At 38.7% G+C, this 72089-nt stretch overlaps 1 protein-coding gene across 1 annotated transcript; it reads right to left on the bottom strand.

The window, feature by feature from the left end:
- Positions 1 to 25168: 25168 nt before the first annotated feature.
- Positions 25169 to 52064, bottom strand: HIVEP2 (HIVEP zinc finger 2). Its single transcript, XM_059941083.1, has 6 exons — positions 46629 to 52064; positions 45438 to 45592; positions 37943 to 38118; positions 34474 to 34575; positions 32802 to 33697; positions 25169 to 27014 (listed from the first exon to the last, which is right to left on the bottom strand). The coding sequence occupies exons 1-6, from the start codon at positions 51792 to 51794 to the stop codon at positions 26190 to 26192; spliced, it is 7320 nt and encodes a 2439-aa protein (XP_059797066.1). The 5' UTR covers positions 51795 to 52064; the 3' UTR covers positions 25169 to 26189.
- Between the last annotated feature and the right edge of the window lie 20025 nt (positions 52065 to 72089).

Raw genomic sequence — 72089 nt, 5'->3', positions numbered from 1 at the left:
AAAAGGACCTACAAAAACAAACCCAAAACAGTTAAGAAAATGGTAATAGAAACATACATATTGATAATTACCTTAAATGTGAATGGATTAAAGACTCCAACCAAAAGACATAGGTTCACTGAATGGATACAAAAACAAGACCTGTATATATGCTGTCTACAAGAGACTCACTTCAGACTTAGGGACACATATAGACTGAAAGTGAGGGGATGGAAAAAGATATCCCATGCAAATGGATATCCAAAGAAAGCTGGAGTAGCAATACTCATATCAGATAAAATAGACTTTAAAATAAAGAATGTTACAGGAGACAAGGAAAGACACTATATAATGATCAAAGGCTCAATCCAAGAAGATATAACAATTATAAATATTTACGCACCCAACATAGGAGCACCCCAATAAATAAGGCAAATGTTAACAGCTATAAAAGAGGAAATCGACAGTAACACAAAAATAGTGGAGGACTTCAACACCTCATTTACACCAATGGACAGATCATCCAGACAGAAAATTAATATGGAAACACAAGCTTTAAATGACACAATAGACCAGGTAGATTTAATCGATATTTACAGTTCATTCTATCCGAAAACAGCAGATTACACTTTCTTCTCAAGTTCACATGGAAAATTCTCCAGGATAGATCACATCTTGGGTCACAAATCAAGCCTCAGTAAATTTAAGAAAATTGAAATCTTATCAAGCATCTTTTCTGACCACAACGCTATGAGATTAGAAATGAATTACAGGGAAAAAAACGTAAAAAACACAAGCACATGGAGGCCAAACAATACATTACTAAATAACCAAGAGATCACTGAAGAAATCAAAGAGGAAATCAAAACATTCCTAGAGACATATGACAATGAAAACACGACGATCCAAAATCTGTGGGATGCAACAAAAACAGTTCTAAGACGGAAGTTTATAGCAATACAATCTTACCTCAAGAAACAAGAAACATCTCAAATAAACAACCTAATCTTACACCTAAAGGAACTAGAGAAAGAAGAACAAACAAAACCCAAAGTTAGTAGAGGAAAGAAATCATAAAGATCAGAGCAGAAATAAATGAAATAGAAACAAAGAAAACAATAGCAGAGATCAATAAAACTAAAAGCTGGTTCTTTGAGAAGATAAACAAAATTGATAAACATTTAGCCAGACTCATCAAGAAAAAGAGGGAGAGGACTCAAATCAATAAAATTAGAAATGAAAAAGAAGTTACAACAGACACCACAGAAATACAAGCATCATAAGAGACTACTACAAGCAACCCTATGCCAATAAAATGGACAACCTGGAAGAAATGGACAAATTCTTAGAAAGGTATAAACTTCCAAGACTGAACCAGGAAAAAATAGAAAATGTGAACAGACCAATTACAAGTAATGAAATTGAAACTGTGATCAAAAATCTTCCAACAAACAAAAGTCCAGGACCAGATGGCTTCACAGGTGAATTCAATCAAACATTTAGAGAACAGCTAACACCCATCCTTCTCAAACTCTCCCGAAAAATTGCAGAGGAAGGAACACTCCCAAACTCATTCTACGAGGTCACCCTCACCCTGATACCAAAACCAGACAAAGATACTACAAAAAAAAGTAAATTACAGACCAATATCACTGATGAATATAGATGCAAATATCCTCAACAAAATACTAGCAAACAGAATCCAACAATACATTAAAAGGATCATACACCATGATCAAGTGGGATTTATACCAGGCATGCAAGGATTCTTCAATATACACAAATCAATCAATGTGATACACCATATTAATAAATTGAAGAATAAAAACCATATGATCATCTCAGTAGATGCAGAAAAAGCTTTTGACAAAATTCAACACCCATTTATGATAAAAACTCTCCAGAAAGTGGGCATAAAAGGAACCTACCTCAACATAATAAAGGCCGTATATGACAAACCCACAGCCAGCATCATTCTCAATGGTGAGAAACTGAAAGCATTTCCTCTAAGATCAGGAACAAGACAAGGATGTTCACTCTCCCCACTGTTATTCAACATAGTTTTGGAAGTACTAGCCATGGCAATCAGAGAAGAAAAAGAAATAAAAGGAATACAAATTGGAAAAGAAGAAGTAAAACTGCCACTGTTTGCAGATGACTGGATACTCTACATAGAGAATCCTAAAGATGCCACCAGAAAACTACTAGAGCTAATCAATGAATTTGGTAAAGTTGCAGGATACAAAATTAATGCACAGAAATCTCTTGCATTCCTATACACTAACAATGAAAGATCAGAAAGAGAAATTAAGGAAACAATCTCATTCACCATTGCAACAAAAAGAATAAAATACCTAGGAATAAACCTAAGGAGGTAAAAGACCTGTACTCAGAAAACTATAAGACACTGATGAAAGAAATCAAAGATGATACAAATAGATGGAGAGATATACCATGTTCTTGGATTGGAGGAATCAATATTGTGAAAATGGCTATACTACCCAAAGCAATCTACAGATTCAGTGCAATCCCTATCAAATTACCAATGGCATTTTTTAAAGAACTAGAACAAAAAAAATCTTAAAATTTGTATGGAGACACAAAAGACCCCGAATAGCCAAATCCATCTTGAGGGAAAAAAACGGAGCTGGAGGAATCAGACTCCCTGACTTCAGACTATACTACAAAGCTACAGTAATCAAGGCAGTATGGTACTGGCACTAAAACAGAAATATGGATCAATGGACCAGGATAGAAAGCCCAGAGATAAACCCTTGCACCTATGGTCAATTAATCTATGACAAAGGAGGCAAGGATATACAATGGAGAAAAGACAGTCTCTTCATTAAGTGGTGCTGGGAAAACTGGAAAGCTACATATAAAAGAATGAAATTAGAACACTCCCTAACACCACACACAAAATGGATTAGAGACATAAATGTAAGACTGGACACTATAAAACTCTTAGAGGAAAACATAGGAAGAACACCCTTTGACATAATTCACAACAAGATCTTTTTTGACCCACTTCCTAGAGTAATGGAAATAAAAACAAAAATAAACAAATGGGACGTAATGAAACTTAAAAGCTTTTGCACAGCAAAGGAAACTATAAACAAGACGAAAACACAACTCTCAGAATGGGAGAAAATATTTGCAAATGAATAAATGGACAAAGGATTACTCTCCAACATATATAAACAGCTCATGCAGCTCAATATTAAAAAAACCAACAACCCAATCCAAAAATGAGCAGAAGACCTAAATAGACATTTCTCCAAAGAAGACATACAGATGGCCAAGAAGCACTTGAAAAGCTGCTCAACATCACTAATTATTAGAGAAATGCAAATCAAAACTACAATGAGGTATCACCTCACATCAGTTAGAATGGGCATCATCAGAAAATCTACAAACAACTAATGCTGGAGAGGGTGTGAAGAAAAGGGAAGCCTCTTGCACTGTTGGTGGGAATGTAAATTGATACAGCCACTATGGAGAACAATATGGAGGTTCTTTAAAAAACTAAAAACAGAATTACCATATGACCCAGCAATCCCACTAGCATATACCCAGAGAAACCATAATTCAAAACGACACATGCACCCCAATATTCATTGCAGCACTATTCACAATAGCCAGGTCATGGAAGCAACCCAAATGCCCATCGACAGATGAATGGATAAAGAAGATGTGATACATATATACAATGTAATATTACTCATCCATAAAAAGGAACGAAACTGGGTCATTTGTAGAGACGTCGATGGACCTAGAGACTGTCATACAGAGTGAAGTAAGTCAGAAAGAGAAAAACAAATATCGTATATTAACGCATATATGTGGAATCTACAAAAATGGTACAGATGAACCGGTTTGCAAGGGAGAAATAGAGACTCAGATGTAGAGAACAAACGTATGGACACCAAGGGGGAAAGCGGGGTGGGGGTGGTGGTGGGATGAACTGGGAGATTGGGATTGACATATATACACTAATATGTATAAAATAGATAACTAATAGGAACCTCCTGTATAAAAACTAAATAAATAAAATTTAAAAGGATTAAAGGAATAGAATAGAAAAAAAAAAAAGAAAAGATGAACAAGCACATCAGAATAGATAACATAGTCACTTGCCATAGTTAGTATGAGCATGGGAGAGTGGTGTAGGCAGTCTGATATTATGATATGAATATGATATGTGATATCTGATAGGATGACATGAAAGTGAAGTTGCCACTCAGTGCATATTTGATAACTGAAGGAAAATCATAGCTGGACTTAGTTGTAATGAAAATCTAAAGTAACCAAGATATCACAATACCACCACCTTGGGAATATTGGGAACATTGGATGAGCAACATCTTTTCGTGGTGGTTTTGTTGTTCTTAATCTCCAGTCACAGTCTGGAGGATGACCATGAGGCTACTCAGAGCTTAAAGGGGCATCCTCTCAGGAGCAAGAAGGCAGTCCTGGAGGGAGAGGCAACATTACAGCCAGAAGACAGAGCTCATCACCAAAGTGTGAGGCAATTGAGACTACAAGAATTCAGTCATGTCAGTGGACTGGTGGGTTAAACAGGAGAGCCAGAAGTCCCCCAGATGACTAGGACGAGGATCCCTTTCTCTTGGTCCTCCACTCCTGAAACTTGGGCAGACACAACTCTAAAAGGTGCCTCATGGGCTGAGCTTCCCCGGGGGGTTGAGTCACAAGCACAGCTTCTGCAGTAAAAGCTGTATTTTGTCACTGCGCTTTGAATGAATACCCTGGATGTCAGGGAAACTCCCAACACCTTCTCACCCAAGAGCAATGAAATGTTTTACTGCTCTTGAGCTTCTTGAAACCATAAGTGCTTAGGGTGGTTACCTTCCCAGATGACAGATAGTTTTTTGTCAAGTTATTTTATCCAACACTCAACGAGGCTCCTTCCAGGATTTATATTCTCTAATCATACAGTGTTATGGACTGAATGTTTGTGTTTCCTCAAAATTCATGTGTCAAAGCACTAATCCCAATGTGATGGTATTTGCAGGTGGATCCTTTAGGAGGTAATTAGGTTTAGATGAGATCATTAGAGTAAGGCTGTCATGATGGGATTAGTGACTTTGTAAGAGGAGGAAGAGACACCAGAGCTCTTTGTCTACCATGTAAATATACAGTGAGAAGGCAGCCTTCTGCAAGCCAGGAAGAGGGCTCTCACCAGGAACAGAATTAGCCAGAACCTTGATCTTGGGCTTCCTAGCCTCCAGAAGTGAGAGAAATAAGTATCTGTTATTTGAACCACCCAGTCTATGATATTTTGTTATAGCAACCCAAGCGGACTAATGCATACAGTTACAGGAGCAGGTCAGGTAACTCTTGACAATATGTTGGTATCTATTACATTCCTTTTACTTTCACAGATCCATCGAAAATACTTTTGAGAATAGATAGAGGTATGTGAAGAGCTCTTGAAAGATTCCCACAGCTCTTGGAAATCAACGCTCTAGGCCCTGTGAGGATTTGAGTGGTGTGTGAGATCATACTAACTAATTTTTCTGGTTCAGAGAGTATATAAAAGGATCCTCGAGAACTAAGCAGACAAGAATTGTACCAGACTGAATTAACTGGGGCTCCTCAAGTGAGGGCAAGCCCAGAACACCTGCCAACAGTTAAAGATTGTGACCTACAGTCATTGTAACAAATTGTGTAAGACTGATCTGGCAGAATTCCAGGTAACACCTCACTGAGAACTGCTACCAGGAAATTACAAATGAAATGCCAAGAAAAAGTGGCTGTGAGTTGCAAGTTGCTGTCCTTTTTCTCCAGTGTAAGAATTTTATTTTTTATTCCCGTATGTGTGTGATAATTTGGATTTAGAGGTTCAAATTTTGATCTGTTTGATAGAATTCTCTTAGAATAAATGTTAAAATCCCTTGCCTCATAAAACATCATCTCCTGGGGAAGGGCAGTGAGGGGAGTATGCAGGGAAAAATGCTGTAATGGGAAAACAAGAATGAACTCACATTCCCACAGACTTTGCAGTTTGAAAACAATTGGCTTTAAGTTTTGTGTTGTTTCCTTTGCCTCAACTTCCTCCTCATATCAGTAAACCCCAATCGTGTTTCTCAAGTAATTGAAGGTCAACATGTCAGCATCTACTCCACACCCAAGGAATCTCTCTTGATGTTTTCTTGGTGAGTACATCCTAGACCTTAATGTTTCCGGAAGCAGAGGAGACCAACAGCCACACAGACCGTCGCGGGGTTTAGTGATGCACAAACTATAACATGAAACATCTTTAATAAATCATCTTCACTGTGTTTCCTATTCCTGTAGTGCAGGAAGTGCTGGTTCCACAGTCCCCTGTGCACTCAGAGATAAGGAAGATTCTGCGCTGTTCCGGGTTTTAGAAAGACCATTGGAATTTTGCACCAGACGTAGAGTAGGCAGTCCTAAACCGACCAGACAAGAAGCCATTCTTCAGGTGTCATCACCCACTGGAACTCCAGTGGATAACGTGGATAGATGGATTTCCTCCCTGGGCTTGTTGTGTGTATGTATAAACTTACATCTAAGTTCCTATCTGGCCATTGCTGTGGAATTTCTTTCATGGGAGCAATGTCCATAGTAAATGAAGCAGATCAAACTGTGTTTTGTTTCTTCCCCAGATAAGAAAGCGGGCTTAGATTTGACAGCTCAGCGTCTGGTTAGAAGATCAAATGAATCAGTAGATAAATTATTAATCATTTTTCTTTCTGTGACTTGAAATGCATTCCCACCCTGAAGTGAGGTAGGATGCGTACAAGAGTGAATATCTACATTATAAAAAGATGACATGAAAAGTCCCAAACGGGATAGTCAGAAACATTAAAATGCCTCTATAATAATTTTCAATAGATATAAAAGCAGAAAACGAGGGTTAAACACATCATAAAGCATGCAAAGATGACTTCATTGTAGAAATCGTGTGTCTATTAATGTTGCTTGAAGGAAACATAAGAAATGAAAGTAGTTATATTCTTGGAGGATAGTGGTTCTTCTTTTTCCCCCAGGACTGTCACAGTTAGGAGATACAACTCTTAGAATAGTGGACAATGCAATTTCTGCTTTCTTTGGAATCTCTTTGAAACGTACTTTGAATGTATTCTGAGGTTAGGGTATTATTTAGCGATCTGTTGTACAACATTGTTCCTAGAAGCAAGAATACTGTGTTATACACTTAAATTTGTGAAGAGGGTAGATCTCCCGTTGTGTTCTTACCACAATAAAATAAATTTTTAAAAATAAATTGAAGGAATACCTGGGAAGCAGGCTGGTTTTCTTGCTTTGCTTCCAGAACTTGTTCATATTGGGAACATCAGCATATTCCCCTCAGCCAACAGCCTCCTCTCGAGGATTTGTGTATCCCAAACACTTCCCTGAAGTGGGTAAAGGAAGTATTTAAATGTTAGTCTTTTAAAATATTTTCCCACTGATAGACTCCAAGTTTGTGGGGACTTCTTTGGTCACAGTGATCATGTTCTCACTTCCACATCCTGTAGGGATCTACTAACAAAGGCCATTTTTCTGCACTTTAAGTGTCAAATCAATGCCACTGAAAATTCTGCCTATTGAGTCATGTCCACAGCTCAGATTAAATCTCTCAGAGTAATACATGATTTCTCTCCTTTTCTCTCATAGCATAGCGTGTGCTTATAGTACAGTCTATACCTTAAGAATATAAATATGACCATTCCTCCCTCACCATCATTTCTCCCCTGAACTGCTGCAATGGCTCCTAATTGGTCTCCCTGCTTCCATGCTTGCCCACCCTTGAGGACATTGTCTATGGAGTTGCCCACAGAAAGAGCTTTTGACATCCTCTTATTACTCTGTTGAAGGCAGGAGAGACCTTGAGAGAATGGATGAGATTTGGAGGCATTGACATGGACTCATGATTTCTAAAATGTGTATGTGTTTGAATATATGTATGTATTGATACACATGTGTGGATATGGACACACACACACACACACACACTTCCTGATTCTATCTGCTGAAAGAATCCTGGAGCAATGACACTCCCAGTAAAAAAAAATGAGCACATTTAGCAACCAGAACTTGACTTCTGACACCACCTCCACTCAAAGGAATCACGGATCTCAGAGAAATGATTGTTTCCTGGGCTGAGGTAAGGGAAATACAGTAAGATACAATTTTTCCCTTTATGTGAAAAACTGAGGAAATGTTGCCTCAAATTGATAAGGACTTGTCACAAGGACAAAGTGAAAAATTTGAAGTAGCTCCCACTGGGACCATTTGAGAAATAAAACAATTCAGGGCAGTAATTAACCATAAACCATTAAAAAATAGGAATCCGCAAGTCTACACTGATGATAAATAATGAGTCAAAGAATGAAGAAGAAGGAGAGGCTCTTGCTAACAGTAGAATATTGTAAATGCGGGGTGAGTACTGGATATGGAAAATCATCATTTGCAAACATCACAGTAAAGAGAAACTCAGGCAAGAATCATCAAGAAATGCTAAGTCTAGGGAGCAAATTTTGGTAAGAATCAGTATTATCTGCGTGGTTATTTGTTAGTAGCAAGGAGAAAATAATAACTATGCAATGGACAACTGGATAACTTCTTGACTGGGTGCTTAAAATTAATATCACGAACAAGGCAGTTGGATATTGAGTGTCTCTAGATGGGATATTCTGAGAAGGGCGAACATCCGTTCTATGATATTCCTACCAAGAATGCTTAACCCAAATCTAATCATGAGGAAATGTTAGACAAATCCAAAATGGAGATTGATCTATTAAAAGGGGGGGGTGGGGCATGGTGTGGATAGGAGGTAGAAGACTGCGTGCTTCAAACCTGTCCGTAGTCATAAAAACAGAACAAAGGCTGAGGAACTATTTATTACGGATTGAAGGAACTAAGACATGAAAACTAAGCACATATGTAATCCTAGATTGGATCCTGTATTGGAAGAGAAAAAGAATGCTATTAAAGGTTATCACTGTCTCCATTGATGCAATTGGAATACAGATGGTAGTTTGGATAAAGGTACTATATTAATGCTAAATTTAAGTTGATAACTGTTCTGTGGTTACGTAAGGAAAATCAGGGTTCTTCAGAGAAACAGAACTAACAGGAAATAGATAGATGATAGATTAATAGATGATAGATAGATAGATTGATAGTTAATAGATAATAAGGAATTCGTTCACACAATTATGAGGGCTGGCGACTCCCAAGATCTGCAGAGTGAGTCAGCAAGCCTTCCAGTCCAAAGGCCAGTAGGCTCAACACCCAGGAAGAACAAACGTTTCAGTTTGAATCTGAAAGCGGAAAAATGTTCCAGTTTAAAGTCCATCAGGCAAGAAAAATTCTCTTACTCGGGGGAGAGTCAGCCATTGTTTTCTATACTGGCCTTCAACTGAGTGGATGAGGCCCACCAACACTAGGGAGGGCAATCCGCTTTATGCCATCTGCTGACTTAAATGTTAATCTCACCCAAAACACCCTCACAGACCCAGGATAAGGTTTGATCAGATATCTGGGCACCCCATGGCCCAGTCAAGTTGACAGCTAAAATTAATCCTCACATAAGGAAATAGCTTTTTACTGGGAAATACACATTGCAGTGTTTAGAGTTTAAGAGTCATGATGATGTATGCAATTTACTCTCAAATGGTTCAGATAAAAAAGTTTTTGGGAAAGAGAGAGATAGTAAATAATAAAGGAAGGAAATTGAGCAAAATGTTAGTAACAAGTGAATCTGAGTAAAGAGCATAGAGATATTCTTTGTACTCCTTAACCTAAATTTTCTGTAAATTTGAAATTATTTCCAAATAAAATTTTCTTAAAAGCCTTTCAATGTCCTGCTAAAAGTATTTTAGCTGTTTCCCATGCATTCGGGGTGAATCCAGCTTTCCCCACTTGGCCCGCAGCGGGAGAAACGGCCCAGCCTCTGCCTGCTCCTCACCTCAGCTGGTCCCGCTCACCTGCCACAGCAACCCCCAGTGGTCCAGCACCACCCAGCACTCGCTCTGCTCCTAGAAGAGTCCAAGGGCATTCTCTCCACAGAACTTCGCACTTGCACGCTCTCCACCTGAAAGCTCTTCTTCCCTCTTCACGCGGCCACTCCGTCTCATTGCTCAGGTGTTTTATCAGATGTCACGTCCTCAGAGAACCTCTTCCTGAAGGAGCCCATACTCAGTCACGCTGCTCTATTTCACTTTACTCTCTGAACTGAACCATGGTTACTCACTCCTTTACTTACTTATTACACCTCACTGGGACATACATTTCAGAAGGGCAGTTGCCTCATCCGCCATGTTTACTCCTATATCTCTGATATATAATACATGACCTGGCATATGGTAAGTCCTAAAGAAATAATTTTGAATAAATGGATACATGTTTAAGTGCCTATAGCACCCAAACCTTTTTTTAAAAATTTTTTTTCTGTTTCTTTCTTTTATTTATTTATTTGGCTGTGTTGGGTCTTCGTTGCTGCACGCGGTCTTTCTCTAGTTGCGGCGGGTGGGAGCCACTCTTCGTTGCGGTGCGCGGGCTTCTCATTGCAGTGGCTTCTCTTGTTGTGGAGCACGGGCTCTAGGAGCTCAGGCTTCAGTAGTTGCAGCATGCAGATTCAGTAGTTGTGGCTTGCGGGCTCTAGAGCGCAGGCTCAGTAGTTGTGGTGCACGGGCTTAGTTGATCTGCGGCATGTGGGATCTTCCCGGACCAGGGCCCGAACCTGTGTCCCCTGCATTGGCAGGCGGACTCAACCACTGTGGCACCAGGGAAGCCCGAGCACCCAAACCTTTGAAATTAAAATTCTTAACTTATTAATTATTTGTTTTTCATTCATATTATATAGGCTTTTCTAGTTTGTGACAAGAATTTTAATGATAAATATTATGTTACTGGTGAGTATCAAATATAGATTGTTACAATAGAGAAGTTAAGAGAAGTACTAGTGGATAAAGAGAAACATTTTTAAAGTAATTCTTTCAATCCAAAAATTAAATTAGGCTGACCTAGTTAATGTAAAATCTCCAATAGGCATAGTAGTAAGAAAATCTCTTGGTAACAGGTCCTTGAATTCCAAATATCTAGTACAATACCCAGAAACTAGTAAAGTGCTCATAAATGTTTAACAAATGCAAGAAATAACCTATCAGTTGTTCATAAGAGGATCACTCCAGGGAAAGTGAAGAGAGAGGGCTGATTTTGCACCTTGAAACATTAAAACAGATACATTTTTTTTTAACTAGAAAAAGAGCTCATGATTGTCAGAGGTAAGTTCTCCTCAATGGAGTAAGAACAACATTAGAAATAACAATGACAGCATCTGCCTCAGGATAGGAACCACCTTCTTAACATTTTTGTTTTGTTTGGTTTCAGAAGGTTTTTTTTTTCCACACCTCTGGTTCAATTGATGACTCATACTTCCCAAGAAGCTGTATGTTTCTGTAGAAGGCATTCACTCTCTGGATTCCCTAGGGATGAGAGCCAAGCAAATATAATAAAACCCCTTTTACCCATCAAAAACAAGAATGAAATTCCAATTTCGGCATGATTTAATTAGCAGGCTGTAAATCATTTTGGTATTGAAAGCATACACTCATCATTTTTACAAAAAATCTAGACTTTTCCAAGTTCCATGCATTTAGGTGAAAGTGTAGCCTCTGGGAGGTCCCCTTTGGTTGCTATGTCCTGTGTATTTGCCTCCCCTGTTTCTCACTTTGCAGCATGCCATACTCTGTCTCCATGGCAAGGACAACGTTCACTTACATATAACTGAGCTATTTTGTAATTAGTTTTAAAACTTGAAATTATCATTGGATCATGATTCTGTGAATATACAAATGTACTACTCTTGACCTCTTCAATAATGGAAGACCAATGTTGCCACGAGCATTTCCTAAGCTTAAGAAAACACCAAATTGTCAATCCAATCTTTCTTTTTTAAAAAAAATGAGATATAATTTGTATGGAGTAAAATTTACCTTTTTAATGTATAACACCATGAATTTTGACAAATGTATGTAGTTGCATAACCACTACCACAATCAAGGTACAGAACAATTCCACCACCTCCAAAAATTCCTTCCTGACCCTCTGTAGTTAAGCCTTCCCTCCACTCCCAGCCCTGGGCAACCATCGATCAAATCCAGTATATGAACACATACAGCATACCTCACTCTTTCACCCTAATGAAAGTAAGACTTTATTAGAAGGAATTCAGGGATAAAAATGAAATTTCGTCTGCAGAAAGTGAGAAAAGGCAAGTTGATAACGATACCCTTATATTTGTTTCCATCATATGTTATGTTTAATTATTTTCTCTGTATTCTCAGTATGTAGAACTCTTGGTTAATAAAAAGAATGTTGTTATATGTCATGGTAGATAAGCAAAGAAATCATTTTGGTGCCCATGGTGAGCAAATGTCATTTCCATAGCAGTATCTAAATTATTAATTAGCTTATATTAACCTTCTGAAGTGATTGATACTAATTAACAAACCATTCTCTTAATCAGGGATATGAAAATGGTCTCAATTTGAATCCTGACTAATTGCTAGTAGCTGGCAAGAATTCTAGGTTACAAAAAATTCTGAGGCTTAATAGGAAATTTTAATATGAAACATTTAAGTCTTAGAAATTATTAAACATTATATGTGTATTATCTTATTTAATCCTAACAAGAAGCCCAAGAGAATTCCTGTTGTTATCCTTATGCCATGAGAGGGGAAACTGAGTTTTAGAGTGATTAAATAACTTATTTAAGGTCAAACGGGGAGAAGTGATGAAGGTGGTATTTGAATCCATTTAGTCAGACTCCAGAGGTTAGTATTTATCAACTTTGCCACTTTGCCCCCAGGAAATTAATCACACAATGCATGTGTGTGTCAGGGGGTCATGCAAATATTTCTGAGGAAGTGAATCTGGGGTGAAATTTGAAGCATGTGTTGAACAGAGAAGGAGGCAAAAGCACAGAGCAAGGAAGAGCTTTTCGGGCAGAAAGTAGAGCAAGTACAAAGGCCCAGTAGGTGGAGGAACAAGGCACTTTGGGGGAACTGATGTGCCCCATGTGCCTGAAGCACAGAGCCCAGGGAACGAGAAGTGCGGGAAGAGACCAGAAGAGAAGCCTGCACGCTAGGGCACTATAGTGATGTGAATGACTTTGATCTTCCTCCCAAGGGCATTGGGAAACCCTGCATCATTTTAAGCTGGCCAGTAATACAATCAAATGTAGGCTTTCAAAAGGTCACTCTGCCTGCAGGGAGGGAGGCTTATTCACAAGGGTAAGAGAGATGGAAGAATATTGCAAGTCATCCAGTTGAGGATAGTGTCTGAGTCTTCTCACTTTCTATATTCTGATGCTTGGGCATCTGGGGCCTGGCTGACCCTGGAGGGACTGCCCTCCCCAGGATTAGCTAATTCCTAGAGATTGTAAACAACTGGCCATCAAGCATATCTTTATATGCAAACCAAACAATTCAGAGCCCATACCCCCAACTGTCTTTTTTTTTTTTTTTTATCAAGCTCTTACAATCTGGGCCACTATCCACCTGCCCTAATCACCCCAAGACCGGGTACCAGACAACCAGCCAGCCCTAGAGCCCACTGAAATTATTCAACCAGCTAAACCTAAACCTGTTTACCCTGCCTTGCCCATCCCTTCCATTGGAAACCACAATAAAGGCTTCTGCCATGTTACATGCTCTCTCCCTCTGCCTCCTGACAAACCCTGGTGCTTCCCTGTGTGACCCCCCATGGAGCGATATGCCCCTTCCTCTTGGGATCTGTGAGTATAACAAACTATCTTTTCAATGGCAATTGTCTCCCGAACCTTTGGCCTTGCTGTACCTCAATAACAGTAAAACCATATTTTACAATAGTGGCATAGTGGAGAAGAGAGGGGACATCTGAGAGATATTAGAAATCAGTAGGACATGGTGATTGATTGCATACGGGGTAAAGTAGATGTCAAGAAGGAAATCGAGATTTCTAACCTGTAGGCCGAGAGAAATAACAGTAAACACTTACACAGCATTTGTGTTGTTCCAGGCCCTGTTCATTCAATTCTCTTTAAAATTTTAATCCCATTTCACACAAGTTGAAACAGAGACACAGAGAAGTTAAGTAGTCTGCAGTGGCCGAGACTAGCGAACTATTATCCATCTCCTCTCTTTTGCTTCCTGAGAAGGCAGCTGGGCTACATTTTTTCAGCCTTTTTTGAGGCTAGGTGTGGCCAAGTGACTGAGTTCTGGCTGTGAGAACATGGTTGGGGGATGGTGTGTAGCACTGCTGGGCCTGGATCATTAAATCCTCCCATGTACCAACCATCCTTCTTGATTAATGAATGGACTCTGGAAGCCTCCTGTTACATATGGTGGAGCCATAGGTAGATGGAGCTTAGGTCCCTAAATCAAGGAGAGATCAAGCAGAATTTTTCTGTAAAATACCAAAAAGTAAATACCTTTGAGGACCAAGAAGCAGAATTGAAGGTATTATGTAGATACGACTATAACCATTTAAAATATGGTAATTTAAAAATGTAAGAACTATTCTTAGCTCATTGGTTGTACAAAAAAAGTGCAGCAGGCCAAATTCAGTCACAGGCCTTAGTTTACCAAGCCTGCCCTAAATCATTGCTTAAAGGAAAGCTACCTGCTGATCTAGTAAACTTTCCATGAGTTTCCAACAGGCAGCTTGTGTGTCCAGCCCCTGAAACTTGGGGGCTGTTTTTTCCAGCAATTAGCCTCCCATAACTTACCCAAGGCCACATAGCTGGGAAGTAGCAAAGCACAGATTTGAACTTGCTGATATTGCACAATGCTGCCTGTTGAGAAAGAGGACAAGTTTGACTGTTGACATCCTCCAAGGGCTGGGAAGGGGCTGAGGAGGCTGGCATGCTTCATACTGCCATCCCAATTCTAAACCTTGAGTCGGAAAGAAATGCACAGAGACAAGCAGTAAGAGTTCTACGTTACACAACTGTGCCTTGAAAACCCACATGTTCCCAATTTAATAAAGAGATCTTGTTTGATAGTGTCAAGGATAATGGCTTGTTACTGTTCCTTCAAGGAGTAGGACTAATGTTCCGCTTCTTATAAATACCCCCTAATTGCCATTTCTTCCAACTCCAACTCTACCTGCCACCTTCTCAGGAGTGTCCCCCAGTGCAGAGTCCACCCAAATCTGGAAGCAATACTGCACTTCTGCTGGAAAAAGGGGGGATGGAGAGATGTATAAGGGCTGGCTCTGGGACCATCCCATGCTTTCCAAAGTCTACATTCCTTAGAGATTTTTGACACCTTATTTAAAATGACTAAGAAAACAAATACAGAATTTTTTTTCCTGGAACTTTACAGAAAATAAAAATGAAAGGAATGAGGTCTGGTATAGATTATCCTAAACACGTCCATGTCCAAAATATTGGATGGTGTATACTGTACCTAAAAAATCGGCAAGTCTTCCTGGTATAAGTTTGGAAAGAAAGAAATTGGCATTCTAAAACACCATTTCTGCTCATTCTTGCCATCTTTCCCCACCAGGCAGGATTTGTTTACTTCGGTGTTTATAGTTACCGGTTGGCCTCAAAATAGATATTTTAATTCTGAGATCTCACTCATGGACAAAGAATGTGAAGAGAAGTTTTCTGTGGTGATGTTTGCATTTTTAAATTAAGGGTAATTAATCTCTCTTGTCCATCTCAGGAAAAAGAAGATGATTAATATGAAAACAGAGGTTGTTAGAAGAGAAAGCAATTAATAATGATTCATTTTGGGATTTTCCTTAGACTTTGCTTTTTTGTTTTTGGTTCAGGGAGGTAGATGAAAGATATTATTTTTACTTATCCTGGACTCTCAGTGTTTTAAAGACAAACAAATGATGATCTATATCTATATAATTTGCCCTATTTGTGAATACTCCATTATCGGTTGCTGTGGTTTGGTTCTCACATGCCAAATTCTAGAAATGCCATGCATAGTAAGTTGTCTGGTACAATGCAACCAGAACTAGTGGTTGACTGATTAATTTTAAAAAGTCAACTGATCATAAAAACTTCATAATTACATCTTCAAATATTTCCTTTTAACTTAAAAGTTAAAAATGCTCATACATTTACCATCTTTTAGTGTACTATAGTGTGCCATCTCTCTTTTGAGTATGAGTCTGTTGTTGGAAATCTAATCAGGTAGCTTAAATAAAACCCAATCACAATAAATTAAAATTTGAATTTGAATTTATTTAAAGAGGAATGAGAATTCAAAGACATTCAAGAATCAGTTGGAGGGAAGAATCATTTTTTATTTTATTTTTTGAATCTTTTACAGTTGTATCAACCACACATAATTCAATGGAAATTTTTAGTGACTCATCTTTATTAAGTCTTTCTAAAGCATATAACTTAGTCATCATAGATATAAGCACTCTATGCTTGTCGCATTCGTACTTCATAGTTTTATGGGACATTTAAATTATGTAACTTCAGTAATCCACAAAACTTGCATAAACTGGTTTGGGATTAAATTCGACCGCAGAAAATTCAACTGGTGAACACCAAAAATGCACAGATGTATAGGGAGCGGCTTTGAGCATTCAGCTTGGTTTGTGAAGAGAATGAAGAAATGCAGTACTCTTACGAATCTATTAGGTAGAGGGCAATTTGAAGATCTTTGAATGTGTATGTAAAGTGATGTTTGCCTGCCTGTAGATTTTACAAGTCTATGTTATCACACTGAATAAACATAGTAATAGGGAGACTGCACGTACTACATTAATGTAATAGATATAGAAGTGATCTTGGTGTCTAAATTACTTGGATTTGAACTTCATCATCTTAGTAATAGCAGCCACAAAGTAGGAAAAAAGCAGTTATTGGCATCGTTATTTTTAAATTGACTCAAATAGTAGTAGTCTTCTTAACACGCTATGGGTGAACTTATGTGTTAACAACTATAATCAGAATAGACTTACAGAAATTGTCAAATGCTTTGAAAAATTGTTTCACACATAAAACTCACAATGCTTGATTCCATGATATTGAGGATGAGCTTTTTAGAATAAATAAATACATTTCTGTCTGATGAATTTCTATTCATCTTTATTTCCCCCAGCTTGAAACAGACCAGTGGTTCTCAGCTGGGGCAGTATCACACACATAAACACCTAGGGTATTGTGGAAAATGTATGAAGGCTTGTCAATTACTGCTATGGTTGCAGGGTGTCATTATTGCAGGGAGCTACCGGCACTTAGTAGACCGGGTTCTGGGATACTGGGGTCCCAGCAATGCGTAGGACAGTTTTGTACAACTTTCTGATGTCCCTCCAGAGGAGACTCTCATGAAAATGAAAGATCTATTTAGATCTCTATGAATCTAGAATCTGTTTTATTATAAAGACAAATTGGGGGGGTAGATCTTTAATAAGTCATTTCTGCTATAGGAAGACGTGTGTTTCTAAAAATCACTGTGCTATGCAAAATCATGCAATAAAAACAACAGGGCTTATGAGAAAAATGGGTTAAGGGACACGATACTCAAAAACTTCATGAGTGACATAAATAAAAAGGTGGGATCCCAGTAAAAATAGTAGCACAGTTTTATACATGGTAAATGGTTAAGAAATACACAAGAACTACAATAAATACTTTACTGGAAAAAAACCTAAAGTTCGCTAGTAGAAGTGGGCAACAGAAGAGCCGCCATTTGTGAGTTATTGTGAAGTGATGGAGGGAGGGTTATGTGAAACTGGACGGAAAATTACAGCCCCATTCACTACGTGTGCAGGCGTGGTGAAACGAGGTAGCTGGTAGGTGTTTAGTGTGTTAGCATGTACATGTGTGTATTCCTACATGGCTCGTTCAGCAAAGTGCACTTCTCTGGATTTGCCTGGTGTTTCTCGCTGAAAAAGTCCTCATAAGCAAATGTATTATGTTCAGATTGTTCCTTAATATATCAATTGCTTTTGAACAAATTTTAAAGCAAGTGTTACAACAGAACTAACTGTAGACTGAATTGTTCTAGGAAGGCAACTACCATGTAAATCAAGAAAAATGTTTTCTTTTGTTTGGAACTTTCCAAGATTTGTTCACCATTCCAGAAAATCATGTCCTTGAGGCAATGTCACTTGTGGTTCATGAGTTCCCAACACGACGCACTGGTATGAGCCTGCATTGGTAGCTGTCGTATCCTTGGTGATCTATATAGAGGTGCAAGTACCAAAATATTCATTAGATCTTCTACTCTAACCTTTAACTGTAATAGTTAAAGAGCATTTATCTAAGAATAAAGAAATAAAGTTGTATTAGAGATTACGTTCCTGCCATTTCTCCCTTACATACAGTTAGGATATTATATTGAAATTTTTGAAATGACATGTAAAGCCAATTATATTATATAAAAGGGGCACAATAAAATACGTATTAGGAAAAGAGGGTGGCTGTGAACCACGAGTATAGAGTATGTTTTTTTTAAAAAAGAAAGGAAATGTTGGCATATATTTTTATCCATGAATACATGTGAGGGTTAAATGAGATATGCCTGGCATATGATAGGCTTTAAATAAATGATAGTGGTATTATTATTTTTTGATACAGTATTAGAAGACACACATATCCAGTTGCTCCCTGCATCTTTCCTTTTGGATGTCCCACAGGGCCCTCAAACTTAGGAGATCAGGGTCACCAGACTGCCCATTACTCTCCCAAACATGCCCCCTACCCGGGTTATTTATTTATTTATTTATTTATTTATTTATTTATTTATTTATTTATTTTTGGCTGCATTGGGTCTTTGTTGCTGCGCGCGGGCTTTCTCTAGTTGCGGTGAGTGGGGGCTATTCTTCTTTGCGGTGCGCGGGCTTCTTATTGTGGTGGCTTCTCTTGTTGTGGAGCATGGGCTCTAGGCAAGCGGGCTTCAGTAGTTGTGGCACGCTGGCTCAGTAGTTGTGGCTCACGGGCTCTAGAGCTCAGGCTCAGTAGTTGTGGCACATGGGCTTAGTTGCTCCGCGGCATGTGGGATCCTCCCGGACCAGGGCTCGAACCTGTGTCCCCTGCATTGGCAGGCGGATTCTTAACCACTGTGACACCAGTGAAGTCCCCTACCCGGGTTTAACCAATAGTGAAAAGGCTTCATGTTTAACCCAGTAGTGACCAGCTAGCAAAGGAGCATTATCAGTGACTCTTCTCTTTTTTGAGAGGCCTATATCCAATAAACCCCCATTCCCATAAATTCCAGATATCCCCCTCTCTCCCGCCATGTGTTTCAAAGCTATCTGCTTTTCTCTAATCCAACTACTACCACATTATTTCAAGCTACCATCATCTCCTACCTCAATTATGGAAATAGCCTCCGAGCTAAGCTCAGTCTCCCTTCTTATCCCCTCAGATCTATCTTCTCTTTAGCATCAACTAATAGAAATACAATGAGCCACATATGCAATTTTCAATTTTCTGGACCATCATTTAGAAAAGGAAATGTGGGCAATCAATTTTAATAACAACTTATTTAACTTACTATATCCAATTTTTAATCATTTCAACATGTTATTCATATGAAAAATTATAAAAGATATTTGGCCTCCTCCTTCTGCTATGTCTTCAAAATCTGGCACATATTTTACATTTACAGCACCTATCAGTTTGGACCCGCCACATCTCAAGTACAATTTGAGAGAATTTTATGCTGTGCTGTGATACTCAATATATAATTTCTGGAAAGCCAGGTTTGATTCCGTGACTGGGATTGAGTTGAATTGGAAAATATACCACGGTCCATCCTTTTACAAATAGGGTTCCACAAGAAGGGTAAGCCCTGATGCCCTAAGACATCCATTGTGTGTCATGAATTAACTTCTCTCCTGTGAGAGTCCTCAAACTTCCTCTTCTACCCCTCTGTGCACATACACCCTGAGTGATTTCATCCAATTCAGTGCTCTCAGCTACCAGTAAGTGACAAGAATAGACAAACCAGTCTCCAGCTTGGGCCCTTCTTGAGACTGAACTCCTCCTTCTGAACTACTGTAGGGACCTCATTTCCTTACCTGCATCTCCAGATGCAATATAAACCCACTCTTTTTCTTGGTTAACAAGGCCACCTCATTCCACTGCCAGGTTAAAACTCCAGTCGTCTTTATCCCCTCTATCTCTCTCTCCCTGACGCCAAATCAGTCACTAGTTATGATCAATTCCTCTTCATTAAGTAAACTGTCCCTTCTATCTCCATGACCCGTTTGTCTGTTTGGATTGTTGCTGCCCTTATTTCCAGGGAAACGACATAGCTTCATAATTCTCCCAGTTGGTCTCCCTGCCTCCACTCTTTCTCAAATCCATTATCTTCCTTGCTGTCACATTGATTTTTCTCTGAATAATAACAACAACACTAACAATGGCAATGTACTTTCTTGCTTCAATCTTCCCTTACCTCAGCTCCTTATTGCTTACAGGGTCAGATCCACGCTCCTTGGATTGGATTAGGAAATTGGGCTTTGACGTACCTTTCTAGCTTAACCACGTCCACCCTGTCATAGACTCAGGGAGCTAGCTATAATACATCTGGCTTTTTCCCCATTCACAGCTTTACACAACCTGGATCATCTAACATGCCATTTTCCACTTTATTTTTATGCCTCACCTCTACCAGAATATAAAATGGAGGCAAATACTTGCTGTGTTTTGTGCAGTACCATGCACCCAGCACACAGAACAGTGTCCCAGAGTACATGATGAAATTTATCTATTGAACGAGTAAGTCAATAAATTGTTCTGAGACAGGCTGAGACCTGGGACCCTTTGCTGCTGTGCTTACACCTGGACAAATGTCTCCTTGAGCAACAAAATACAAAGAAACTATAAGGGACTAAAAATAACTGTGTGCATGCACAGTTGAGGCAAATTATGGACAAGAAGATACAAAAAGAACAAAAGATGCCACCAAAAACTACTAGAGCTAATCAATGAATTTGGTGAATTTGCAGGCTACAAAATTAATGCACAAAAATCTCTTGCATTCCTATACACTAACAATGAAAGATCAGAAAGAGAAATTAAGGAAACAATCCCATTCACCACTGCAACAAAAAGAATAAAATACCTAGGAATAAACCTACCTGAGGAGGTAAAAGACATGTAATCAGAAAACTATGACACTGATGAAAGAAATCAAAGATGACACAAACAGATGGAGAGATATACTATGTTCTTGGATTGGAAGAATCAATATTGTGTAAATGGCTATACTACCCAAAGCAATCTACAGATTCAGTGCAATCCCTATCAAATTACCAGTGGCATTTTGTACAGAACTAGGACAAAAAATCTTAAAATTTGTATGGAGACACAAAAGACCCTGAATAGCCAAAGCAATCTTGAGGGAAAAAAACGGAGCTGGAGGAATCAGACTCCCTGACTTCAGACTCTACTACAAAGCTACAGTAATCAAGACAATATGGTACTGGCACAAAAACAGAATTATAGATCAATGGAACAGGATAAACCCACACACCTATGGTCAACTAATCTATGACAAAGGAGGCAAGGATATACAATGGAGAAAAGACAGTCTCTTCATTAAGTAGTGCTGGGAAAACTGGACACCTACATGTAAAAAATGAAATTAGAACACTCCCTAACACCATACACAAAAATAAACTCAAAATGGATTAGAGACCTAAATGTAAGACCGGACACTATAAAACTCTTAGAGGAAAACATAGGAAGAACACCCTTTGACATAATTCACAGCAAGATCTTTTTTGACCCACCTCCTACAGTAATGGAAATAAAAACAAAAATAAACAAATGGGACATAATGAAACTTAAAAGCTTTTGCAAAGCAAAGGAAACTACAAACAAGATGAAAAGACAACCCTCAGAATGGGAGAAAATATTTGCAGATGAATCAATGGACAAAGGGTTAATCTCCAAAATATATAAACAGCTCATGCAGCTCAATATTAAAAAAACAAACAACCCAATCAAAAAATGGGCAGAAGACCTAAACAGACATTTCTCCAAAGAAGACATACAGATGGCCAAGAAGCACATGAAAAGCTGCTCAACATCACTAATCATTAGAGAAATGCAAATCAAAACCACAATGAGGTATCACCTCACACCAGTCAGAATGGGCATCATCGGAAAATCTACAAACAACAAATGCTGGAGAGGGTGTGGAGAAAAGGGAACCCTCTTGCACTGTTGGTGGGAATGTAAATTGATACAGCCACTATGGAGAACAGAATGGAGGTTCCTTAAAAAACTAAAAATAGAACTACCATACGACCCAGCAATCCCAGTACTGGGCATATACCCAGAGAAAACCATAATTCAAAAAGACACATGCACCTCAATGTTCATTGCAACACTATTTACAATAGCCAGGTCATGGAAGCAACCTAAATGCCCATTGACAGACAAATGGATAAAGAAGATGTGGTACATATATACAATGGAATATTATTCAGCTATAAAAAGGAACGAAATTGGGTCATTTGTAGAGACGTGGGTGGATCTAGAGACTGTCATACAGAGTGAAGTCAGAAAGAGAAAAACAAATATCGTATATTAACGCATATATGTGGAACCTAGAAAAATGGTACAGATGAACTGGTTTGCAAGGTGCAAATAGACACAGATGTAGAGAACAAACATATGGACACCAAGGGGGGAAAGTGGCAGTGGGGTGGGGTGGTGGTGTGATGAATTGGGCGATTGGGATTTTTTTTTTTTTTTTTAATTTTATAGCTACTTTTATTTTTATTTATTTATTTATTTTTGGCTGTGCTGGGTCTTCGGTTCGTGCGAGGGCTCTCTCCAGTTGCGGCAAGCGGGGGCCACTCTTCATCGCGGTGCGGGGACTGCTTTTCATAGCGGTGCGCGGGCCTTTCACCATCGCGGCCTCTCCCGTTGCGGGGCACAGGCTCCAGACGCGCAGGCTCAGCAGTTGTGGCGCACGGGCTTAGTTGCTCCGCGGCATGTGGGATCTTCCCAGACCAGGGCTCGAACCCGTGTCCCCTGCATTAGCAGGCAGATTCCCAACCACTGCGCCACCAGGGAAGCCCCTGGGCGATTGGGATTTACATGTATACACTGATGTGTATAAACTGGATGACTAATAAGAACCTGCTGTATAAAAAAATAAATAAAATAAAATTCAAAAATTCAAAAAAAAAAAAAAAGAGACCAAAAAGACCAACGGCCACTTCTGAAGAGCCGGGAGCAAAGGCAGGGTACTGCGCATGCCCCCTGCACACAACACCACCAAAAGGGGGAGCAAACAACCTGAGCCATCACTCCAGCCCGACCCCTGGACCTGCACGTACCCTCACCCGATGTAAGGAACCAGCTCATTCCCCCTCAGTGAGCAAGCAAGCAAGGGAAACGGTTGCTTGTTCTTGCTGCCCCCTGCTGCAGCAGGGGCCCCCATAAAGCCTTGCCTGAATTTCTTGTCTGGCCTCTGATCAATTTCCATTGATTAAGAAGGCCAAGAACCCTGATCTGTAACAGTTCCAGGGCCACCTCTGCAGTGAAGCCTGCTCCATGCTTCCTTTCATTCTCAGCAGGGTGATTGCTCTCTCCTTTGTGACTGCAAAACACACCAAATGTGCCATTATTTTAGCACTAACAGCATACTGTATATATTTACTCACATATACATCTCTCCTCTTTATTTGCGCTCCTTGATGGCAGGAATACTCTCTTATTCATCCTAAATGCCAATTATAGTACCCAGTTCATAGTAGGCATTCAAAAACTGTTTTATGAACAAGTGAATACATGAAATGAGTTAGATAGAGGAAGAAGAGTATTTGATTTGGCCAGGGATCACACACACACATGCACACACACACACACCCCAGTGAGGAGTAAGACACACAAATCACCCTATGCAACTAAATGTTGCAAGGATTATTGTCTGTGAGAGACAGATATTAGGCTAGCTGTGGTGGCCTTTAGTTCACCTTTGTAAAACACAGTTTTAAAAAGACAGTCTGGCTCATAAAACGTAATAGGTAAGTTGTAAATCCACCAATTTGAGATTTTTGGAATGAAAATACTAATAGAGGTTGAACTTTAATGAGCTATTTCCATTATTAAAAAGGTTCTACTTTTTTGTAATGAAAGAACAATGATTTCTGGATGTTTTATGGTGTATTTGTTTCAGTTGGTTTTTACCTTCAGTCACCTCAGCAAAAATAAAGAGGTTTCCCCACTGGGGGAATTTCAGACATGTATGCATACTGAGAGGGAAGCAGAAGGGGAAATGATCATTTGATTTACTCATGACTCTTCTCAGATACCCATTCCCATGCCCAGGTTCTGAGGACCCCATTTCTAGAGCTCGCACTGTGTTGACCACTCTCTGTTCTAATCGGATGACATATGGAAGCCAGTGACTGCCTTCTCACATGTTAAAAGCGTTCATACTCTGCACACCTCGGGATAGGCAGAGCCTAGCAATTAAAAGCACAGATGGTATGTTGGTAGCCTCAAAATTTCTGCAGCAACAAAACTGGGAAATTAAAATGTAAAACAACACATAAAAACTAGACACCTCAAGCATGTAATCGTATATTTATTTCTCTTTTTAAAGAACACTCCTTAATGTAATTCAATATACAAACTTGGTTTCACAGAATTATAATCCACTATATAGCACAAAGATAACCCAGATTGTGTGTGTGTGTGTGTGTGTGTGTGTGCGTGCACACACGTGCGTGTGTGCGCATGTGTTGTACCCCTTCCCTTCCTTCCATTCTTCTGAACCTACAAACAAAGGCTCTGCCCACCGTCCACGCTAACCAAAGCCCATTCTAAATGTTATGTACAAAAGACATTATCCTCCCACAAGTTCTTTTCCCTGGAAAGCTTCTTTTCCGTTCCCCCTGAGATAGCCAGGAGTGTGACACTCTTCCCCTCTGCAGTAGGGTCAAGTGGCTTCCCCTAGAGCTGATGCCACCCCTGTTACCGTGCAGACTGGCTGACAGGAAGGGCTGGGGAGCAGGTCTCCGTGCCCTTCCCCGCTTCCACACCCACCCCTCAGTCCAAGCGCGACCCCTCTGTAGTAGCCTTAGTTCCAGTCACCATCTCGTGCAGCAAGAACCAAGGAGATTGCTAAGCCCAGGTCTTCTCCATGGGCAGCGCACAGCACTGCCTGCCAAGCCACCGGGCCGGCCGATAACCAAGCTCAACACAGTCCCATGTGCTTTGTCACTTTAATTTTTAAAGACACCCTAGCATAGGTCTGTGGCAACCTAGTGTCCAACTGAGTTACATAAAATTGTACCAGTGATGCACTTGTACATATTTACATGGGGTGGAATGTTTTCCCATATATTTAGATGAGTATATAGATCAACATGTTCACATAAGACCAAATACTTTTAATATTATTTATAACTGATTTATAAAGCTTTGAAAAAACTCACAATAGCACATTGTTTACTTTAATGCTTTACGGTACTATCAGTTTAAAATCACAATCAGCACTTAAGTTATAGTCAATCCAGCAAACAAGAGACAAAAAAATTTACAAGAGTTAAGAACTGACTGATACATCCTTTATCTTTTTTTTAAACTAATGCATAAGTGCAGAATAAGATACTCTAGTTTAAATATCTTGTTTACAATATACATTTTTGTTCTAGTTACGCAACAGTAAATCCCATGCTTCACATAGAAAAGCAATCCACAACATTAAGAAAAAATGTACAATTTATGAAACAAAGTAAATAAATATTAGTATTACAGAATCAGAGCTGTACATAAAAGCTGTTCAGTTTTAATCATATAAAAATATGTTTTAGTGCAACCTCACATATATATTGATGCTGTTTTGCTTTACATCATTTAGATCCAAGTGTCCAAAAAAGGAAAGAAATTACATTTATTACAAAGCAGATACACAAATTCTAAAATATGTACAAATTACTGCTAAAAAATGCTTATAAGAATATAAGCAAAGTAAAGAAAAGGCACAAACATCTGTACAATTTTAAAAGTACCAGACCCAATAGGTTAATTTCAAATTTTGTTTTGGTCAGGCTCATGATGACTTGTTAATTTACCTAATTCTTTTGATATAACAAAAGTATATATAATAGCAAACTACTGTAACTTAGGACAGGCATGCTATAAACTTGATTACCTCTATTTCTAGAAAAACAAAAACAAAAACAAAGGGGAAAATGTGGAAATGAAAGTCTCCATGCATCTTAGATCAATGTAGTTGACTCTTTTCTGACGAAGGTTCCTTGTCTTCCTCTGTGCTTGAGGGTAATTCTTTGCTGCCTTGAAAGCCCGACTGTTTGTCATCCAGACAACTCTTGCTGTAAAACGTGGAGTGAGCGAATGCAGTCTGTGATGTACCAAAATTGTCCTTTTCACCATCATGCAAGTCAGGGTGGGTAGCTGAGGTACAGGGCTGACCTGGCTCAGGTCCACTAAAGTGTCTAATGCTCACATGTGCACTTTCCAAGGGTTTCTGATGGGGCGCCTGCCCCCGGGCTGGCTGGTCTGCCCCCAGCAGAGCGGCCTCTTCTGTGGCAATCCGGAGGGAGGCGATGGCTTTTGTGCAAGTCTGTATGTTTTCCTCCTGTTCCCGCTCTGTTGCGTTCAGGCTGTCTTCTGAAGTGCTCTGTTTCATCAGTAGCCGAGGAGAGGAGGGTGTGCTAGGTGGACCAGATGACTGCAGAGCGTGAGGAGATCGCTTCTCATGCTGCTTAGGAACCACATAGGGATCCTTGGCGAAGGAGTCCCCTGAAGCTCCTCTCTTCTCCTCAGAGCCCTCCATTGGCAGAGGCAATGTGGGTGGAGGGTGTAAACCGGAAAGGGCCGGCGGCATGGAGTGAACCATTTGGATCCCACCAACTGGCACCATGGGGATAGGAGCTCGCACTTGCTGCTGAGAGTGGAGTGGAAGATGACTGAAGACATAGTCATTAGGACCCTCAGGGAAAAGGCTGGAGCCTGGATGTTCATAAGCACCTTCTTGGTCTCCATAGAGACTGAAGTAAGGAACCTGAGGTAATCCTCTTCTTAAATTCTGCATCGGGAAACAGAGAGCACAATACTTAGGACCCATCATCCTTCACGCTTAGGTCAAGCTGTTTCATTCATTCACTCACTCACTCATTCTTTCAAGACACGTGAAGACAAAAATCAATCTAATAAATGTCTGATATTAGCAGGTATAAGCCCCTAGAATTTACCCATCATATCCCAAGGTTATAAGAAGGCATGTTTAAATACCAGTATCTGCTGGTTAGGCTGGTGCTTAGAGCCTTACAAGTCATCCTCTCCCTCCCCTGAATTCCCTCATTCCTCTGCCCGCTATGTCCTTTGAAGCCTAATGGATCATTTTCCATCAGACATTATTATACATTCCAAACCATGGACAATAATTAAGCTTGGGCAGAGGGGCATAGAGCTGTGTTCCCAGGATCCAACGCAATAAAGTGGTTGAGCTTCACTAAGGCAGACAGGGGTCTGAACAGAACTGGAGCCAGCCCCCAGCAGAAAGGCAGATAGTACAGCTGAGAGCATAGATCCAGGCACAGCTTGGGAACAAGTTATGTAGGGTTTCTGACAGGTATCTTAGCAAAAGAAAAAAAAAAAAAAAAAAAAGAAAAGAAAAGAAAAAAAAGACACGTGAAGACTCCCTAATCTTTTTATCCATTTTTTATTTCTCAAGACAAAAGAGATTTTCTCAGTGGTCTTTTAGGATTCTTGAATGAGGCGGTGGGTCTGTGAAAAGTTGCCTTTGCTGTTAAACAGCAATGTAATAAATCATGCAGTGTGTTTTCCACTAGGTACAGAGACACGTTCCAGCTCTGTTTTTTTCATAAGATGGAATGAAAAGAAAATAATGGATAATTACCAAAAAAACTTTACTGAGCCAAAAACCACTAATAATAGATTTTTTAATTCAAAAGGAAGTTAAAAGATTACCATCTGTTTACATACTGGGCAGATTTTTAATATTTTTCTTAAGTGTTGATGAATATAAATGGAGTGACAAGCCTGAAAATTAGCTTTCTTTTTTTTTTTTTAGTTTTCTACAGAACAGATGACAAAATGGTGGTGATAACACAAACTGGTTACTCCAGTGTGCAAGACATTGGTCTAAAGGAATAAATTCCTGCTCAGGAGACATCGAGGCAGAAGATCAGCACCAGCTTCTCCATCAAATCTTAATTCAAGGCCAGATTTTGTATGGAAACTATGCATCAAAGTAGTTAATATTAAATATTTCAAATCGTTACAACTCACATTCAACTACACAGCTGGGAACCAAAGATGATTGTGTTTTAATTCTTCTGTTTATACTACTATTTCCACTTAAATATCTTCTTGGCAATTAATGGATTAAGATACTTAAAACTGGGGGCCAGTATTGCAGATTTTATGGTCCCAGTCCTGAAAATGGAGAACTTATTTTGTATAATTGTTTCTGTAGCAAAACCCAACCTATACTGTGAGATTATCAGGTTTTAATCAGCCTGATGAGGTTTCAGTTACTGAGATTCATTCTTTTAATGAATCGTCATCTAAAAGAGACTCACTGTATTTTTATTTTTATTTTTTTGAGAACTTAAAATCAGAGAGATACAAATGTGTCAAATATGGTAGTAATCAGGAGAGACCAAAAAATGTTCTAACTCATTTCAAGGATGTTTCAGTTCTAAAATTCAAGATATGCTCCATACCATTAATGATTCATCCAGTTCTATTTGGATCGTGAGACCAGCTCAAGAACGATAAGTTATGCATTGCCTCTGCTACTCTGTACCATGCTTGGCCCTTACCCTGTTCTGGGCTTCACCTTATTCAAGCCAAAAACAAATGACTTGTGCTCAAAGTGCAGGAGAAATCATGTAATCATCAACCCTATAACCACAAGCATCTCATAAGCTAGGTAAGGGGAGAATTTTATGGTATGACAAAGAATCATTTAAATGCTACCAAAAAAAAAAAAATCCCTCTTATACTTGCTCTGGTTTAGAAAAAAGGCATGTTTCCTTCATCCATCACCACGTAAGGTGGAAGAACATAATGCCTGCAATAATGACCTTTGAAGATAACCAAATGAATCTTCTTTTAATTACAGATTATCACAGATTCAAAGTTTAAAATAAAACGTAGGTTGGCTATTTTTCCACTTTGCTTTTGATTGCTATTCTGTGATGTCCACTGCACACACCTAATCAGAACGGGGGTCTGTGAGGCAGCCAGAGACACAGCTGTCACATTTCATGAGATCTCCGCGTCAAGTCTAACAAAGGGAGTGATGAACTGTCCTCTAAAAATAGGAGGTATTCAGTATGTTCAAAAGCCAATAGAATTCTGTGTTAAGAGTAAAAGTGTTATAGTCAGACCTTTACTGACCAGAAATTAAATGATTACAGTCACAGAAGCAAGTGCACAAGTACAATTCCTATCATGTAACCACTTCCACGGCTCCAAATACTGTCAGGCTTTTCCACATATCCTCTGTCCTTGAATTGACCCTTTCTTCACCCTCCAAATAAACTCTCAAGAAGATTTTTCTACTCTAACTTTTACTCCATTTGCAACACTATTCTCATAACTTGGACCTTATCATTGTAATATCGTGAACACACTCCCATCTTATTGAAAAATCTTGATATGGAAAGATGAATAATGAATGCATGTGTGGGTTGTGTTAAGTGAATGCGTATGTGTGTGTATATCTATACATATACCCCATGTACCAGATATTTACCCCACTCATCTTTTCAACAGTGTCAGTAGGTCCTCTGGAAGCAAAGGCTCAGAAGGAGGTAGGGGTGCAAGAGGTTCAGCTGGGGGTGGTGATGGGGGATCGGGGAGTTAATGTATGTGAAGGTAATGGGAAGAGGAAGCAGGTGGTCAGCTGGGGCTGATCCAGGCTCAGCCATTGACTGGGGGCTGCAGGGGAGAACGTGGCCTTGGCTTGCAAGTGGAGGCCTAGCCTGAAGGTATGAACAGCTGGAGGCTGTCAGCTCACTGCATTCCTTACAGCTGAATGGCAAGTTCTTTCAAGGACAGAAATCTGCTCGGCCCAGCCCCCTGACTGCCACAAACAGATTAAGAAACTGTGGCCAAGAGGTTAATTGACTTGCTCAAGATCACACAGTGAGCAAGGGATGGAACTGTAGGACGACACTTTTACTAGACAGTGTTCACGGACACTCTGTACCGAGGACCAGGACACACTTTCTTTGTCTCCTTGCTATCTATCTACCAAAACTTTAAAAATAGAAAAGGAAAATTTTTTGTTTAAAAAAGATGAGGCCAGAAACTGTACAATTTTTTTCCTCATCATCCTTGAGCCACATATGATAAACCCTCAAAAAATATTTACTGAATGAATGAATAAAAAACTCTTTTCTCTCTTCTTCTCTTCCTTCCTCCCTCTCTCTCTCTCTCTCTCTCTTTCCCTTTCTATTGTTTATCTATCTACCTTTCTATCTATCATATATCTACCTATCTATCATCTATCTTAAAATTAACACTAACCGGAGGGCATTAGGGAGGAAACAGCAGCATACTAGAATCTCAGTGACTGCTCCAAACCTGCTCCCTGGGACCTACCACTCCAGACTGAACCAGGTAATGAGCATGCCACACTGGACCACAAGGTCCTTTCATGCCACAGTCACTGCCCTGTGAGCCCTTGGTCAATGTTAAACACCAAGGTATTGCTAATAGAATTTCCATCAAAAAGAATTATTTTTAGGGTTATTCCAATTTAATACGTTCATACATTATTTAGAGAGGGGGAAGCACTCATCTACTACAGCAATCGGGAGACGTACTTCTCATAGGATCATTGATTCTTTTTTGCTCTGGCAATGAAAATCTTGTCCGTACATCATAGAAAGATGAAAACCCTCTGCAGCCCCTCCAAAACGGTGTGGTAAAGCATCAAACGGGAAGCATTCGAGACCAAGTGTCTCTGCTTGGGGAGGATCCTCAGGGAGGATTCCAAGGTCTATTCCTTCCTATCACATGAACAAAGCAGCCTGCTAAGAATTCTCTACAGAGGATTAAACTGGGTAATAGACCAAAGCCTCAACAGTTGGGCTTCATAAATGGTAAAGTTCAACAATTCTATTAAGTATCCAGGTGAACTGGTATTAAAAAAAAAAACTGGTGCAAACTGAATGACTAATAAAAACCAATCTCCTTTCAACAACAACCTTCTGGCCATAGATCCAAAATTTAGATGAAGTCCTTCAGTCTACTCCTTCACTTCCTTTGCCCAAGTTGGCTGCGAGTTGCTATTATTTTTTAATAACAATAGTGTGTTGGCACCAAAGGGTTATTTTTTGTGGCTGTAGTTGATCAGGAACAGGAGAGCCTCACCTCACACACTTCACCAGCATCATTGGGTCTATACCAGAAAAAGCATTTTACACCCTGGATGTGGTATCCTGGTATTGGAGGGATTTCTCACTCCATTCATGCTGCAATAGCATGAACTTCAGAAGAGCCCTGCTTTCTACTTAGCACCACCAAGACACAAAAAACCTGTGGAAATGTCCCTCTTTTTCTTAGCTTGCTAATTTATTCGTTTGACAAATAGTTACAAATAGTCCTGATAGCTACGCATGCTTCTGCAGTAATTGAACCATGAAGACTAAGCTGGTGGCGGGCTTGTAAACAGAGGGTGCTGGGGGCAGGGGAGTGGAATGCAGCAGGGAGTTTTCCTAAAGTTCAAAAATGACAACCTAAGCATATAATTCAGGGTGGTGAAAAGGTGATGAGAGGGAGGAAGCCGACCACTAGGGCAATGATAAGACGGCAGAGCTGGGAGCTGGCAGTGCTTCCTTTGGCTGTGAAGGACAGTGCCGACCCACAGGATGGAAATCCAGAGCAAAAAGAGAATGGCAAAGAACAGAGCCCAGGAAACAAAAAGCACATTTAGAGCGACCAAACTCCAAAGGTATCATTCCTCTGTCTACACTAGGTGCCTGCTTCATTCATTTTTTAAAACGCTACACAAGCTGAAAGAGACATCAAGGTCTACCACGCTGGTGGAATGAGGCAGGGCAGGTGCTTTTCTATGGATTTGCATAAGCCTACTGCCTACATTTCATCCATGGTTGCTGCTGTTGTTATCTTAATCTATAATGAGGGCATACCACAGAAATTGCCTCTGATGCTTTCTCCCTTAGCTTTCCCAACTCCCCATTCTCTGTGGGCTCAAGATCTCACTTTACAAGGGCACTCAGTAGCAGGAAGTGGTGGTACCAGGAAGAAAAGCATACATGTTCATGCCTTTCATTTATAAACATACCAAGGGGTTCATTCTCCCCTCTTCTGATCCCTCACTGGTTTCACATGTCCACTCACTGTGGGCAAAGTAATGAGTTTATTTTAAAATATTTTTTTTGATTGAAAGTCAATGCTAATGCCTGCATCAGAATCCTTACCTGGCAAAGAGTTACATAAATGACACCTAAATGTCCCTGAGAACGTCTGTCTAGGCAGCCATGCGATTCCAAAGACTTCACCTTTTCTACTCATGCAAAGGTTTCAACTCCTGTCAATAATGAGTTAGGCTTAGAAAGCATTTAGAAAGATCTCCCCTGTTACCCGCTGGAAATGCTCTTCTCTGATGTAATACTACACTTGGGATAATACCACAGACATGTTACTGACAATAGCATGCAACAAAAATGTCTTCCTTCTATTTTCAGTAACCAAGTTTACTCCTCCCCATGAGAGAGACCCATGTCATAAAACATTTCACACTAGTGTGTCATCAAGAGACTCCAATGTGCTTGGACTTATATATTAGAAAGAGAAAGCTAATTATACTTACAGGAGGCCCCAATACAATTGGCTCTGCTTGCAAATACTGTCCCATGGACAACGGTGGGTTGTGGTATAAAGCCCTTCTGGGAGATGGTGCTCTTATGGTGGTCATGTATCTTCTCTCTCTTCTGGGAGAGAGGTCTCTTCTGGCCGTGATCTCTTTCCCAGGTGACACTGGCCTCCTTGGGGACAGATGCCTTCTTGGTGAAACATCTCTTTGTGATATCTCTCTTCTCAAGGCAGCTTCCTTTCTTGGTGAAAGATGTCTCATGGGCGACACATCTCTCCTAGGTGATAAATGTCTTCTGGGCGACAAATCTCCTTTGGGTATCAGATACCTCTTTGGTGAATTATCTCGACAGGGTGAAGAATCATATCCTGGTGAGGAATGGCGGCTGGAGGGTGAGAAGTCCCTTGGGGAGGAACTCGGCTCTGAAGACAGCATGCATTCTTCATCCATACAACTAGGGATGTCTAACCTGTCTTTGTCTGGTTCCGAGTCTGTACTTTTGCTCTGGAATAACCTCTGGTATTCTGTCATTGGAGTATCTTCACACGAGTCACTTGGTGTCATAAGCTGAGTAACCTGAATACTTGGCAAAGTAACCAAATAGCTGATCAATGAAGAATGCCCCAGGGAGCTATCAGAAGGAACCCCATGGGGCACAGCGCCAACATTCACAGGTAAGGAGGAGAATCTAGGAGGCTGGGGACTGGTGCTTCTTGATCTTGTTTTTGGTGTCAAATCTCCTTGGTCATCAAAGTCATCATCATCTTCATCATCATCATCATTATCATCTCCATCCTCACCATCCGATTCTTCAGCATCTGAGAACTGATGATCAGTTGAAATGCTGGACATGCTATGCTTCTCAGCCGCTTTGTGCAAATCTTCCATCGTTTCTGAAGCAATTGAACAAAGAGAGTGAAGATCAAGATCCAAACATGAAGGTTAGGAGCTAATTTAGGTCCCATCTCTTTCCAAAAGCTTTCCTCAACCCTCCAGCCCTTAGAGACAGTCCTATCTCTGAACTCCTATAACACACATGGGCACATACCTCTGTGACTCTAGATTGGTTCTTGTGTTTTTTTTATGTACCTATCTGGTTTCATCTCCACCCTGTAATACGGACTCCATAGTAGGACCTTATAACTCAAGCATCATACCACTCATAGAAAACCCTCAATAAATGGGTATGTAATGTTGTTAATGATGGTATTAGAGGAAAAAGAGAAGCAAGACTTGTCTCTACAGGTATAAGACCTCACAAGGCCCAGCTGACCCTCAGGTTTTCTATTGAGGTTAGTGATGGATTATTTTTGTTACTAGATTTCCTCTTAATAGGAAAAATAAGACAAATTGCTTTTCAAGTTTCCCAAAAAGTTTCATAAACTTTAAATCACCATCACAACTTAAGTGCAATTAGATTTCCTTTATGGTTCTAGATAGAAGTATTTCCATAGTAAGGCCTTTCCACCTCCTCAGCCAGAACTGAAATGCATTTCTTCTCAGTAAGTTTCAAGCAATTCAATGTGTCAGACTTCTTTTCTATATTTAGTATTTAGTAAAATGAAATGTGATCAGTATCTTTTTTAAATACCTAAATTTATTTCACCACCTTGGCCACAAAGCTCCAGCATGCACAGTAAGGAGGTCAGTCAACTAAAGTATGAAATACCTGCTTCCTCGGTTTCGGTATCATCCACTGATGTCATTGAGACCCCCAACTCCAGGCATTTCTTCATGTGTGCTTTAGATTTCATATGCTTCGTTAGGTTTCCTAGAAAATACAGCCCAAAAAAGAGCAATTGGTTACCAAAATGTGATGATTGCTGCAAAATTCAGTGTGAAATGAACTGACTTGAGATAACAAAGATTTGTTTCTTGCCCCTGCCCCTTGTCTCAAACTTAAGAGGAACAATTTGGCTTCTGAAGATATTAACCCCAGACAACTTCAGCCCAATCTCAGGTTTTCTTCATTCTAGAAGACTTGTCAAAGTCTAGGGTCACAGCTTTTCAAGAGTAGGCTCAAGTACGACTGGGAATCCCAGGCTTTCCTGGTTGAGAAGGGATCTAATATCTTTGGCCCAGTTGGGCCCACCTCCTTGGATTCCATATAACCAGGATGGCACAAGCTGGGTCACAACTCTCTGAGCAACTTCAGAATGAAATATTGCCATCAACACATCCACCGGACCCCAGACCTTCTGGCATTGATCAGATATAGATTAAACTTGCAGGATCCTCACTTGTCAGAAGAAAAAATATATGCAAACTAATGTTGGGGCCAATCCTGTAAATGAATTCAAAGATCCATACAAATACTTAGCTAACTACTTATAGGAAGCATTAGTCTCAGTATTTAGCATCTATCCATCTGGCATATATCAGCAAAGTTTATGACAGCAGCTTCTAAAGTTCTGGAGCAGCAAAATTCCTTTCTTATTTATCTTGAAACTCCCACTGTTCTACGAAAAAAGAAAGAATTTTATGTCAAATATGTATTATGATGATGATAAGACATATACAATTGTCCCTTATGTAAAATGGTGTAGTACAATTGGCCCTCCATATCCACAGGTTCAGCATTCACAGATATAAAGAGCTGACTATACAGTTATACGTGTACCTAAATACATATGTGTGTTTCTATAGATTTATATAATTGCTATATGGAATGTGAGAAATTATGAAAACACTGATCCAATCACCTTTGATTTAGGAGCTATGAAATTATATATATATTATTCCATGTCATATATATAACTTATCAAAAGAGATCCAGGAACTAATTCAGTTGTAATGGCCATATTATTATCTTTGCGCTTTGACGTTACTTTAGTAACATAGCAGCAAATGCTTTATTTTTAAGAGTAGGCTCATTGAATCTAGATGGAAACCCAGCCTGAACCCAGCTGAAATAGTTTATTTCCCCTTGTAGGAGTGTTTAGCTTACTATTAATGTAATATATGAGCCACAACTCTAAACTAGGGCACTGTTGTTTATTATTTTATTTATATTACTTCATTTTTTACTTAACGTTTGGCTTATTGCTCATATACCTATAAATTTTAGGTGGTATTTTGATAACTCCAAACATAGAAATATGTTCTGGCCCTTATTGCTCTTTTTTATCAAAAAAATTATATCTACAATTTTTCTAAAGATCTAAAAAATTTTTAAAGACATATCATCAAGAATTCTACAATCTGTAAATTAATTAAATATACCTACAAATTAATGGAAATCATCTGCTTCTGTAAGGGTGCAAGTGATCTGAGTATGTGGACATATGTAGATGTTAGGTATGTCAAGATAGTTTTTTTAGATCTTAGTATGTGTTTCTTCTCCTATATTTTTCTTTCCACTCGTTTCAAGTAGGCAGTCAGGCTTTGAGCTCTCATCCTCAGGGTAGGTTTGTAGTTAGAAACAGGGCTCAGAAACAACCCCACCCTGACTTTGGCTTATTGAAGTCTTGAACATCTGAAGGATTATAGCAAAGAGAGGGGAGCAGGATGGCAGGAAAGGGCACCTGGAGAAGTGACACAGGCACAGAGGAGGTACCGGTCCTACAAGTGCGCTCTGACTCTGTGCTCAGATGACATGACAACAAGCACTTCAGCCAGAAGTGAAAACTGGCGAGGGGTTTCCCAGGATGATCTGCTCTTTTTAAGATTCCAAGACATTTGTACTTTCCCGAAGGGTGACAAGGAAACTCCAGTAATGACCAAGAATAAATTATTTCCTGCTAAAACTCCAAGACAATGGTTCAAAGCCAACTTTAATTTGGGAAAAAAGAAATAGCTATGTGATGTTTCTTCACACAGTGTTTCATGCAGCTATACCTACAGTTAACTCATATGCCCAGGGAATATCAGTTGTAATGACTGGCGGATTTGCAGTATTTCCTAAAACCAAAGTTTATATTTTCTTATGTCCTAGGGAGTCTCTCAGTGAAGTTCTACATAAAAGGTCTTGATTGTGCAAAAGTGGATGGTATTTAAAGGACCTTATGTTTATCTCTTTTGAAATGCAAATGAACACTCCCTCCCCCTCTTTCTGGCTTACAAAGAGGCATACTTATAATATAAATATCTTTTTAATAAAGAAGAAACAGATACGTTGAGAGGCTACACATTTTTACTTCTGACAAACCAATAAAGACAATTTAGGATTTTGTGTATAAGAGAAAATAGGTACACATTTCTCTACCAAAGATTGTTTTATTTGATATTTATTTTTCTTGATGGGTAGTGGAGCAGATTAATTGGCATGCAAATCTAAAGTTAAAACATTGGAAAATGTTAGTGTGAGGTTAGTGAGGGTGTGTCTAGAGGATCCATTAGTACTTCTACAGTAAGTAGTAAAACATACTTCTACAGAAGTCATCCACCTCTAATTCACTACTATTTGTATTCTGAGAACACTGGGTTTATACACATTTTCATAATTTTATAAAATGATAGAAATATAATTGAAGCAACATTTTAGTATAAAATATTTTCATATAAATCTACCTTCTAAAACCAGATTTTTTTTTAAAAAAGAGAATATCATTTCAAGGCAAGTCTTAGTTTTATGAGATTAATAGCTGTGGCCTGAGAGTAAGAAATTGTCTCTGTGCTGATAGATACACAGAATACAAGCTATCAAATTTCTATGCATAATTAATGCAAGTGTGGATGGAGGGGCCCACCAGGGAGTCTGCGGGTCTCTACATCATTTATAATCTTGAAACTGACCATGGGCACATGTTTTCTTTCCGGCTGCTGCCTTGCTTTTCTAATGCCATGGCATGGATTATCTCCCTGCAGTATTTCAATACCGGTGCAAAGATTCTCTAGACCACATAACATTTCCAACATGAGGTAATAGCTATCCAGGCAATTCTTAGCCACTTCCTTCGAGACAACTAGCCTGGACCTAAGTCTGTAGCTCTTACTTAGGTCATAAAAGGAGCCTCACTGTCTCATGTACATCCTCAGACCACTTAACATGAAGAGGAAAATACATTTTGTGGGGTCACATTTTCACAAAGAAAACCAACTAATTGTCGATGACAGTTATAAAATAGTATTCAGAATCTGGAGCAGTCATCAAAAAAAGTGTTTTTCCTCTAAAAAAAAAAAAAAAATCAGACCTGTACCTTTTGTTTTGAAGGCGAAATTACATAACTTGCATACATAAGGCCGGACATCAGTATGAGTGCGGATATGCTTTTTGAGCATGCTCGGTTTCTTACAGCGAATCCCACATTCTTCACAAATGTACTTTCCACGTCCACGTCCTCTGACATATACATAATCTTCATTTGACTTATACCTGTTAAAAAAGGGAAAATACAGTGTGTTTCCAAATACTTTTGCATGTTATACATCAAACCAAAAGCTAATCATTTGCAAGACAAATTTTTAGGAGGGACTTTTACAAACAATTATTCAACTTTATTTCTACAAAGCCTGTGCAAACTATGCAGTAAAGTCCTGAAAGAACAGATTTGGCATTGTAAATAAAAGGGAATTTTTTTCTACATGGAGTTCAAAATGGAATTGGCTCTTCTATGAAGTGTAAATATATGGACTCCGTACAGATGTTCAATGGGCTTATATAAGCCTCAAAGAGTTGCAGAGCTGTGTACCTCACTGCCTCTGGCCAAGAAACATCCAAAAAGTTATACTAGCATATTTAAATCATCACATATCATTTGTTAACATTCCATCATCTAAGATGTGCATACACAACACACATACCCCTCTGAATTTGCTAGAATAAATATAACTGATTATAGAATTCTTCATTGCAAGTTTCTACTCTATTTTTACAATCCTGGCATGAGAGTCAGAAATTTCTAGCTTACACAGGCTGAGCTGAGCTCACCAACTGTTGCCTACAGATTTGATCTGCTCTTCCCAAGGACCATGAATCTGTACTAAAGTGAAGTCTAAATTTCAAGTGGCTTCTGGAAGGTACTGTTACATAATGAAAACTAGAAATTCTATTTTTCAATCAAATTTGCATTTCTTTCTGGAAGGATTTAATAGAGAAGTTTGAAAGGATAACTGAGGTCATCTAGTTTAATTAAATCAGTTAGATGAGCAAAGTCTTAGGTAGTCACTGTAATTATCAATGGAAGAAACCTATCTAGTGCTCACCATCCATCACATTTTGTTTAGAATACAGGGAAACATGACCTATCATAGAGTATAGCAGCATTCTACTGAATAACTCAATGAATATCATTATCTCTTAAATCTCAGGCGAGAATTATGAGTCTAATGTCATTCTTGGGAAGATATTCCTTTCGAAGGGCTCTTTTTATAACTTCAAAAGGTAAAGTGACCTACAAAATGCCCTAACTCAGTGTGGACTGACTTAAAGGCACTAGATTTACAGTTTTGTTTTGTTTTGTTTTACATTCTAAGAACACTGCAAACTTCCCTATTTTGTTCTAGCTAATCAATCATCAGAAATAAAAGCAAGTTCAACTTCATTTGTCCAATCCACTGAAGAATATTTAAGAGAGAAAATCCATCCAACATATTTAAATATCCACTCTGCTATGGATATTATTTAATCTTAACATTATCTATTTTTTGGTCAGTACCAATCCAGGTGAGAATTGAGTAGTATCAGAAATATGAATAGTCAGTTTTGCATGCTTTCTGCTCCTTTAAATCTTTCCCGGGGCTTCCCTGGTGGCACAGTGGTTGAGAATCTGCCTGCCAATGCAGGGGACACGGGTTCGAGCCCTGGTCTGGGAAGATCCCACATGCCGTGGAGCAACTGGGCCCGTGAGCCACAATTACTGAGCCTGCACGTCTGGAGCCTGTGCTCCGCAACAAGAAAGGCCGCGATAACGAGAGGCCCGCGCACCGCAATGAAGAGCGGCCCCCACTTGCCGCAACTAGAGAAAGCCCTTGCACAGAAACGAAGACCCAACACAGCCATAAATAAATAAATAAATAAATAAATCTTTCCCACTTAGGGACAAGGAATTTCCAAAGTCAACTTTTTCTTCAAAACTATTTTGAACTTTATCTTTCATCTCACATTGTCTTTTGTAATAAAGAAGAAGAGAACCTAAAGATGCAAAATATCTTTCATCTTTTAATATCACTATTCTCTGCCCCAAACTGGATGAAACTACCTAAGGACAATAGAATAAAACAAATAATTTTATAGAAAGCAACTTTTCTTCAGGGAAGGGTACTTTAAGCTTACTGTGGCCCAGGCCCATCATTGAACTTGATGTACAATGTATTATCTTCAAATAACACTATTTTAATGTCTCAGCTGATTAACTTGCTTCCAGAATGAAAATAGAGTAAATTTTGTATAAAATATAACTGTATTAGAAAAGTCTGCACAAATAAAATATTTACCCTTCAACAGTTCTGCAGACCCATGAATTTACTTGATACAAGAATTAATGGATTTTGAAAAAATAATTAAAAGATATGATGAATTGGGCAATTGGAATTGACATGTATACACTGATGTGTATAAAATTGATGACTAATAAGAACCTGCTGTATAAAAAAATAAATAAAATAAAATTCAAAAATTAAAAAGAAAAAAAAGAATTAATGGATTTTGAAAAAATAATTAAAAGATATGTTTGATTAAATTACTAAGTCTATGAATTAAATAGTAATAAGAAACATATACACTTAAAAATTTGGTCAGTAATACTTTTTTTTTGAACATATCACTTTGCAATTGGCAAAATAAGAGGTGGTAACACACTTCTTGGAATAAACAGCTGATTACCACCAGGCAGAAGATGGATCACAGATTAAGGAATGATATCAATTACAGGAAAAAATCTGTAAAAAATACAAACACATGGAGGCTAAACAATACACTGCTGAATAACCAAGAGATCACTGAAGAAATCAAAGAGGAAATCAAGAACTACCTAGAAACAAATGACAATGAAAACATGATGACCCAAAACCTATGGGAGGCAGAAAGAGCAGTTCTAAGAGGGAAGTTTATAGCAATACAATCCTACCTCAAGAAACAAGAAACATCTCAAATAAACAACCTAACCTTACACCTAAAGCAATTAGAGAAAGAAGAACAAAAAAACCCCAAAGTTAGCAGAAGGAAAGAAATCATAAAGATCAGATCAGAAATAAATGAAAAAGAAATGAAGGAAACAATAGCAAAGATCAATAAAACTAAAAGCTGCTTCTTTGAGAAGATAAAATTGATAAACCATTAGGCAGACTCATCAAGAAAAAAAGGGAGAAGACTCAAATCAATAGAATTAGAAATGAAAAAGAAGTAACAACTGACACTGCAGAAATACAAAGGATCATGAGAGATTACTACAAGCAACTATACGCCAATAAAATGGACAACCTGGAAGAAATGGACAAATCCTTAGAAAAGCACAACCTCCTGAAACTGAACCAGGAAGAAATAGAAAATATAAACAGACCAATCAGAAGCACTGAAATTGAGACTGTGATTAAAAATCCTCCAACAAACAAAAGCCCAGGACCAGATGGCTTCACAGGAGAATTCTATCAAGAATTTAGAGAAGAGCTAACACCTATCCTTCTCAAACTCTTCCAAAATATAGCAGAGGGAGGAACACCCCCAAACTCATTCTACGAGGCCACCATCACCCTGATACCAAAACCAGACAAAGATGTCACAAAGAAAGAAAACTATAGGCCAATATCACTGATGAACATAGATGCAGAAATCCTCAACAAAATACTAGCAAACAGAATCCAACAGCACATTAAAAGGATCATCCACTATGATCAAGTGGGGTTAATCCCAGGAATGCAAGGATTCTTCAATATATGCAAATCAATCAATGTGATACACCCTATTAACAAATAGAAGGGTAAAAACCATATGATCATCTAAGTAGATGCAGAAAAAGGTTTTGACAAAATTCAACACCCATTTATGATAAAAACCCTCCAGAAAGTAAGCATAGAGGGAACTTACCTCAACATAATAAAGGCCATATATGACAAACCCACAGCCAACATCGTTCTCAACGGTGCAAAATGGAAACCATTTCCACTAAGATCAGGAACAAGACAAGGTTGTCCACTCTCACCACTATCATTCAACATAGTTTTGAAAGTTTTAGCCACAGCAATCAGAGAAGAAAAAGAAATAAAAGGAATCCAAATCAGAAAAGAAGAAGTAAAGGTGCCACTGTTTGCAGATGACATGATACTATATAGAGAGAATCCTAAAGATGCTACCAGAAAACTACTAGAGCTAATCAATGAATTTGGTAAAGCAGCAGGATACAAAATTAATGCACAGAAATCTCTTGCATTCCTATACACTAATGATGAAAAATCTGAAAGAGAAATTAAGGAAACACTCCCATGTACCATTGCAACAAAAAGAATAAAATACCTAGGAATAAACCTGCCTAAGGAGACAAAAGACCTGTATGCAGAAAACTATATGACACTGATGAAAGAAATTAAAGATAATACAAACTGATGGAGAGATATACCATGTTCTTGGACTGGAAGAATCAACATTGTGAAAATGACTATACTACGCAAAGCAATCTACAGATTCAATGCAATCCCTATCAAACTACCAATGGCATTTTTCACAGAAGTAGAACAAAATATTTCACAATCTGTATGGAAACACAAAAGACTCCGAATAGCCAAACCAATCTTGAGAAAGAAAAACAGAGCTGGAGGAATCAGGCTCCTGGACTTCAGACTATACTACAAAGCTACAGTAATCAAGACAGCATGGTACTGGCACAAAAACAGAAATATAGATCAATGGAACAGGATAGAAAGCCCAAAGATAAACCCATGCACATATGGTCACTTTATTTTTGATAAAGGAGGCAAGAATATACAATGGAGAAAAGACAGCTTCTTCAATAAGTGGTGCTGGGAAAACTGGACAGCTACATGTAAAAGAGTGAAATTAGAACACTCCCTAACACCATACACAAAAATAAACTCAAAATGGATTAAAGACCTAAATGTAAGGCCAGACACTACCAAACTCTTAGAGGAAAACATAGGCAGAACACTCTATGACATAAATCACAGCAAGATTCTTTTTGACCCACCTCCTAGAGAAATGGAAATAAAAACAAAAATAAACAAATGGGACCTAATGAAACTTAAAAGCTTTTGCACAGCAATGGAAACCATAAATAAGATGAAAAGACAACCCTCAGAATGGGAGAAAATATTTGCAAATGAAGCAGCTGACAAAGGATTAATCTCCAAAATTTATAAGCAGCTCATGCAGCTCAATATCAAAAAAACAAACAACCCAATCCAAAAATGGGCAGAAGACCTAAACAGACATTTCTCCAAAGAAGATATACAGATTGCCAACAAACACATGAAAGGATGCTCAACATCACTAATCATTAGAGAAATGCAAATCAAAACTACAGTGAGGTATCACCTCACACCAGTCAGAATGGCCATCATCAAAAAATCTACAAGCAATAAATGCTGGAGAGGGTGTAGAGAAAAGGGGACCCTCTTGCACTGTTGGTGGGAATGTAAATTGATACAGCCACTATGGAGAACAGTATGGAGGTTCCTTAAAAAACTAAAAATAGAACTACCATACGACTCAGGAATCCCACTACTGGGCATATACCCTGAGAAAACCATAATTCAAAAAGAGTCATGTACCACAATGTTCATTGCAGCTCTATTTACAATAGCCAGGACATGGAAGCAACCTAAGTGTCCATCGACAGATGAATGGATAAAGAAGATGTGTCACATATATACAATGGACTATTACTCAGCCATAAAAAGAAACGAAATTGAGTTATTTGTAGTGAGGTGGATGGACCTAGAGTCTGTCATACAGAGTGAAGTAAGTCAGAAATAGAAAAACAAATACCGTATGCTAACACATATATATGGAATCTAAAAAAAAAAAAAAATATATATATATATGGTTCTGAAGAACCTAGGGGCAGGGCAGGAAAAAAAGAAGCAGACGTAGAGAATGGACTTGAGGACTTATATATACTACCAAATGTAAAATAGATAGCTAGTGGGAAGCAGCTGCATAGCACAGGGAGATCAGCTCGGTTCTTTGTGACCACCTAGAGGGCTGGGATAGGGAGGGTGGGAGGGAGGCTCAAGAGGCAGGGGATATGGGGATATATGTATATGTATAGCTGATTCACTTTGTTATAAAGCAGAAACTAACACACCATTGTAAAGCAATTATACTCCAATAAAGACGTTAAAAAAAAAAAAAAGGAATGATTGGGACATAGCCCATAACATGGTACAATGAAATGAGGAGAAAATTAAATATGGCCCAATCCTTTTGGATCATCAAAACACAGCAATAAAATGTTCACATATGCTTTTTCATTTGTGTCCTTCGTTAGTGGAGCATACAGTAACTGTGAAAGTCTCGCTAATCTAGTACAAGTTCACTGTTATGAAGAAGACTGCTGAATGTAAGGGTTGATTCAGTCACAGGGATCACTCATTCTCTATAAAGATAAAATCTCTATTTCTCTTGTTTGTATTAAAAGATGAGGAATGTGAAAAAATAGTGAGACAAGCTTCATGACTACAAACAGCTGTGGCTTTAGTGGTGACAATACTAGGCATCCTTCCAAGGGGGCCAACCTTACCAGGGAACCAACTTTGATAATCCATCTCCAAACTCGTAAATCTATGTGAGAAATTGATACTTCATATCACCAACCACTCAACATTTTAGAGTCAAACAGGTAACATTATTTTGTTCTCCAAATATAATTAGAATAAATTCATGCTCATGGAAATACGTAAATTATAGATCTGTTGCAAAGATAAGGTAGACACATCACAATCCCCAAACGTGGTTAACGTCCTTTAAAATTTTTAAATTTTAAAGCAAAAGTCTGGGCTTTTTCTCTCCTGTGACTAGATTTAAGACATCTTTCTATCAAAATCTAAAACTGGATATTACACATACATGCAGTGTTTCTTAACTAGATAGACAACAAAATCATTGAACCTTATTACTTGAGTTTCTGCAACTCAGAATTCAACATTTAAAAAGAAATTCCTAAAGACAGAGAAACTGTCACAGACCAGAGAAGTTTGGGGAAACATGACAACTAAATGCGAAGTGGTGCCCTGGCTTAGATACTAGAACAGAAAGAGGGTATTGAAGGAACTGGTGAAATCCCAATAAGGTCTGGACTTTAGGTAATAATAAAAACAATAAAATAAAACTAGTTTCTAGGTTTATACATGAGTGTGCATGACTGCATTTTTGTAAGCATAGAATAGAAATATGTCCATTAGTAACACAACAAATGCCTATAAAAATAATACCAAAGAATGAACAAACTTAGACAATATCAAGAGTCCAGCAATTTAGTCGATTTCATATTAAATTAGAGGTATGAAAATTTAAGGCAGAAGTTCGAACCATATACAATAGGGACATTTTCATTAAAAGCAAGTCATGAAAGCAAGGGCACAAGCTCATTATCTATTACCAGACAGACTTCAGAAATGTGTATAGAAAAAGGAATTTGCTTTATGCTTCAGACCAGAGGAGATACGACTTTTCCATGCAGACACTCAGGACCATTTACGCTGAATTTAATGGAATACTTTAAATTTGCACATGTGTTTCCTTACCCTCCTTCAAAGATTTTAATTCGAATGGGCTCAGCTTGTTTGGATCCAATATCCTTATCTCCATGAATATCTCCTTTCCCTCTTTCCTTTAAGATATTTCCCATTAGTTTCCTTTCTAGCTTGCTGCCAAATAAAAAGGTCGCATCAGGTTTCATCTGTAGGCCAAAAAGAGAGAATCATTTCGTATGCATTCCCTAAGACACAGAGGAAGCGCACACATCCCACTCTTCCATGGTCTCTGAAAATCAGCCTAAACTCCATGCTAAAAGGCTATAGGCCAGCTACATAAAATAAGGGACAACAGGGATAAAATCAGAAAAGATGACAGTTTCTACAGAATAAATTCAACATTCTGTTAAAAAAAAAACCCAACAAGACCCCACTAGCACTTACACTGTACAACACTAATAACAACGTTAAAAACATGTTCTGTTTTTGGAAGTAGCTATTCAAACAATCTCTAGGCGTTTAGAAAATATTCTCAAAAATTATTAAAGAGAAATGGTAACTGAAATGAGTAAATATATTTTATATTTTATTTATTATATATTTTTGTTTAAGACCTCCATGTACTTCTTTATTAATTTAGCATAAATTCCAAAGTGGCCCTTATTAATATTTTTATAATCCTATATGTAAGGCAATAATTGTTCATGTAGGAATGAACCTGCTAATCCCTTGGAAAAATGAGTTTTGAGAGAAATATATTAAAAATAAATTTTAGTAAAACGTATAGCCAATGGGAACAACTCCTCCTTCAGAAGTTCACAAAGTTCAGTTCTAACACCCTGCAGCCTCCTTCCTGACCTTTCCTCTCCTGTGTCCACTCCCTGTTCTATGTCCTCATGTCACAATTTCCTGAAGTCCTCACATCAAAGGAAAGTTGGTCTGCTAGGTCACTAACAGAGGTCGGAACGGAGAGGAACTCAAAGGAATTAGTCCCTGCGGTGGGATTTCACTGCACCTGGCTGAGGAGATACTTTGTGCTTGGTACTTTCCTAAGTACTGACTGGTACTGACCCCTCATAACTAAGTTCAGGGTCAATGGGTAAGGCCTGTTTGCAGAGGACCCCCTCCCCAACTCTGGTCTTCATTTTACTTGTATGTTTTTTTCCGTACGTCCTTCACTACGTATTCTGCCCAGCAATCAAATCCACAACACAGAATGCTTTCAGAAACAATATTTGTTACCTGAGCAAACTGCTTCCAAGCACTTGATGACGTAAGCTTGCCGGCTCCAGGCCTGTGTATAGCAGCCAGGGTATAAATTTCTGCGGTGATTTTTTGCTTGGACCTCAGAAGAGCCAGCGTGGTCTTGGTGTTCAATCCTGATGGGTTTGGGTTACAGGAACTAATGCACCATGAAGCATATACCGAGGATTTGAAGGTGGCCTGTTGCACGTAATTGGGTTTTGTATAATTCAAGAAGCACCAACTCACAGTCGTTGTCGTCCGCAGACTCGGGAACTGCAGAATCTGCTGGAAATCTACCACGTCCGTGAAAAGAAGAGTTGAATTCGCCACTTTCCCGCTTGGGTCAGACGCTCTGGGGACCAGCACGCCGGCAGGCAGCTTCTGGCCCTTTCCTTGCTCTTCAAGCTGACTATCCCCGGGTGGCAATGAGGAAGTCTGCGGGCTCATGCTCATATCAGACGCCGTCTCATCAATGTCTAACTCATCTGAGGACTCTTTGCTTTCAGAAGGCCCACTGGACTTCTGCCCCAGAGCAGGTGCCCTGGAGCTTGGAGGGAAGGGCTCCCGCAAGGGCACGCTGGCAGACGGATGGTCTTGAGATGAGGAGGGGGACAGCGAGAAGGACGATGACACTGACGGCAAGCCATCCTTTGGCTCAGAAGCACAGCCCTGTCGAACCAGCTGGGGTTTCTGTGGGCGGGACAGATCCTTTTTGATGTCTGAGTTGGTCAGCTCCACGGCGCTGAGCTCCTCCACGATCTGTCCATACATCTTTTCCTCCTTGACCCTTTTCTGCTGCTTTGTTTCCATGAAGAGTTCCAAGCTGCTGGCTGGAGAAAGCATCCGCTTGCTGCCTCCCAGGGTGGCGACACTGTCCGAGGTGGAAGGTAAACATAAGGGGATCGAGGACTCCAAGCCAAGGGGTATGGTCTGAGGTACTTTCCAGATGGGGCACTTTTCCAAGCCTGCGTGCTGCCCCAATACCTGGGCAATGTTAAATCCTATCCCTTGCATGGCCGGGTTGGTTACCAGTGTTCTTTGGGTCACATTCTCGTCGACTTTGCATATGACAATGGCAGGGCTGTTCTGCCCAAGCATCTGAGAAATGCTTGTGTACATGACACTCCCATAGGACGGTACGTGGGTCTGGATCCTAACAGGAACCACTGTTCCTGGTAAGGACTGTAAAGGCCCAGCGTTTGCTGAGGTGAACTCTTCTTGAAGAACGGGCTCGGAGGGAGTATCTGTTGACTTGGTGCTCTCCCCTGATGGAAACTTTGGAAGAAGGTTCTTGGAGTGTAGCCCTGATGTTCCTGAATAACCCGGGTAGGTTTGCTCTTTCGTGTGCGCATAATCAGCGGATTTCTTTCCAGTGTGCTCTGCCACAGGCTCCAAGGGGTAGCTGGGGTGAACTTCTGCCTGGAAAGAGGGCTTTCCATAGCTCTTTGGAGCGTGCTGAGCAAGGGGGTGGGGGAAGTGCGCCTGCCACCAGGGGGGCTGCTGAGCTGGGAAATGAACCATACAGACAGTAGGATATTGGAACTGAAACAAGGTGTTCTGGATTGGAGAAAACGGAAGAGTCTCTTGATGTGGAAATAAATGGGGCTGTTCAGTCAAGTGCTTGCTTGTAATATAGGATGCCGGTTGTATCAAGGGATTTCTCAGAGATTCCTGACTATCCAGGTGCATGATCTGTTGCTGGGCCAGGTGGAGCGGTCCTGAGCTCAGCTGGGCACAGGGACCCACAGCCTGCTTCCCTGGGTCCTCTGCCTGAAGGGCGGGGAGCACAGAGCACGGGGCGTGGTGCCACGTGGACCTGAAGCTGGCGTGCAGGTGCTCCAGTTGCTCCTGCTTTACGCTCAGATCTGCCCCGGCCTCCCCCTGGGCGATCTCGGGAGAGCCACTGAATGAAGCCTGCCGCACCAGAAAGCATTTCTTTCTCTCCCGGGATGGGGACAGCGCGGATGCCGACGCCCCTGCCACCGGAGCATGGGACAGATTCCCGTAATCAAATGACTTGCTCCGAATTTCTGGGACTTCCGTTGGGTGAGGACAAGGCATCTGCTCGGACGAGCAGCGTCGCATCTCCTTTTGGTGGTGGTGGCCGGGGACGGACAACGAGTACGAACCAGCAGGGACCGTCAAAAACTCCGAGTGCTTCCCAAACTCATCCGGCTTGGGAGGTGCCGCAAGCTTCATGGTTTCTTCTCTTTCGAAAGACATGGAGAAACTGGAGCTGTGGGACAAGTTACTTTCTTGACTGGGGCTGCGGGAGAGGCCGGTGCCTGTGGATTCAAAGCTGGATTCCCCGGAGGAGTGCTCCATATCCGCGAGTCGCAAACGCTTCTTTTTGGGCGGCAGCTTCTCGGCCGGGAGCTGGGAGAGGGTCTCACTTCGCTGGGGCCACTGAAATTCCTCCACCGGCTTTTCTGGCTCTTTACTCTGGGCCTCCTTCTCCTTCTCTGGCTTGTCAGGCTCCTCGGTCACGCGGATCTCGGGGACTTGGATGTTGTGCTGACGCACGAGGCGGGGCTGCGCGTGGTAGGGCGGCTGCGGGACCGGCTGCGAAGGGGATGGTTTCCCCCCGCCTTCCGTGCTCTCCCCGGGCGGAGCCCACTCTGGGCTCACCGGGGCTTCTGAGATCTCACTGTCACAGGTCTCGGAAGGTGACGAGGCTTTCTCCTGGGCGCTAGCGGCGAGTTCAGCGGACTCGGACCTCTCAAATGAATTGGGGCGGCTCAGCGAGTTCGTATGCTGAATCACAGAGATCACATTGCCTGGAGGTTTCCTGCCCCCTCCGTCCGACGGCTTGTCTGATTCAGCAGCTGCGGGTGACTCCTCTGACCCAAGAGATGGACTTCCAGATTGCAGCGGGGGTCGACACGGGTCAAAGCGCTCAGAGTGACCATGAGAAGGGTTTTCCTGTCCAGCCAGGCCGAATCCACTCCTGGCTCCTTCCTGCATCTGCAATTTGGGCTCGTAATCTGAAGTCGCGATGCCCATGGGCGTGCTGACGACGCTACTGCAAATCATGGGGGTGTCCTCCTCGTCCCCTACACTCTTCTCTTTCCGGCGTTTTCGATTTTCACAAGTAGTTCCAAACATGGTTGGCACTCCCTGCAATGGCAACGAGGGATCCATGAAATACTCTCCGCCGTGTTTCAAGGGGCTGATGCAGGAAACATCCCTGTAGCTCTGCTTCGGTGTCTCAGAGTCCTCCCACTTCTTATAGGGTTTCCGACAGACATCATAGTCGTAGCCAACCCTGTCCCCAGGAATCAGTTTCTTTTCCTTCAAGGAGGGACCTGTGACGCTCTTTGACATCCTGCCATGGTGTTCTGCTTCCACGTGCCCCTCCTGTACCGAAGGCAGCTCAAAAGCCGCTTGTCTTCTTAACATGCGCTGAGGGGGTATTCCTACAGTCCCTGGATAGAACACATCGTCAGAACCAGTCATCCGTTCATCAAATGAGTGACTTCCTCTCAAAGAAGGAGGAAGACTTAAATTAGTTGCTGAAGAAGTTGGCATTGAGTTGCTTCTAATAAGGGGTGAAGAGTCAACAGGAGCTTCTAGGAGAACTGGGCTGCTGCCTTGGAAACCGGCTGGATAAAGTTTTCCTTCATTCCTGATAGATGATGGAATAGTCTGGGATTGTCTTGACTCGCTGTTGAATTTAGTGGATTTCAGCATGCTTGTCTGACTGGGGTCGATCTCTCCCTTGCTTGGGATCAGCTGTGAAACAGGATCTTCAAACATCTTGACATCCAACCTGGTGTTGACGTGAGGTAACGAGTCCATGGTGCCCTTCCTACCCATCGTGGTGCGCTCCTGACTTGTGGTTGTAACACTGAGTGTATTTCTCGGACTAAGCCGACAGTATTTTCCAAAGATGATTTCTTCATAAGACTTTGCATTTGTGTTTGGAGGGCTTATCTGCTGCTCTGCACTTTCTGAGCGGGAAAAGTAACCAGAGTCAGTGCTTCCTTTACTGTGCGGGCTCAGAAGGTTTAGAGATGGCTCAGAATCTTGTCCTTTTTTCTCCGACAGTCTTAGTGCAAGTTTCTGTTTAACTGTGTGAGAGTCATCAGCCTTAGTACTTAAAGACGGATTTGGTAGCATATCAGTGCCAATATACTGAGAACTTTCATTAGGTAAAGGAATCCCGCTTTTGGGGATAATCAAAATCGGCACCTTCATTGGACCTCCCAGGGATTCTTCCAGTGACCCATGATAGACACCTCTGCTGGCGATATCCAGCGGCATGGGTGGGCCAGGACTCATTTTGTCAGAAGCCTCAACAAACAAAGAACTCTCCTCATCTGTGTCTGTACTCTGTTCACCGTCTGAATGTATTTCTGCTTCTACGTCAATAAAACCGGCCTCTAGGTCCAATTTAGATACAGCTGACTCTGTGAAAGGGACTAATCCTGCCTTAATTGCATGGGCATGTGACTTCCTGTGCTTGTACAAATTGCTCTTTGTCTTGAAAGAGAAACCACAAGGTATACATGGATATGGCCGCTCACCAGTGTGGGACCTGATGTGTTTTTTCAGTACGCTGGGTTTGGCACACGCCCTGCTGCAGTAAGGGCAAATGTACTTGCCGGGCTTTTTGGGTTTGTGCTCTTTTTTATGAGCATCTTCCGACTGTTCGATACTTTTCTGGGAGTATTGGCTGTAAGCAGGGTTCAGACTTGAAATCTTTTTCCTAGGATAACCACCACTGTGGCCGTGTATAGGAAAGGAAAATAAGTCCTCGGAGGCAACAGATGGCAAAGGGCCAGGGAAAAGCCACGGAGGGCCTTCAAGGCTCTGATGTGGCTTGTTGCTGTGCATGACCCCCTGTGGCAATGAGTGCTGAGGGAAAGAGAGTGAATGTTGGCATGAATAAGGACTCAGACGGTGCGGTGGGTATTGCTTCTCTGTGACTTGCTGTGCCACTTCGCTAGGTGAGGCCAGTTTCCCAGAACCAAAGAGTTGTGCTGATGCCGTGTTTCCGATATGCTCAGGATCTATTTGTGGTTGCCTCTGTCCCTCTTGACTGCCAAAAGTGCTCATCTTAATAACAGCTGATTGTTCCTGTCTCCATCTACCTGATGCTTTATCAGTTTCTCCAGACCTTGAGGTAGCTTTTTGTCCTAGAGCTGTGTCCCCAGTGTCCATTTTGTTACACAAGGTCTCAAGTGCTAGTTCGCTTGAAAGCCGTGCAGACTCATGGAGTGTCTTCAAAGCTGTGCCTTTCAAAGCTTGCTTGCTTCCATGTTCCAGGGTGTCTGCAAACTTGCTGAGTGCTCCTTCTCTTTGGAACCTTCCACACCCACACCGTAGTCTATGGGCATTAGATGGTAATGTCCTTGGACCGGGGCTATAACACAGTTCTCTCCATTGTAGAAATGTCCATCCAAAAGCTAAGTGCAAATCTATAAAGATTTCTTATGGCATTTGAATATTTTCAACTAGGGTGAAATTGGGGTGATGAATATTCTAGGAGAAATTTTGCCCATCAACTAGAGCAAAGTTCAATTGCCAGTTTCACTAAGATAAAATGGTCTGAAAGAAAACGAAACACAAAGAGATTGTCATAATAGTTATCAAGCAAGAAACCAAAACCAATCCTAAATAAACAGCCTAAAATTGGATAAATTGAAAATTTTTCTACTCCAAGAAATCCTTTTAATAGTTCTTACATTAATTCCACAATTTAAGGTTATTAATTTCAAACAGCATTAAGTCATAAGCATAAATCTCCTCAATGCTTAACTTTTGGTCATCCTTTTAAATACCCCTTAATTTTGGTCAGAAAAGCATTTAAAGGAAAACTTTTCATACATATTATTTATAAAATCATAAGATTTTTAAAAGCCTTCATTAAAATAAATTTAGAGCTATTTCTAACCAAGTTTTATGACTTACATGCTAAGTGTACTACATATTTCTCTATATAGATATATTTCATAGGTTAATATAAAATGTGTTAAATATATAATAATATAATTTATAAGTATATAATACAACAGTTAATATAAAATATTATATGTATTATATGTAATGTTAATAAAAATATAGATATATTTTACAGCTTAAAATTGGTGATTAGGAGTGATTAGAGCTAGACTAAGCCTGTAATAATCAAAGATTGTCGCAGAACTTTGGAAAAGGCAGAAAAGTGCATCTAAATAAAATAGTTATAAAACCTTCATAATATGGACAACAAAACGTATTTTGGTGACAATTAAAAAATATAATGATTACCTGAATGGTTTAGAGTTCTCATGGGCATGATTGTCTTGACGCTTCCTGGGTAGAAAATAAATGCAGTTAGGAAAGATTGTTCCATTAAACTACAACATTGTTGTATGCAAATGTCAATTTAACGTTCATTATATGTAGAGCTTACAATGTTATGTGCTCTAAAAAATCAGCAGGTAACTGCTTTAGAAAACACTGCACTAAAGTAGTAAACCTAATATTGATTGACACTGTGTCCAAAAACAACTCAAGGAGAAAAAAATTTTTTAAATTTCAGATTCATATTTTCTAAGATATAAGATTAATATATTAAAACATCTTAGACTTTTGACGCAATAAGCCTGGTTCTAGTTCTTTAGATATTAAAAAGTTGAGAATAGTGGGATTTAAAAAAATTTAACCTATAGGTTTAAACATTTAAACGTATAAATATCCTTTTTAGGAAATTTGCATGACAGCAAAGTGAAGGAGTCCTCCAGATGACTGTGAATGGCTCAGGAAAATCTGACAACTTAGAAACTATCAGATTTTAAGTGAATACTCAATTTCCATAAGGGAATGGCCAATGTAGTACCCAGAGGATTCTGAGAACTTCAATGCTCAACTCTATCAATTACGACAATAGCTGAGGTATTTCCTTGATAGGCAATGTAGCAGTGCTTATCAAAGTAAGAAAGCTCATACCCTTTGGCTCAGAAATTCCATTGCTGGAAATGTATCCTCACGGATGTACACAAATGCACAAAGTTATATGTACAAGGATTAATTCAGTCAGTCATAAAACTCAGCCATTTAAAAAAATTAAGTATAGCTATAAGTACTAATATAAAAACTCATTCAGGAGATAGTAACATTGGATGTGAAAAAAAAAAGTTTATTGCACCCTAGAATGTATTTTATAATCCCATTTGCGTAAAAGAGAAACAGGCAATAAACAGAAAATTTCCGCAAGGACGCCAAACAGCTTTTACATTGGTTAAATCACATAAATGGAGCCAAGGAGTCAGAAGAAGGGACACAGGAAGGGATTTCTACTTTTAACCTTATGATTTTTGGTAATCTTTATTTTTGCTTATTTTTTTAACCCGGGCATGTTCACATTTTAAATAAAATACTGGTTAAGAAAAAGGGTGCCACCATGTACACGTACTGTAATTTCCCAAACTAAAACTCAAATACTGATTTTATTTCCATGACCAATTTGCTCCCTAATATAGAATGCTACTTTGATGATGATAGTAGTTGCACTTAGAAAGGGTGGAAAACATGGAAATTCCCACAGGAACAATAAATCTTTTGGATGAGAAATCAGAAGCCCCCACGTATTTGTAGCAAGGTATCTATAATCAAAAAGTCTTTCTGCTAATAGCCATGAAGCACAGTGCATTTGTAAAGCAGTTGTCAGAAAACTAAACAACAAGCATATTAACTTTGGTTTGCTAAAAAGTTTTACTATTGAATTACATTTTTCCCCGCACAGTGATTTTCCTATGAATCCCTCTATAGGTAAAGAGGCAAACGCTGAAAGAGAAGTGATGGCTTCGTTAGACTTCAATGCAAATAAGAAGAATAAGCATCGCCAAGCCCAAATTGGCTGAATTTTTGTTTAATTAACTACATACTTAAGGTTCATGTAAACACAACCTCTGTCAGACCTTTAAAGGTAACACCCTCCAAAATGGAAGTAGAGTGTATTTCCAATTCAAGTCAGAAACTTTGCACATCTTTCCTTAATTAGGAGTCAGAGCTTGAACTGAATAACTTCTAGGTTGCTTTTCATATTTATTATCTTATCATGGTATTGATCTATGCATGCAGTTCTGTTGATGCTGATAACAAGGATGATGATGACTGTTGTTTACTGTGTGCTTACTACATGCACTGGTAGAGTTATACTGGTATAGAGCTTCATGACGGTCCTATGCCACAGGTGTTATTACCCATATATACAGTTGAGGATGATACTTAGGGTCAGAACCAGAATCAAATCCAGGTTTGGCAGACCGCCAAGGCTAAGGGGTCTCACCTCCCCAACTAGCACCTGCCACCCCCAGCTCCACTGCTAAGTATTATCACAATGTAAAATAATACATCTTCAATAATACTTTCTCCTAAATATTTTCACTTGACTCCAATACTTCCAGTGCTTGAATATTTCATGGTCCTGGGAGAATATTTGAGTTTTGTATGGATTTCAAACAAATCCATAGTGTAGATGATGTTCAAAATCTGTATATTAAAGTATTAATGAAGACAGCTCCTCGTGAGAACATGATTAATTTTCATGACATACAACTGTTTTACTTTGTTCTTTGAAAAGCATTACTTTTAAGGAAAGTAAGAACCTCACAAGTGAAAATTAGGCATATGGTCACTTCCCATTCCTTGGTTTACATAAAATATATAATTTTGCTTAAAACACGGACTTCAAGTTAAACACATACATAAAATTTTATGAAAAACAGGACTGGGATACTATATTTAATAATTAAATAGAATGTAGTGTTTTCATTTAGCAACGAAGCAATAACTTTTTAAATCAGATTTAATTTTTATGGTTTATAGTAAAAAATTAAAATTATTACACCCTGAACCAGACATATACAATTCTTATTCACTAAGGACATATCATAAAAAGAGAGTCACCAAACAAACTTCAAGCAAAAGCAATAATATTTTGCTATTAAAGAACAGACCAGAGATGAAGAAGAATGATTTACATAAAATTCAAAAGTAGATAATTAATGGTCAGAACAAAAATTATCTAGAATAGTTATTTAATTTCTGATGGGTGTAAATTTTAGAAAAGGACTCATCAAAAAAGTCACACCTACTATTTTATTTTTAAAAAATCAATTTTGCTGATCTTAACAGAAGGCCGTCCTGTATCCCAATAGCATTTATTATCAGAAAATGTTTTAAAAATTCACAGCTTTGATCCCAGTAAAAAATGACAATTATGCAAATAGCTTTGGTCAGGAAAACCTCCTCCTTTTAAATTTCTATGACAAACCTGCCTAAGATGTCCTACCATTTCATCGTGAAATTAGATAAACCCGGTGCCAGGCTCCCTACTGCTGTTCAGGGAAGAGCTTCTGTCCTTCTGTCTGAGCTGGAGGTCCCAGAAGTATTGGGGACACCTCTGGTCTACATTCCTCTGAACTACAGTGTCTAACTTCACTTCAGTGAAAGGCTTAATTAAGAATATTACTCGGGAATTGGAAATCACTCCTATTTCACGTGATCTCTTTACATGAGATTGTAAACATATCTGAGCATATAATATTCTCTCCAACACCATCCTTGGACAGCCTTCAACTAACTGCTATCCATAAAATCACTCTCCTTCTTGGAGTTTCTGAGGCGTATAGAAAGGTAGATTGGAGAAAACAGGAGTGATGGGTCCTTTGGGAACTTATTGATCATATTCATGAACCAATAAGAACATGGACTCTTTTCATTAATCTCTTGTCTTCAGTTGCTTTATCTTGGAAACTGAAAAAAATTCTGCAATGCAGACTGTTTGCACCATAGATCTATTCCTGGGCATGGCATGTCTGTGTAGTGTTCAAAGTCTCTTTGCTGATCTCCTCAACTTACACTTAGGGAAAAAAATTCACTTGAAAATCCATAAGGCTTTCAAAGTTTAAGCCAAAGTTTGATAATGACATTTGTCTTTTTTTGCTAGGTGATACTTTTACTTAGCCATCTTACTCTACCAACAATGGCGTAAATTCCTGAGCTTGTGCTGTATTACTTAAATGTATGAAAATGCTTATAAGATAGGGAAATATTTTCCTTGGATCTCAGAATATTATTATAAACCATCAAATGTATTATTGTATATACCTGCAATTTTACCAAAATTTTCTCAATAAAGATCTACTTGGAGCTATAAAGATCCATAGTAATGTGGTTAATTATAGCTACATTACTTCTCTATGATGTGTAGACTCATTTCATTTTTCATATTCTCTAACTGTGTGTTATAAGTAAATCTCTGGTTTTCCCAATTGATATGTCTAAAAATGCAATATTTGAGCAATCCTCATATGAAAAGAAAACAGCCAGTTATCATTTCATTCTCTGAGATTTCTTTATATGGTAACCAAACCCGCGCAAATTCATTTTTGGCATCCATTGCCAACAAAGGAACGGTATTCCAAACACAGCTTCACATTGACATTTAAAATTTTCCCTAATGCCTTTGAGTGCTCTGAAAGGAGTAGGATATTTTGCAAGAGGATATGACTTTTGGCTTTCCTGTGGATGGTGCCCCAGCCCATAGGAGTCCTTCGGTTGGTAAAGAAAGGCAGGCATTGTCTAGCAGGCTCAGTGCATTTTTCAGAGGGGGTAATATTGAAAAAGACACTACCCTCTGCGTGGCTATTTCAGTGGTAATGGAAATAAGGGAATTGAGCAGAAGAAAAGAAAATGATATTACTTGGAAGAGTTGCCATTTTTCTAAAAGTGTGCCCACTCCCTTGGCCACGCTTCAGTCCCACTCAAATAAATCTGGCACCCAGTTAAATAATTTCCTCAGACAGGCCCTGAAAGGAAAGGCACAGAAACAGCCTCCCGTATAGACCTCCACAGAGGTCTCTTCAGGATAACAGCTGGGTGGGATTGGCAGAAGGGCAGCCTAGCTCTGCAGATGAATAAAGGCCTACAGTATCCAGGGCTGTCAATCTGGGATCTTTTGCTTAGAAAAACACTATCTCAGAAAAAAACTTTACCTCAGGAAATTAATCATTACTTGAGTGGTGGCAAAAGTCAAGTGAGCATTAAATAATAACATCCTAGATAATAATGGTATAAAATGATGGGCAACAAACACTACTTCTCTGCTTCCAATGTTTTAATAATAAAACATTTCAAACAAATTAACATGGTTATTTGGGTTTTTGTTGTTGAGAATTTGGTGGTATTACACATGTAAACAAAACATATGTCTTCTGATAGCAATTACTAGACAAAAATTTAGAGGCCATTTCCATATATTTGCTTTCAAAATGCCATAGATCAACTACAAAATATTTTAGGAAATACATGAGCATCTCGGAGCACCGTTGCTTTAATGCTGACGGACCCGCAAGTCACTACCACATGTGAGTACCAGATGAAGGAAACAAGGATCTACCGAAAAACCATGACCAGTGCCAGAGTCCAACTGAATACTGACTTATTTCCACAGGATGATTAAAAAAAGGCACCTTCCTGAGAGCCAAATTCATTATAAATGCTTCTTTTATTAGTAAAAACTCCCATAACAACCTTAGTTCTCCCTAAACGGAGCAAGTCGCCAATATGAGGAGGATACTGTATACGATACAAAACCCTGCCAAGCAATTCAGAGAACTTTTGGATAAAAGTAAAGAGATTGTGATGATCACACTCTAATTGGGCATACATTAAAATCTAATTTGACATTTAAATCCTAATGGAAAACTGAACTATATTTTTTCCATGTTGGCTACAATGAGTGCAGATAGTTGTACAGTTTGCATATCTGTTCAGAGTATTTATGACTTATTTTGACTATAGCATGCTAATTTTAATATTTTATCATAAATTTTTCTTGGCAATTTTTTTACAATTGTGATTTTGCTCTTCTGGTGCAATGTGTTCCCATTCTATAACAAATGTTATTAGGATTTACTACATAGAATTTTGCATGAAAGTAAACTGTGCCAGAAAGAAATTCTCTTAAATGAGGTTATCTCAATTAAGCAAATTATAATTAAAACTGGACTATTATGAAAAACAAAACAAAACCTTCACTGTATTTCTCTCCAAATAGCATATACATTGTTTCTTCCCAGACTGGAAGACAAAGTCAATTCACATACTGGTGTGCAGTAAGTTAAAACTGCTTTTCAAGTTCAATGTAAAAACAGTAGAATAAAACAATAAATTTTAGTTATTAACCTGTTATCCTCATATCAAAAAACTGCATCATAACCGTCTTTGCTATCCACGATGCCAACTCTCTCCACAGGAACTCATGCACAACTTCCGGGAATCTAAAAGATGAACAAGAAGATTTTTTAAATGATGACACCTGTAGTGAATTTAACAGACATGCTTATTCTTCACTCATAGAAATGCCTTCCTTGAGAAAAGAAAATCTGGAACTGGATCTCTCGAGAAGACTTTTTCTTTCAAGAAAAAATTTCCTTTCTTTTCACATAGTTTAAATCTTTTGAATAAGTACTTGCATTATAAGAGAATTGTCTATAACAGCAAACGTGGAAGCAATTTGGAAAATAATGCTGGAGTTAAAACGATGTATTGGAACTAGAAATTATGCCACTGCAATCCACAATACAATTCTGTCTTAAAGCTGAGATTCCCACAAAACTTCTTTTGGTGCATCAGCAACTAAACTCCACAGGATGAAGAACCTCATAGAAAATTCTTTTCTATAGTTTATTTCAGTAATGTTATGTTCTGTGCTAAAATTAATTTCTAAAATAGGAAGCCAAAATCAACCAAAGTAAAATCCTGAGACATAACAAACTCTGGAAAGTAACAAAGAAAGGAACTTTCTCATACTTAGAATTAATTTATTCAAGTCTGATCCAAAAAAAAAAAAAAAAAAAAAGCATAGAAGGTCAGTCAAACTACTTAATCCAAATAGATTAATAAGTCAACCATCTTAAGATGGTTTATCTCCTGGTAAAAAAGGCCCATATAAAAATATTACTACATATCTGCAGATATCTATTGTATATTTGTTCATTTTTAAAAACATTGCTCTTTCTTCCAGACGAGTTGTGTTTCATAGGAAGGACTAAAGCATCAAGACAGGACAGTTAAAATGTGCCTTAATCTACTACCATGTCATGTGAACGTTCAAAATGCTTACAGGAAGCAGTTAGCTTTAATTTTCTCCTCCTTTCTGCACATCACTGCAGTAGCACTTCAGGACACCCTGTGCCCTTTGCAACATGAATCATTATAAGCAAGTAGGCCCACTCGGTTCCTCAAAAGACACAAAAGGTGCAAAAATAGCTTCTGCAATTGAAGCAAGAACCACGTCAGCAGCCAGATGAATGTGGGTGGTCAGATAAGATTCTGTTGCTGCAAAGGGCAAATTATTAAGCGAATGCTAGATTTATTTTCTTTTTTAACTTTGTTCTTCTTGCCTCAAATCAACCATTTGCTGGCACTTAAATGACTCTTGACAAGCTCTACCATTCTCAAAATTGAAAGCTTCATCAAAGCCAAAGAACATGATTGATTAAACACTGAGAGAATAGTGGTGGGGTCCTTCATATATATATATATATATATATATATATATATATATATATATATATATATATATATATATATATGATAATTAACCACATCCATATTCACAAACCAAAGAGCACCTCTTCTGAAAAAACAATCAAGTTAAAATGCTAAAAAAACAAAACAAAACTGTATGTTGGCAACACGACCTAAGCTAAAGTAAAGCATGGCATCCCTCAGATAAAAAAGAATAAATCACTGAGCTATTTTGCACTCTGAACAGAATTCACCCAAGACATAAATGGACCAAGATTCTATAGATACAGCTATTTATAGGGAACAACAACTTGCAGTATTCAGTGACTACCTGTGATTGGCAATCCCACAGTCATTGAACTAAGAGTTAAAAGAGAAAAGGAGAACTTAATCCTCAGAAGGCTAGCACTGACACCCACTCCTTCCAGCTGTGTTGCAACTATAGACAAGCACCCAACCATTCCCTAACCCAGAAATCATCATTCCTACCAACAGCTTCCACAGGCAAAAGAGAGCACGTAAGTCCTCCAGACAAGCTGTGTCAGGGACAGTGTTCCCAGTTCTGACTCTACTTTTCCAGTCTTAATCTCCAGGACTATGGCTCCTGGAAACAGAAAATAGTTGTCTCATGATACGCCCATATATCTGGAATTTTAGATTACAGAAGATCCCTCTTTTCACTCACTAAGAGGATTTGAAAATTGTTTCTGTTGTCTGGATTGCTATGCATGACCTCTTCAATGATTGGTTTTCCCTTGAAGAGCAAAAAAGCGGTGGTCGTAATGTTGTACTTATATTTTACCTCACAGAAACTTCCAGGTAATTAGTGTGATTTTAAAGCAAAGATCTAAACGATATTAACATGAAAGATGTGACACCAAGTTTGGGGATTTTGCACAAATCATTTTGTTGCAGTTGAATTAGTAGTGGCCTCTACAAGGGAGGTAATTATTGTTACTCTTAAAATAAAGACATAGAGATAACCATCTCAGAAATTTGTTTTTGCATTCATTTTAATTGAGTTTTTGTGCCTCAGTTTCTTCATCAAAATAAAAGAAAAATATTTCCTCTAACAGTTCTTGAGAATTTGGTATTACAACTCATGCTTATGTTTCCTAGAAATCAGCAGTTCACATAGCACACTTTTTAAACAATGGAATAAAGGAAAGAGAGACTTCTCATTTTTTTAAACTTTACTTTTAGGTTTTTAGATTCATAAGAAATCACTATGCAATGAAACCTTAATATTCAATAAAATTAACAAGTTTTCAGAAAATTGTGTTAACGGATCTTGTTAAATATCCCCAAGTCATTTAAAATTCATTCCTAAATATGAGGTGAAAATTATCCTTCACTTTACTAACAAAGTAAAGACTGATTTTTCTGTTGTCTGCAGGTTTATAGGAGAGTGCCTTTAAAATATTTTCCAATCCTCCATCTACTATTTGTAACAAACACTTGGAAAGTTTAAGCATTATTGTTTCTCAGCCTTTCCATTTTTAGAAAAAAGATCCTTGGCATTAGATATTTATTCTTGGATGCTTACAGGTTATTATTACTAAGCTAAGCAAAGGTCATGTTGAGCTATGATTAGATAAGTAGGTAGATAGATAGATAGATAGGCAGAGACAGATTTTTAAAAAAATATCCATTGTTGGTAAGATTCTTTATTATTTCATTTCTCTATTCTTCCAAATTATTATTTAGTTATGGTTTAATGGTTTACTACGGTTAAGGCTTTATTGGCAAACTTCTCATGCAAGTATCAGTGCCTCTCATCACTCCTTTTTCTGAAGTTAAACACATACAAACTAGATCATAATTTCAGTAGAAAAGCCAATAAGATATACCAGTTACACTTTAGATGAGAGTTGTCACAATTAAAAGTAATAATTATGGGCATCAACTCTATGGAAAAAGTGGCAAATAGGACCTGCAAACAAGATATGATCTTTATATTTCTTGGTTAAAAGGAACGTTTAAAAGAATGAACACCACTCTTCATATACTAGAGAAGAGATACTTCTTTTATTTTATAGAAGGGAGTAGAAGGGATTCAAAAGTACTAGGTAAAGATGGGAGGAGAGTATTGAAAGTTAAATGCACGCTCAAGATATACTTTATCAAAGTGTACCAAAAGTGTACCAAAAGAGGCAACTTTTCCCTGCTACAGAAAAAGACTCTAAATGGGGTCATTGTTCCACCTGGAGTATCTGGAGGGGCAAGGTAACAGCCACTTAGGAGGTGGTAGAGAAGGCAGTTATAGGCTGGGAAGAGACACACACACACACACACACACACACACACACACACACACAAACCCTGATCAATATGATGATTATAAGCTCAGATCTTTAGAAACATTTATGATATGAAGGTAAAGGTTGGGATTGAGTTCGGAATGTAAAGATGATGAAAAAGGGTTAAGGAGATACAAGTAGGAATGGGAAAGAGTGTTAATCTGGGAGCACGGGGCAATTCATTGCTGGGACAACTACGTAGAAGGCTTTGAAAAGTCAAAAGTGTGTCTGGGAAAAAGGAGTTTTCACAAGAGGAGGGTGGGGCAAACTGAGTCAAAATTCGCCTACTCTGCCATTTTGTTTAGGGTTACAGTTCTGGAAACTGCCTAAAAATGATCTTAGAGCTACCTTTGGTCTATTGCCACTTCTCAGCAGGTCCTCAGTGCTTCAGCACAGAAAATATACAAAATAAAACCACTGTGTAAATTAGAACTACTAAAAGCACAAAAAAGTAGGTACATGTGAATTAGTGATTGTAACTTAAGCCTCCTTAACTAGGGTTTCTGACTATTTTATGACACTTTTAGAAACTTACAGAATGTCCATATTTGTCAGAAAATGAGCTAAGTTTACAAAATACAAAAATGGAAAAGGCAAGCTCTACATTTAAGAGCTCAGAGCCTAGAAGGGAAACATTTGTGAACAAATAAGTGCAACAAAGTGTTTTAGGTGCTTTGAGAAAAATATAAACACAGTACAGGGGGAGCACAAACGAGGAAATGGCCAACCCTACCAAAAGAAGTAGAAAAGGTTTTAGAGAGGCAGTGATACTGAGTAAGTCTTTAAAGAAAACTATGTACGCTAATATACAAAAGCCCACAGTTCTCAGTGTTAGATTTAAAGATAAATACATTTATCAGATGAAATAAAAACATAAGACTATCACTCCTGAGTTGCATATACTTTATTTTAGTGTGGTGAAAGGTTGGTTCATGGGGAAGCTTAGGAATAAGGTGAATGTTCTAGTTAGTACAACCGTATGGTTAGGTAAAGACCACAGAGAAATAATTTTTGTTTTAACATCTGCTAGTGATTATTTTCCAAAGTACATTAGCCTTCTCCTTGAGTTAATTATAGTCTCCTGAACGTAATTTAATCTTTCTTTGATGATTCAGGATCGTATAGTGTTCTCTGCTCCTTACTCTGCATCAGGACTGTGATTGTCTGGTATTGGCAATGCAAACTTCTCCCCCACGTGTGTTCTTAAACACATGTCAAGTTTTCCAAGATCAGGGCTGTAACTGAGATTTTTTTTTCCCTGACCGCATATTTGACATCAGACTAACTTATTTTAGGAGCAAGTATATAACCATCCACTTCTATCACAATTACTTGTTGAGCTTATTCTAAATCATACAGGGAGTATTTAGTATTGTGAAAGATTTTAGAAATCATTGACTCCATCAGCCAAATAATAGGGAAAAAAAGCTGAGAACCAGATAAGTTAAAATACTTGCTTAAGGACTCATAGGTGGTTATGAATGAGTCTGGGCTATAGCTTAGGTCTTCAACCTTTCAAGTCAAATATTTTCCACTATCCATATTACTATCTTATTCAAAGTTTATTAATCTGGCCCCATTGCAGAAACTGACTGAATGAATAAAGGAATAAAAAAATGAAGAATAAATAAAATTGAACTTAGAATGAGCAAAGACATTTATCATCCATACCTTAAAGCTAATCAGTCAAATGAACAGAAAATAACAGTAGGTAAAAACCAATGTCCCATTAAACTGTTTATCAATTTTTATTCCCAAAGCAAGGACAGCTCTTTCATTCACAGTCAATGGAGGTAAGCCCTTCGGTTCATAAAATCAAAATTTCACCTATAAGGCCTATAGACATATGGTACCCCATCTCCACAGGTACTACTTCTCTTGCAGAATGGTGTTTGCTGACTTGCTTTTGCAAAAGAACAGGGCCATTTAGATGTTTTGTATAATTTAAAAAAATTGTTTTTGTTTTCTCATGTGTGCTACATTTTATTTTTATATTCTCACTTTTATTTTTCTTTCCCTTCCTTTCAATTCCCTCTATTCTATCTCTTAATAACATTATGGCAGGTAAATAACTCCTTCTTGCCAAGCTATCTTAAATATTTATTCTTTAACTTGATATTTGGAGGATAAAACCAAAGGAGGACTATTTGACTACTATACGCTAATGAGAAATATGACATAACAAAGTCATAACTCCAAGGTATTGTTTTCTCCAGTTTTATCTTTTATGGCACTTATGGTTACTAGTTGGTTACTATTTCAGTATACTTAAATAAGGTCATAACTCTTTCTCCAATTCCCTTTTACTCCTGGACGTGCCAAGATTAGCATAAAGAAAAGCCAGTGTTAACTGTGGAGTATGTAAACAAAGAGAATGAAGAAATCAAATGGTAAAATATGCATTATATTCTTGAGTATGCATAAAACAGGCTGACCTTGCCTGAAGGAAAATCCATCTCTTAGGGAAGAGCCTCCCACATCAATGGAAATAATACCAAAAGTAATGAAAGCACAGCTGAAAACTTGAATTGCATTCCAATATTTCATGCTACAACTGATTCTCAGACGTAATGAAAAAATTGTTTTCAGTCTCCCTCCCCTAGGTCCACAATACAATAAAGATCCTTCGAAAAGAAATCAAGGCAAGGCCTATGGCATTTCATATAACCTAATCAGATGGGCCCTATCCACTGTTAGTAACTGAGCTGCTGAAAGAATCAGTTCTGTCTTTTCTCTTGAAAAGCTTTACAGGGAATGGGGAAATTGACTCATGTGCCAGTGTAGAGATATACAACCTCAAATCTTGATTACACACTGTCCAAGGATTGGTGAGGCAACGGAATAAATAAACGACAGGGTACCAACCCTTAAGAGTTTAGAAATGGACATAAAGTTAGAAAACAACAAATAATCTGAATATCAGTTATTAACAGAGTTTAAGAAAGCATGTGCTCAAGAAGGGTTTGAACAACCAGGTAGGACTCAACAGAGGTAAGTGGTTCAAATGCAAGCCATGCTTCATCCAAATGAAGTAAGCAGAAAAGCTTTATAATCACCTCTGCTGTGTGGTTATTCAGGTACTCCCCTGGCACTTTGATAAACTCTGGATGGCGTTTATATTTTCAGCCTCATCTTGGAGTATGTCATCACCTACAAAGTTTAAGGCTAGAAAAATGCTCAAGTTTCAAGCAGGTATTTATAATATCCTAATAGGCAAACTCTGTCAGACAGTTCCAGAATTTCATCTACTGACTCATTCACTCAGTCAAATGATATTTTTTCCAAAGCTTATATATACTAATGTAATGAAATAAAATATTATTGGAAATCAAATTTCATATTACTTTGAGTTTGAATCTAGATATTATTGTCTCAGTTATCCATCTATTAATTTATATCAATTTCAATGACACCAAGTCTGAATTCAAAATAATGTACACATGTGGAATTCAAAGATAAATAAGACAAGAATCCTTCCTTCAAAGAGCTTGCTGTCTAGTGTGTGAGAAAACCATATAAACAACAAGTTGTAAAAGCTACAGAGGCATAAAATGATATTATGGTAGTACAGAAACAAGAGACTGGGCATGCTGCACTCTCTTAGGTCTTAAAAGAATGCTAGGATTTGGTAAGTAGAGATGCAGAGGAAAGGCATTTAATATGAACATATCACTGTGCAATAGAGAAGAGCAGGGGATGCTGAAGAAATAGCCGGTGTGACTAGAACATTTGGCATATTGAGGTAATGGGAGTGAGGGCTGAGAAGGAAAGGTGGTGACAGATGATAAGGGAACTTCATTTGGTAGACAGTGATTGCCATCAGAGGCTGCCACAATCAGACATTTTAGAAAGTTCACACATATCTCATCTCTTTCCATCCCTTCTTGGGCAAACTACAAATGTGTTACCTGAAAAAGAATCAAGATTGAGACGAAGTTTGTTTGTTTTTTTTTAATTTTATTTATTTATTTATGGCTGTGTTAGGTCTTCGTTTCTGTTGCGGCAAGTGGGGGCCACTCTTCATCACGGTGCGCGAGCCTCTCACTATCGCGGCCTCTCTTGTTGCGGAGCACAGGCTCCAGATGCGCAGGCTCAGTAATTGTGGCTCACGGGCCTAGTTGCTCCGCGGCATGTGGGATCTTCCCAGATCAGGGCTCGAACCCGTGTCCCCTGCATTGTCAGCCAGATTCTCAACCACTGCGCCACCAGGGAAGCCCACGAAGTTTGTTTTAAGATAAAGAAGCCTTGGGGTTTCCCTGGTGGCGCAGTGGTTAAGAATCCACCTGCCAATGCAGAGCACATGGGTTCAAGCCCTGGTCCAGGAAGATCCCACATGCCACGGAGCAACTAAGCCCGTGCACCACAACTACTGAGCCTGCGCTCTAGAGCCCGTGCTCTGCAACAAGAGAGGCCACCGCAGTGAGAAGTCTGTGCACCACAGCGAACAGTAGCCCCCGCTCGCCACAACTAGAGAAAGCCCGCGCACAGCAACAAAGACCCAACGCAGCCAAAAATAAAAATAAATAAATTTATTAAAAAAAAAAGATAAAGAAGGCTTGAAGCTAAGGGGGAAAAGATACAAGTGATAAGATCATTAGGGAATAAACTCTTGGAAAAGTAGGAAAGAAAAGGGAGCTCAAAGGCATAAATTAAAGGATCAGTTTCAGAAGAAAGAATGAAAACTTCTGTTTTAGACTGGAGGAGAGGAAGGAATAATGAAGCAAGATGACCTTTTAGATAGAGAGAAAAGAAACTGAGAATTTCCCTTAAGATGTTCTTAATCTGCTCAGAAAAGTAGAAGGCTGGTCATCTGATGGGTGTGAGGGAGCTAGAGCTTGCTGAGGGGCTTGATGAGTTTAAACAGCTATTTTTCCCGAGTAATTAATGCATTTAACAGTCTTAGGAAGAATACTATTTCTTATTAGGCTATTTAAAAGAATATTTTGCACCAGAATATATGTAAAACTTATCTAAGTTGATAAATATACCTAAATAACATATCAAATAATACAATAAAATATATAAATTTATCTTTTATTTTTCAGTAAAACTCTGAAGATGATGAACTATATACGCCACTATCTATGGATAGTAGATTTAAAACAATTTTAAAAAACTTTATATACTCTTTTTTTTTTTTTACTGTTTCTTTAAAAGAACAGCTGTGGAGATCTACTATAAACATGAAAACTTATCTATACTGATTGTAGAAATGTTGTAGATTTTAAAAGATCAAACTGTTAGTTAATATCTGGATACAGATTCCTTACCTTATTGAATTAACTACATATATTCAACCACATATGAAATATACTGAAGGTTAAAAAAAGTCATTTGAATGTCCCACAGGATATAGGACACTGGCTGGCAGAGTAGGAAGTCAATAGATATTTGTCAGTTGAGTGAATGGATGAATAAATAAATATGAATAAATGAATGAAATAATGAATGAGTATGAATATGCCACGTGTGTGTGCCCAGCACCTGAGAAAACACTCTTCTTGCTTAACGACTGAAAAAGAGCTTCATAAACCCTCAGACATCGAGCACAGATGGGATCTTGGTAAGTCCACCACCATGTGCAACAACTGAGGACACGGAAACCCCTCAGGACTAAGTGACTGACCTAAGTGGACTTCATGAAAGTTGAGCATCTCAAAACCTCAAAAAGGGTTAGTTTTAGAATTTCTGGCACCTTTTCAGCTACCAAACACAAAGAGAAATTTTTTGCAAATGTTGAAAGGTGCAGAGAGGTTATTTGTTATTTAGAAGCTTAGGTAGGAAAAAAGTTAAATATATATATATATATTTTTTTTTTCAACCAAATAATAAGTTTAAACATCCGATCACTCTACCTTTTGTTAAGAATCTCATCTCAACACAGTAACTAAAGTAAGTAATTAAGAGTTAGGCTTAAATCTCTTTACCCAAGATGTAAACAATAAAATATTAATTTAACTTGTTCTCTCCAATTTCTCACTCTTTCTTTCCTGTCTCCTTACTGATTGGAGTGGTCATTTTAATTGCTAAAGACCTGTGAGGTCTGAGCTGATTCTATGTATACTTATGTCAAATATGTAAATGTGAAGGTCACTGAAAACCAGGGGAAAAGATTGTTCCTGGATTAGAACTTGAAGCATGGAGGCAACACAGCCACAAACTTTTGTCTCTGCCCTGAATGGTGGTCAAGACGATTAAGGCAATGCTGACATCAATGGCCCTCATGATATAAAAAGTCATCACTTGGCGTTGATCATGAATATTTTTACTTTTGTGGTCTTAGCGTACATTTACCTCACTGACTATCAAGATGCTGGTCTACTCGCTAACTAGAAGGGCAGAATGGGGTAGTATTTAAGGCACTGCAATCAGACTGTGTAGGTTCAAATAAATCATGAACTAAGCATCTACTAGATATGTGACCATGAAAATCTTAGCACAAAGGGAAGTAATAATATCAAATATCACCTATCAACTTCATTTAATTGTAAGAATTCAATGAGACCCACTAATTCAATGAACCCAAAGCAATTAGTAGAGTGTCTGGCACGTGGCAATTGTGCAAATATTATCGTTGTTATTATTATGGGTTCTAACTGCTCTCAGAGACTGCCGGGCCCTTGGTCACTCCAATTCCAAATGGTACCAGGGTGTAGAGCCAAACTAGAATGTGAGGCAACTGCACTGGATGACCATGACTCAGTCAAGCTGCCTTGGTACTAACTTAAGACCCTGAGTCTAGGTTGAGATCATCATGCACAAGGGGCACAGGAAGGAGTGAGGGATGCGTGACTGCACTCCTTAGTGAAAGTTTCTCATTAATTGATAATTGTTAGAGACTGAATGTTCATGTCTCCCCCAAATTCACGTGCTGATGCCCTAGTCCCCAGTGTGGCTACAGTTGAAGATGTGGCTTTTAAGGAAGTAGTTAAGATTAAATGAGGTCACAAGAGTGGGCTTATATCCTCCCACACTAAAGTGTCTTTATAAGAAGAGACATCAGAAAGCTCTCTCTCAGTTTTTCTCTCTGCATACACACAAGGAAGAGGTCATGTGTGAACGCACAGTGAGATGGTGGCTGTCTACAAGCCAAGAAAAGGTCTCAGAATGAAACCTACCCTGCTGACACCTTGATCTTGGACTTCAAGCCTACAAAATGTGAGAAATGAATTTGTTGTTTAAGCCATCCAGTCGGTCGTATTTTGTTATGGCAGACTGAGCAGACTAATACAATAATTTAACACAGTTTTACAAAAGTACATAAAGCTGCTGTGATGAGGAAGAAAATGTGCAATGAAAAGAATACTGCATTTTGATTCAGGAAATTCCTACCCCTGTGCTAGTTCTAATGTCTTGTAGCTGTGTAATCTTGGACAATTTATTTAACCTTTTGGATCCTTCTTTCTCCTCTCAGAAAATGAAAACAGTAATTCCTCCCAATCAGGGTTGTTGTAACTGGATGTCTGTCACAGTAGGTACTCAATAAATTGATTTTTAAAAGATAGTAAGATTAAGGGGGAATCCTGTGAGGAAGAGAATACAATAACTACAGATATCATATCTCATAATTCTATATTACCACCTAAAGCAGAACATTGCAATAGTTCAGAACATTGCAAAAGTCATGCTGTGCTTCATTCTATTAACATTAAGGAAATATTTATTGATGGCCTGAATATTCATTTTTATGGTATTGTTAATGATTGAGATGATTTGTTTCAGTGTTTTAATCAATAATTTATCAAAGAAAATTGATGATGATTCTATGCCACGTTTTGGTTTCCAATTCAATGGTAATGAAAATATGCATTGCTTGCTACTGTGGACAAGGCAAGGTGTCTATTCCAGTTTATTTAGCAATTAAAAAGGAGCTATGCAATTTACAAGTTTTAATTGTCTATTTAAAGTGAAGACAGATGAGAGGAATTTATCTGGTATCAGTATTTAGAAGAATTTTATTTTTGCCGAAAACTGAATTTATAGACACTACATTTTAAGCCTATTTAGTGTCACTTTTTAGGTTGGCTGCTAGAAAGCAAACATCTAAATTTGGGGCCTTTCTCTAGGAAGTATCTAGGCCTTGTTGGCATGTATTCTGATCATTAACATCATTTCTAGCTTCAAATACTAGTCATACCTTTCTTTTCTATTGTCTCATGCTCACACTTACTAATTTATACACATACAAACCTCAATAATGAGGAATATTACAAAGACATAATAAATGTAGCTGGGAACTGTTTCCAAAATTGAATCTATTTGTATATTTCAATAGTGTTTGGGCAGCACAACTGTGAAAACTAATTGGTTCCAAGTATATAAAAAGTAATGTGGAAACTCCCCAAGTAGTTTTCTTTCCTTCAGGCTTCAACTGTATTGATTCCAAGAAGAGAAAGGATTTCATAAATACAACAGAAAAGGTACATATAACACAACTCAAGAAAAACATTAATTACTTTTCCTTCTCTAAGGAATTGCATATGAATAATATGGAAATAATATGGTCAAATTATATTATCTTTGAGACATGGTCAAATTTCCAGCTACTGTCAAGGCTCAGCAGCAGACGTGGTAAATGCATCTGACATATTCTTGGACACAGATAACTTACACTGGCAGATCCTACACGCAGATCCTGTGCAGAGTATTGAAAGGGTTGGATGAATGTTTTTTATTTGTTGAACATCCATAGGGTATAAAATCAGATTTGGACACATGTACTTTAACAAGTTTAGAATCCATTTGATCAGAAAGCATTTCAAGTCTCAAATCAACCTCTACTTTAAAGATAAAAGCATCGTCTATCATAAATGTTACTAAAATTTTAAACAATGAATTAGAGTCTAAAAGCCATTTTCAGTGAGGATTTGATTAGCCAATCATATGTGATTTAATTTGCTCTTTGTTTTCAAATAAATCTAAATGCTGGAGAATGTGTGTTTGGATTCATAATTTTGGGTTTCAGTCAACAATGACCAGTATCCAATATGGGCATATTAGCTTGATTTCTATATTCTTCACATTTATATAAACGACTGAGGAACACAATTTAAATAATGCAACCAGCAATAATTCACCCTGAAAAAAATTTTAATAAATTTGAAAGATATGCTTTGGTTTCAGCTTTAAAGCCGTTTGCCAAAACCTGCAGGCCTACAAATGGTCTTAATTCACACGTTATTCATTGACTCCACATATACTGATGTTATTTGGAATCTCACTTTCATTCTCCCTGATATATCACTGAAGGGAAAATAATTTGTTTAGAAATTTTATTAAGAATTCTTCATTAGCACAGATTCTCATCAAAACAAACAAAAGTAGAGAAAAATAAGCAAAAACAATTAAGCAAATAAAAACACAAAGAAGATTACAAAATTAACTATTTTATCATATTGTCTAATTTATCAGGCTTGCTCTGATTTCATTAAAGGCCTTGGACTAGGTGCCAGAACTAATTTTACTGCAGCATCTGCTCTCTGGTTTTAACATGGGTGTACAAGTAGATTATAATATTTCTTTTAATTGATAACTAGCAATATAGAGAAGAAAATGTTTTAATAATGCCTTGAGTATGTACATTATTTTATTTTTCACAGCTTATCATTTCATCCTCATAATTTCCTTATATTGT

The sequence above is a fragment of the Balaenoptera ricei genome, chromosome 12, assembly GCF_028023285.1.
Source record: "Balaenoptera ricei isolate mBalRic1 chromosome 12, mBalRic1.hap2, whole genome shotgun sequence".
In the NCBI taxonomy this organism is placed as follows: Eukaryota; Metazoa; Chordata; class Mammalia; order Artiodactyla; family Balaenopteridae; genus Balaenoptera; species Balaenoptera ricei.
Note: the sequence above shows the minus strand (reverse complement) of the source record. Positions and strands in the feature narration are given on the sequence as shown.

What these genes read in the sequence shown, in the direction of transcription:
- HIVEP2 (XM_059941083.1), bottom strand. Translation starts at nt 51,794, where the DNA reads ATGGACACTGGGGACACAGCTCTAGGACAAAAAGCTACCTCAAGGTCT. An exon ending in CTTGGAAGCAGTTTGCTCAG is followed by an intron (nt 45,593 to 46,628) that starts GTAACAAATATT and finishes TTTGGCCTACAG; the next exon opens with ATGAAACCTGATGCGACCTT. An exon ending in CAATTGTATTGGGGCCTCCT is followed by an intron (nt 27,015 to 32,801) that starts GTAAGTATAATT and finishes TTCCCGATGCAG; the next exon opens with AATTTAAGAAGAGGATTACC.